The sequence below is a fragment of the Motacilla alba genome, chromosome 7, assembly GCF_015832195.1.
Source record: "Motacilla alba alba isolate MOTALB_02 chromosome 7, Motacilla_alba_V1.0_pri, whole genome shotgun sequence".
In the NCBI taxonomy this organism is placed as follows: domain Eukaryota; kingdom Metazoa; phylum Chordata; class Aves; order Passeriformes; family Motacillidae; genus Motacilla; species Motacilla alba.
In genome coordinates, this window is record NC_052022.1 from 14,564,019 (window position 1) to 14,621,337 (window position 57,319).

Sequence of the window (57,319 nt, forward strand, 5' to 3'; positions counted from 1 at the left end):
ACCAGCAATGCCCAAGTGGCCAAGAAGGCCAACGGCACCTGGCCTGTATCAGGAATAGTGCAGCCAGCAGGAGCGGGGCAGTGATTGTCCCCCTGTACTCAGCACTGGTGAGGCCACATCTTGAGTGCTGTGACCATTTCTGAGCCCCTCAACTCAGGAAGGACATTGAGGTGCTGGAGTGAGTCCAGACAAGGGCAACAGAGCTGTGATGGGTCTGGAGCAGCCGAGGAGCAGCTAGGGGAGCTGGGTGTGTTTAGCCTGGAGAAAAGGAGGCTCAGGGGAGACCCTATCATGCTCTGAAACCCCCTGAAAGGAGATTGCAGCTCGTGGAGGTAGGGCTCTTCTCCCAGGCAGCCAGGGACAGGCTGAGAGGACACAGCCTCACGCTGCACCAGGGGAGGTCATGGTGGGACCTTGTGAAGAATTTCTTCACAGAACGGGTGATAAGACATTGGAATGGGCTGTCCAGGGAGGTGGTGGAGTCACCATCCCTGGAGGTGTTTAGGGAAAGACAGAACATAGCACTCAGTGCCATGGTGTGGTTGACATGGTGGTGTTTGGTCACAGGTTGGACTCGATGATCTCAGAGGTCTTTTCCAACAATATTCAAAAATGACAAAACAGCCTTGCAATGCCAGCTGCTGCTCCAGTCCCGGGGGCAGAGTCCTTCCTCACTGCTGACAAGTGCCGTGACCCGTTCCCACACATCAGCTCACTGAGGACTCCCCGCTCAGCCACCGTTCAGGAACAGCTGCCATTGGCGCGCCAGACCCACACACCCGGGGCAGCCAGCGAGGGGGTCCGGTCCGCCCCGCCCGTACAGCGCTGGGTGCTTGCTGGGGCAAGGCTTCAGCCTGGGGCCGGCAGCAGAGTCCCCGCACGCCGTACGGGGCCTGAGCGGGTGGCGGGGCGCCCCGGATAGCCCCCGGCTCCCTCCACGGAACGCCGCAACGCCGAGATGGCGCCGCGACCGGAAGACTACATTTCCCAGCGCGCCGCGCGCCCCACGCGCCGCTTTTATCTCCCGGCGTGCTGTGCACTCCCGGCCGCTCGGAGCCGCCGGGCGGTAGCGCAGGGCCTGCTGGGAGCTGTAGTGCCTCGGCAGCGCTCCGGGCCGTTCCCGACGGCGGTGAGCGGGCGGCGGAGCCTCCGGGGCGGGCGGGAAGAAAGCCTGACCTCCGGGACCCCGGGGGTGGCGGGGGGACCCGAGGGACGGGTCGGGACTTCCGTGGAGTTTGGGACGGGAGCCTGCCCGGCTCCTGGGAGAGGAAGGGGCAGGGTGAACCCCACCGCCCGCAGGAAGCTGAGGAACGGCGGGAGCGGGCATCCCGCAGGACACGGGCAGCGAGGGCATGGAGCGAGGCGGGCTGCTGGGAGAAAGCACGGGAGCCAGCTCCTCCCTTCTGTTTGAAGGTCCGTGACCTGCGATCGGAGGTTTCCCAGGAGGAGCAGGCTCTGTCCTGTGGGGTTCAGCATGTATCCGCCACGCTCTGTGAGATACCCAGGAACCGAAGGTGAACAGGGAAGATGGGCATCGTCCCATCTTTGCTAAAAGGTACCCGCAGTAGGACATACTAACACCAAAGGGATGTAATCCTTTGCCTCCATTTGCCTTCGCAGGGCTGGCTCTGCAGTGCAGGGTGTCCCCGTGCTTTGCTGTTTTATTAGTTCTGCTGAGAATTGCAGAGAAGAGTACTCAGAACAGTAGTGGAATAGCAGTTTTCTCCTTTTTCCATATGTTTTATCCATGCAGGACTGGCATGCAAGGTTTCATCAGTGTCTGTCACCATCTACTTGCTGATAAAGGCTCAGCATTGATGTGATAGCTTTGCTGTACTAGTAGATTCATGTAGGATCAGTTACAGTAATAATCACTAATACTAAGTCATCAATACAATAATAATCTCTTCTTTTACATTTTTTCTTCCTGTAGACTGGCCTCTCTTCCTCTAAAAAAGCACTTGCCTCTGTGATTAATTCCCAATGTAGTTTTGGTACGGATTTGTCGTTGGAATTGTTGAAGATGTCATCAGGTCTTACAGAGGAGCAGAAGAGAAGGATTGAAGAGAACCGCCGGCTCGCTTTGGCTAGGAGAGCAGAGAGGCTGGCAGCCCAGGGAGCTGGGCACGTGGGCACCGCTGCAGCTCCGCAGAGGGAGCAGAGTCTGGGCAAGCCGGGAAGCTCGAAGGAGGAAAACAATTATGTCAGGTTCACCAGCCAGCACCGACACAATCCAAACACGCCTGTGGAGCAGAAGAGCTGTCTCCAGAAAGGCTATAACCATTGCACAGCAAAGCAACAGATGGCTGGCTCACACAGAGAGCAGCAAAAGAGTTGTTCAGAGGACTCGGAACAAGTGAGTGGCCTAAAGCAGTTCCCTGCGATGATCCCGAATTCTCTGAGTTATTCCCATAAACATTTCTTGGATGCTGGTAGTCAGGAGCATGGACAGCACACTTCAGTTAATCATGGAACATTCCAGCAGCCCGAATGCTACCCAGCTTTCAAAAACCCCACAGGACCACCTCATCCAAGATTCACTGATAACGGGCACCCTGATGGTAGTAAAGATGTACAAACTCAGAACAAATCTGCCGTTAAATACGTTTCACCACCAAGGAGTGCCGCCCTGAGCGATTCAGAAATGCTGGCAAGCATAAACAGACCCACAGAAAGAACAGGGGGTGGTTTTGTCTCTCAGGCCGGTGGTGGGATGCAGAAGCTGACCAGCTCTGCTGGTGTGGGCTCTACCTTTGAAGCTGCCTCTCACAAGAAAGCAAATAATGTTACAAAAGGAAAATGTGTGAAATATGGGGAAGACCGGTTCCAGGTTGAAATAGGGTATAATGCTGAACTTATTGCTGTCTTTAAGAAGGTACCAAGCAAAGCCTATGGTAAGAATTGGTTGTTTTCTGTTATCTGTTTTAAATTGGGTTGAAGCTTTGGCATCTGTTGCTATTGTAGTTGCTACTTGCTGTACCTATTGCTGGGGTGGAATATGTGGCATTAAAGGGGGATTAAAGAAGTAAATACAGATTAAATTGGATAGAAATTCTGGACATAAATGGCTTGAGCTTGGATTTAGAAAAGAAGTCTGAAGCCTTGCTTTATGAGCAGTGCTCTGAGAAGTTTAGTGGCAGCAGCTGGTCAGTGTGTTGGAAGTGAAGGGAGCAAAGTAATTCATAAACTGGGATATGAAAATGGGTCACTTCAGCTACAGTTCAGAGTTATGAGCTGATTCTGTTTCCTGGGTTACAGAGAGCAGTAGAATCTCTCCCTTTTGTCTTTCTTCTGATCTTTTACCATTATCTTTATTGGTTATAGTCTATTTTTGTTTTCCCTCATGTGTTGCTGATCTCTGTGGATGGCTGTTGCATTCTTGTCTTAGTATTCATATTCCTCATGGATTTTTCTGGTGTAAAAACTAGTAGTTTTTCTGGTGTTTTTCAGATGTGTGGCAAAAAGTTTGCATGAGTACATTGAATACGCTTACCTCACATGAACATTTCATGCCACCAGTTTTTTTCTGCCCCAAATGATTCACATTCTGCCCTATTACTCTTGCCCTACTTTAGATCCTGCTATGAAAAAATGGAATTTCAGCATGGAAGATTACAGCAGTGTCTGTAAGTAAATATTGCACGATAAAAAACAAGCGGAATCTTGACACCCCCATCTTCCCCTGCTTTCCATAGTTATTATTTAGCTTTGTTAGTGTCTTGGGTAATAAACGTAGTGTCACTTAAAGATAATGCCCATCTTTGGCTCATAACATTTTTCTGATACTTTGTAGGTGATTAGAAATAATTTAATTTTTCATGTAATCTAAATACCAAGCGCAGGTTGCACTTTCTCTACCATCAAATTTTTCAGCAACCAGCAAGATCATAGGAGAATTATCTGCTGTGCTGGTACTTGTTTTGAATTTGTTTTGAAAGCTGAGTGTGTTCCAGTGGGCTAATGCCTAATTTCTGGGTCCATTCATGTATTTTCTTTTTAAATAGCTCTCATATAAACACTTTCATCGTTCATTTTGTGTGTCAGAAAAGGATTAAGGGTAGTTCTCCAAGGTTTTGAGTGAGACTGAAAATGAATTTGCCTTTTTTTTTTGGTATGACAAGGGTGGATTTATCTTTTTTTTTTCCTATCGTGTCATCTTATTCTGGAAAGATTGAGAGATTATAGAGGCAAACACTTCAGATAGGCTTTTCAGAAGCACACTGTACTGAAGTGAGTGATAAATCACTATTGATTTCAGTGGGAACAGAATTAGGCCTGTGTTGAGCACTTTAAAAAACCACAGTTGAGTGCTGGTATTTTAGCTTCCCATGTGGGTTGCCACACATTTATAATTTAAATGCTGTTGGGTTGCTTGAAGTGTATCAAGTACAGATGAGAGCAGAGTCTCTGTACCAAGGAGCCTTCAAATGAAGAGAATGGCTTTTAGAAATCAAGCATTTTTCTGTAAAGCTATGAAATACCTGAGTACTCTCTGGAAAGTTCCTATTTACAAGTGAAGACAGCATGTGACCAACATTGGCCTGTGAAATTGGGGAAAATAGCCTGAGAAAAGGGAACTTACTTAAAAGGGCCTTGAAAATGTAAAAGTGAAAGTGTAAAGCAAATATTTTAAAGTTCCCACTTGCAATTTAGTTTTTTTGAATAAAGTGATCCTGTATCACCTTTTTTTTTCTTTGTGCTATAAATTTAACATGCAGTCAAGCCTAGAAACAAATGTTCAAATAAAGGAGTAAAATATGCTTTCTTCCCCCCTAATTTCTTTCAGTTTTTTTGTAGAGGTGACCTCTTACTGCACAGTGCTAAACCAGTAGCATCTAAAATCTTTTGCTTGGTGCATTAGGAGGAGAAGGTGTAAATTGGTGTTTTCCAATCCCTCTAATTTAAAAATTATTTTCAGTGGGTACTCCTAAACTTTTTATTTGGAGTAGAAATCTCAAATGTTTGGATTTATTCAGGAAGTCACTTATTTTAAAATAAGGTTGGATGATACCTAAATGGTTTATTTATTAATTGATTAGGAAGAAATTATCTGATTTTTTTTTCTCCATTTTCACATCTTGACCACTGAACTTAAAGTTTGTACTTTTTGGTTGTGTATCAGTTTTCTGTACTACTTAAAAAGTAGCAGAGAGGATCATGATGTGCAGCTCAGTGCTCAAAGGACTGGATTCACCTGGGTTTATTCTAAACATCTCCCAGAGAGGGGAAGTTGCCTTCCACAAGTACTTGAAGGCAGAGTGTGCTTAATGGTCCCCTGCTTTTGAGTCTAATGGACTCTGGAGATGTTCACGAATCTTTGTGTTACTGTAGTATCTGTGAGGTGGAGGCTTGGGCACAAACTTCACTACTTTGGTGCTATAAAAAGTATCAGAAATAGTATTCCCGTTTCTTAACCATGAGAGTTCAGTTCTAATAATAAAGGCAACACATGGGTATAGATTGGCAGAGAACCACAGGGTAAGTGGCGTGTTTATTACTGTGGATAGCTGTGTTCTCAGGCTAACATCTAGAAAATGCTGTGTCGCTCCACTCTCCGTGCCCTGGCATTGTGTCAGAAGTGATTGCTGCTGATGGGTAAGACAGGAGTGCAGATGGCTGGGTGGAAGTGCAAGTCTAACTGTAAGACACTGAATAAAGGGTAATGAACTTAAATTGTAACAAAAGAGATTTAGGAATTTGGACTAGGTTCCTTCCTACAGCATTCCTCCTAGATGGGTTGTCTATCAGACGCTGACGTGAGGCAGGAGGCAGATATTTTTAAATCTTTCTCCTTTGTTGTTTACAGAAGCACCTTCCCATCTTTTCAGACACATGCTATTGATCACCATGCCCCTGTCCCTGTGATTTTCTGAGTGAAAGCACTGTAAGGCTGTGTGCAATTTACTGCTAAATGTGCTTCTGGAGATTGCTTGTCCTGGCCTAGGGAGCCACATTTTAGAATTGCTGACAGAGAGGGAGCTTAGTGCAATCACAATGCTGGACAAGCCCATGTTCATTTACTATCACATGTTCCCTTTGCCCCTGCTGTATTCTCTGTGGAAAATCCCACCAACCTCCTCCTCCAGGCCATTGCTTTCTCTATTCTTTGTCCCTGTGAATGAAAGCAGGGAATCATCATTCCTTTTAAACTTGTGTGGGTTCTTTGTTATTAATTCTTTTCTATATCTCTGTTCTCCCTAGTGGAAGCAGCAAATCAACTTTCATCAGTAATTCTGGCACCACTGGAAGGAGACAATATGGTTGGCTTGGCATCAGGCTCTCATTTTGTTGGCAGTAGGGTTGATGTGAAATCCCTCTTGAAGATGTGCAAGAACTGGAAGAAGTCCTCAGCCCTTGTCAAAGGGAAGTGTGTGCTGATCTCTCGCCTGCGATTTGAGGTTGATATTGGGTATTCTGCAGAAGTGATTGGAGTGTTCAAAAGGATGGATTCCAGAAATTACGGTGAGTCTCCTGCTGTGTCTGCTTTTTAATAATGGCCGTGTTGGGGCTGCTCTTGCTTCATAGATAAGACGTTTTAAGAGTACATCCCTCTGAAAGAGTACATGAGAATGTGCTTTGATGAAGATTTTAAAGGATCTTGTAGTTCTAGTTTAGTGTTGTATCCATGTCCAGCACGTTGTCCCATGGCAGAACATGTCCACAGCCTATTAGCTGAGGTGATAGTTCAGATCTCAGCATGACTACATTGACATTTACTGTAAATACTGTAAATGAGGTGGGTTGTGCTGATTATTTGCCAGCAGTATGGAGACCGTGCAAAGTTCTTGTCTTTATTATCAAATGCAGCTGGATGTTCTCTTACTTCTGCTTTACTATGGTGTATAGTGGCTGCAACTGCCTGAGCAGATTTAGTTTACCAGGAGTTTTACCAATGTTTTCAAGGCAAGTGTAACTGTAGCGCACTTTTTATGTTGGCGTTCAGATTTCTATGGTAAATATAATATTTTTTCCACTTGTAATTTGGGAATTGAGACACAGTGATGAGGTGATGTGCACAGTGTCACAGAAAGTCAGTGACAGCATGGAGAAGAAATTCTGGAGCTCTAGTTCTTTGGGCAGGGCCCCACCTCCTTGTTGTGCCTTCACCTGACTGAATTCAGACTTCTTTCCCTGGATGTTGCATACAGATGCTACCCAGGGATAAGCCTGCCAGATAGGTCTGGCATTGATGTTACATTTTGGATATTGATGAATTTCCTTCTGTACCCTCCTGAGCATTTGACTCTAGGGTGCGAAGGCCCAAGTGAAAGTGATTGTTTTACTGACTGAAGTCAGAGTTTGTTGGTTCACAAGCTGAAACTTTGCACATATTCTTCATTCCTTCTTGCAGGGAAGAGAAAGTGGTTGCCAAAATGCTTAAGCAGTTGGGTTCATTAGGAGAACCGATCTTGGCTTGCTCTGTTGATTCCACTATTTCTAGATGTGTGGTCATGCTTTTAAATCTTCTCCAAACTAACTGCTTAACACGACAGCAAACAGAGGAGAATTGATTTTGATCAAGGTAATAGTTCTTCTAAAACAGTTTTGAAATGCAGAGGATATAGGTAGATAGACGTGTTCTTATGGACAGAGAATTCAATCTTTTTTTAAAAGAGACTTACGAAAGTGTTTGTTGTAACTATTGCAGATATGAATACCAGAAAGTGGAATTTCCTGCTGGAGGATTACCCCAAACTAAGTGAGTAGCTGTGTTTCTCCAGTGAAGGAGAACTTCCTGTGCATCAGTTTCTGTCTGTTGCCTTTTGCCTTTATATATCTGTGTAATGCTGCTGAAACTGTGACTTGCCAAACTGAAATGTAGAACTGTACAGGAAAACTGTGTTTTGGTATGTTTTTGTTGTTTTTTTTTTTCTAATAGATGCAACTTTGCAAAATCATCCAGTCTCTGCAGCATGCTTCTAGCACATCTGCTTCTCGGGTTTTTATGTTTAATTGAGGTTATAGAGTGCTTTGAGATGAATAGCATTGCACAAATCCTATGGATTATGACTATTATTTATCGTTCCAGTCAGCATGCTGTGTTTGCTTCGGTGCTCATGTGAGGGTTTGTGGCTGTGGAATTTCGTTGGGGTAAGATTCAGAAGGATAATAAGCCAGGTGCTCTATGCACATCGTTAGGGAGTGTGAGTGTTTCAGAGCTGAAATGCTGTTTCTCAGAGTACTTGTTCTCCAGCATGGGCTCCTGCTTCCATGGGATACCAGAGTGTGTTTAATAATTGAGTAAGTGCCTGCTTCTATGATGCATGCCTTAATAACGTTAGTAATGGTTGTAGGGCTGAAAGCCATGTGGTGGGGCCGTGTAGGAAGGCCAGGTCTTGAAAACAAGTGAGTGTGTCTTGGAGGAGACTGTTATGAAACTGCAGGGTTGGGATGTTGACATTCCTGCTGATGATCACTCACAATTTGGTCAAAAGGCCTTTTGTACACTCAAAGAGCCTGATCCTGTAGCATGTGCCAGGCAGTCTGAGCAGACACATCACCTCCTAGTCTGTCATAGGATCAGTCATGCTGCCTGGGAGTTGTACACATTACATGAGGTATTCAGAATCCCACAGATTTGAGGAAAGGAAAATAATTCCATGAATCTTGCAGAGTGTAATTTGTGAGGGCATTTGAGGATTCCAGCACGTGCCTTTTAGAGGAGCAGCATTTGCTTTGTTGCCTGTTCATTTGCCTACATCAAAATTAAAAAAAGAGAATTTAGGCTGGATGCCATTTCCAGCAGAGAGATCTGTTAGCTTGGAACTGTTTGTAGAGGTTAATGTCTCTTTGCCTAGTTGCTCAGTCATCTTTATATAAAGGTCACGTCACTAAAAACTGTCTGTTGGATGAATCATGCTGGTGGCAGATATATCTTAATCACTCTCCCAGCTCATGTACAGAACAATAGCAACAGAATTATCAGTGAGCAAATTGTAGCAATTATGCTAACACGCAGCTCGGTCTGTGAGTGTAATAACAAGCTTCTGCTGTTCTTTGGATGGAGAGAGTTCCTGCTACTGAAGAAGTATAAATTAAACCAGAGAGTTTAAAAAGTTTGGTCATTGCCCAACCACAAATGGAAATCTTTTCATATGTATATTTCTTGGAATTGCTTTCCCCCTTTATATGGCAGGGGTCCATCCTGCTGTTTTCCTCTTGGAGATGACTGAAACAAAAATACCTAACTGAATTCTGGTGCATTTACTGCTGGTGTAGTGAGTTCTAATTTTAGTTGTTTTTCCAAGCAGGTTTTTTTTTTTTTTTTTGTCTTCTGGACTTCATATACAAACCAACTACTAAAGAAAAAAAAAGGAAGTTGCTTCCTGCAATAAAATTTTGTGCACCTGCCTTTGTGTTCCTAGTGTAGAGGTGTCTTTGATTTCATAGTCACTGGACAAAAATGATTTAATAAGTTTTCCTAGTTATAGCTCACTGTGTGTTTAAAACTGGTGTTAATTTGCTTAGAAATTAACTGTTGGATTAAAAAGAAGCACTTTTATTTTGGGGGGGGATGGGATAGAAAGGCTGCTGGAGGGGACTAAAATAAGGTCATCCAGGAGGAGAATTGGCTAGATGCTCTGATGTGTGGGTTGAAAAGATGAAGGCTCTGAGGTCTTGGCATAATGGATGCTGGGGATCCCTTTAGTCGAACTGGGAAGGTAGAGTTGTGAGGCTTCATGGGTGGAGGAACACTGGTACTGAGGAGCTGAAGTGGCTGCCTGTAAGCTGGTTCTGGCCTGTAAACTGCTTCTGTCCAGGAGAAGAGCAGTGGCCACCAGCTGGCCAGGGAGGTGCTGTAGGTGCTGAAGGATGTGTGTTGAAGTGCTGCTGCTGGTGGTATGAGTGCTGTTTCTCTGAGTCTTGAGGTGCTTCCTGCTTTCTTACCAAGTGTGGTAAATAAGTGTGGTAAAGTGGAGGCAGAACTCAGCTGTGTGAATTCAGGGAATAGGAGATGAAGAGAATTTTCAAAATTGAAGATGAATTATATTCTTTAGGTAACTGTCATGGGTCACTTCTGATGGTTTTGGTATGGTGGAAACCTCAGAGGTACAGAATCCCAAGGTGAAGATAAAGATGTCCCTGCTTTCTAGGCTTCAGGAGCTCTTTTGTTCAAATCTGTACTTCATTTCTGAGTAAAGTGTGCCCTAAGCTGCCCTCAGCATGAATAATCCAGCTCCAGCTGTATTAGTAGCAGTCGTCTCTGAATGATGGCATCAGAGTTGCAGTATTTTATAATCAAGTCTAAGTAAGAGGGGAGGAGATGTGATTCATCATGTGGTTCTGAAATAGACCTTAGGGAAGAGGCCAGGCTAACACCTGTGCATGATGCCATGATTTCTGTGAGCTGTTTCACGATAGGAAAGGATATTTTTGAGGTTGAGGGTTGTGTCTTGAGATCCATTATGGAAGTTGTGTGTGTTTTCCCTTCAGATAATAAACTTCTCTGTTCTTTGCAGTGCAACTGTTACTGGGCCTCGCGTCTGTAGAAGTGGAGCCACTGCCTGAAGCAGTCATTAAGACCTTTGCTGCTCAGCTGCAGGGATCTCCATCACTGACAGACATTCCTGATGCTGACCTTTCAGTGGTGGACTCCAAAATTGTGACAAGCCTCATGCCCTTTCAGCGGGAAGGTGTGAAGTATGTCCTTTTTGCATGCTGTTAAGCACTAGTTCTTGTCTACAATTGTGTAGTTTATATTGGTGCCAAGGTTGCCTTCTTGTACATGGAGGGTTCTGCATTTCTCTAGAGTCTGGCTCCATTATACTCTGCCACTTTGGGCTTTTGATTGTTTGGTATAGGATGGTTTGTTTGGGACATTTTTTAAAATTTTTTTATTATTTTTTGGGTGACACATCTGTTTTATTTCTAGATAGAATTCATCATGAGTCAGGTGGAAAGTAGCATTTTCCTAGTCTAAAAAATTGATCAAATGATACATCTCTGACCTCCCTCTTGTGATTCAGTATGTACATATTTGTCATATGATTTTTTATTTTGTAAGGTAATTGGTTTTTTTCCCAAGTGCATCTCTTCTGTTGTTGTTGTTTTTCAAATATTAAATACGCATAGGAAGGGACCAGGAAATGGGACCCAAGCCCTAAAACATTTAAAATTACTAATTATATGTACAGATAAAAGTTTAAATGTCCCTGTCCCATCATACATGATCACTAGTTGTTGATTTCAATGTGCAGTCCAGGATGGTCTGTACTTAATGGTCTTAAATTGCTACTGATTTTAGTAATAATTTCTTAGCTCTGCCAGAATGAACTCTGGAACACAACGTGAGTAATATCATGGAAAAAATGTGCTTTAAATAATTGTAAGATCTCGAGACTACTTCTCATATGAAATCAAAATCTCTAAGAACTGAGCTGAACCACTCTGTTAAGGAGTTTCCAAGCTTTGAGAGATTTGTAGGAGTTGCTCGCTTGTTTGAAGACTAAGGGAGAAAATCCAGCTTTACTGAAGAACCCAGATCACTTCCAGGTGATCCACATCAGAGGCTTGGTCTCGACTTGTGCTCATCTTGGTTGCCAGATAGTAATCCATTTCTTGACTCGTCTTTCCCTCTCTGTTTTCCCCAGTTTTGCAATTTCCAGAAATGGACGTTTGCTCCTGGCAGATGACATGGGCCTGGGCAAGACCATCCAGGCCATCTGCATTGCTGCCTATTACCAGCAGGAATGGCCCTTGCTGGTGGTCACTCCTTCTTCTGTGAGGTTTACATGGGCAGAGGTACTGTGGGCTTGGCCATGTGCATGGGGTCAGGGAAGAGCCTGTTTGATGGTTAAGACTGTATTGTGCTTTGCAGAAGTTAAACTTCTAAATGTATTAAGACAAAGTGCCTTGCCATTGACTGTATGGTATATGCCTATTTTTTAAAATTTTATTGGCTGATTTTCTTTTTGTAGTCCGCCTGATCTATTGGGAAAAGGGACAGCTAGAGAAAGTGTGTCCTCTGACCCTCTGTTAATTTTTTTCCTGCAAGTCAGTTGGCTCCAAGTGGGCATTTTACTCATCAGTGTCAAAGATAATAGTTACATTCAGGCAATTGTCTTGTATTTGAGCCCATCACAGCAGTATTTGCTAGTTCCTTGGCTGGAACAGAGCCCCAGATGCTGGGAATCTCCATTCTGTTCAAAAAGCCCCATTATCATCATCATTGTCTGTCATAATTTGTCTTTTGGCCTGTCCAGTGTATGCTGCTGACTCCTCTGAGTCCTTTATTAATGTTGGTCAGAGCCCAAGAAAGCTTGTATAGTTGAGAAATGTGTCTTGAAACAAATCACTGCCATAGTTTGTACACTGAGGCTGTTGGGTTGCCATAGGCCAGTGAAATGTTCACTGTGGGAGAAAAAGGTGAGCCAGAGCTTTTAGGTCAGTGAATTCTTTCCAGAGAAGGAGGAGGTGGGAGTTTGGCTTTTCCTGGAATTGAAAAGTGTTGATGAGAAAAGTGATGAGAAAAGCGTTGACTTGGATTTACTGGTTTTGTGCTATAACCCGGTTGTTGGAGCATCTTGGTGTGAGTTTTATTATCCAGTAGAGTAACAAAATGCAACAAAGTTACTGAGAAAGGGATTGATGCTCATCATACTTGAAATCTCAAGGTCTGTAGACCTGTGGGACAACACCTAACCTGAATCCATCGCTTCTGTGGGATATCTGCTGGGAACAATTTGGGCCTAGGTTTCCTGAAGCATTGGGCAACTGCAAATAATCTTCTACATTCTGCTTCAGGAGATTTAAGAAATATGAGGCATTTTTTTTTCTGGTTGTTTTGTTGGTTTTTTTTTTAAATTTGAGTGCTTGATTTCTTCCTTCTGCTACTCCCGGCTGCCCAGGAGGCTCCCGTGGGAGATGTTTCATTAGGACACTTGCTTTAGAGATCTGCTTGATTTTTGAGTATGTGATGGAGGCAGAAGTAAGAAAAATGTGTCACAGAAATTCAGAAGGTGAAATTTATTATAGTCTGTAATCTACTCAGTTCATTCTTGTACAGATGTGTTGTACTGTAATGCTACAAGCTTTTGTGGTGTCTGTGGAACCAAATCAGCAGAAATTTTCTTCATCTTAGCGATACCAGTGCTGTATTTTGGCTTTCTGTGCTCAGGCCACTGAGTGACTTTATAGTCAAGGTGCCGTGGGAAGGGACAAGGTACTCTTGGGTCTGAAGTGTTGCACCCGCATGCTTTTAGAGTTCAGCATTGAAATTTAAATAATTAACAGGGTAGTTTCATAGCACTTCTTGTGGACTAAGGTCAGCACCCCGTAAAAAATTCAGGATCAATTTTATGGTGTGAATTAGTCCCATGCCCTTTATAAAAGGAGAGGGCAGTACAGTAGGGGTTTCCAGGTACTTTCCTTTTGCTGCCACCTTTGTCTTAAATTCTGACGTGGTGTCAAGCACTTACTTTTTGGGTGGTATCTAACCTTGCCTCACTTGGTGGTGCTTTCAGTAAGTGGAGAATGAGAGTTCATTCTTACTTTCTCACGTACTGAGAAATGTGAGAAGCTCACTTTTAACTCCTCCTGCTGCTGCATGAGGTTGCTGAACAGTGGAGAGGAATGATTGTGGTTGAGGGATTTCAGCAGGCAAAGCTCCTAGAGACAGAGATGCCGTGTGTCATCACCATTTGGTTACATTTCTGTAGGGACCAGATCCTGATGGGCCCAGACAGTTTTCTGCAGAGCAACACCATCAGAACTCAAATGTTGCAGAGAGCTTGGTGTCACTGGGGACAGAAGTACAAGGGAAATGGTGGGTGGTCTGGCTAACAGATGGGTTTGGGGGAGGATATCTTGCTCTGGTGTGTGGAGCGTTTCAAGGGGTTGATTGAATGACAATTACCACATGAATTTCAGCTGCTGTCATAGAGCAGCTGGTGTGTTGTCAACTTGATCTTTTCATTTTGGTTTTTTTTTTTTTTTTTTGTTTTGGTCTTTTTTTTTGGTGGACTTTTTAAGAAGAGGAGGTACTGGAAGAGCTTTGTTCATCTGGATGAGTTGTACTTCACCCTCTCCGTGGAGTAAACATTGCTATAGTCATAGATGTTTACTGCTTAGAAGTCTGTGTTTCACAACTGTAGGTTTCCTGTTGAGTGGGAAAAATAAATTTCCCTGTAAGCAGTGTTCACAGTATTGTCTGGCTCTGAGCATAGCAGGTACCTTTCTCAAGAGGTTATGGACATTACCACTAAAGATCAGATTTTTTGGAGGTTTTTTGGGTATTAGTGGGACTGGTTTGTTTTTCTTTTGTTGTTGGTTTTTCTTTTTTCCAGTTAGAAGGAATAGGGTTTGAGCTTTCCTTGCTATATAAAGTAGATGTTGCCTTGTAGCCCGAGTTCTGTTCTTGATATTCCCATTACCAGGGAGGTTGCCATGGCTGCTTGCCCTTACTGTGCTGCAAAGTGATGTCTAATGGTGGATCGGGTGGGTCCATGTTCTAAATATTCATGAGGATGTTCTGTGTGTGTTTTGGGATCTTGACAAAGAAGATAAGCACCAGAATGCAATTAATTTCTTTCCTTTTCCTCCAGGCATTTCACAGATGGCTTCCATCCTTGAGTCCAGGAAGCACCAATGTCATAGTGAGTGGGAAGGACAACCTAACAGGAAGCTTGATCAACATCATCAGTTTTGATCTCCTCAGCAGGATGGACAAACAACTTAAGAGCACATTCCAAGTAGTAATTGTTGTAAGTGGCACATGAAAATCTTCAAGTTAATGGTATGCTGCAAATGGGGTAGCCTTTGTATGGCACAGAAGTTGTGAAGTGGGCCTTATTTAGGACTGAAAGTATCTTGTAATTGTGGCTGTGATCACAGCTGTCTTCAAGAGTACAAGCATGAGGTTTTTCTTAAACCTTTTGAAATAACTAGTAGAGTTTAATTCCTTTGTGATTCCTAAGGCTGTGTTTTCACTGTTTTTACTGGTTACGGTGCCTCTCTGATTTCATTGTGCTTGGTCATGTCCTCTACCAGAGAGAAAAGTGTTTAATGTGGTGTGTCACTACAGGAGTCATGGAATTGTATCTTCTCAAGTCTTGGACTTGAGGGTGGTGTTAGTGTTCATCCAGTAAACCAGATAACCTTTCAACATCAAGTATGTGGGTAAAGCATCAAAGAAATCCCCCTTAGCTTGTGTTCCACTGACAATCTGCATTAAGTCTTCTTTGACCATTTGTATAGTTTCTTTTGTAAATTACTTCAAATTCCCGTTTTTGTCTTTTTATAGAGCCACAGTAAATAGTGTTTTTCTGGATTTCAGTTACTAAAAATTCAAAACATCTAGTGTTTCAAATCCAGCTTGGATCAATGGAGAGCAAAAGTGTATATGTAGCTTACTATGAGTATTTGATGTTCTCAGTCTAGTTTTCAGCACACACACGCCTGCCCAAATATCATGACAACTGGAACATATTTGTCTTTCTGTTTCTCAGCATCAGATGGGAATGTGGTAATAGATGGAGTTCTTTGGAGACCAAGCTACTCATGGGGAAACTGATCTTTTTCATTTTTCTATTTTGTCTCTTACACACACTGACTAAACATTCTGTCAAGGTGGAAATGCAGATTATTATTTTTGTAGGCTTGAGGCTACTGCCTTGGAACTTTTAACCAGCCCTGAACTGGCAGATGTTCTTTCTGTGTGTTTATATGTTCAAATTTGGACCCTTGGTAGGTTTGTGCAGATGAGAGTAGTCCTACTGCATGCTGAGCTTTCCTGCTTTTTCTTCTGCTCTTCTTTTGGTGGCTGGGAAAATTAATATAGCTTATTTGTTTTTTGGGAGGGAGAAGGCTGTGTCTGAGAGGCTAAGGAGTTACATTGTCTTTGCATGCTTGTTTCTACACATATGGAAAGATGAGAATATACCCTTGGAGGGTGCCAACTGCTTTTTGTGCCTTAAATTCTGCCTTACTATAGCAGTAGAAGTGAAGCCCATTTAAGGGTGATGTCTGAAGTAGGAGACTATTACCCACCTGGTGAGCCCTATCAGCAGAACAGTTGGATCTTAATTAGATTTCTTTTTTTCCTTATCATTTGCATTAACCCCTTATTAAGGAACTGGCACTGCATAGGCCTCCTATGTTTGCTGCATTTGAAAGATACATAGAGGCAAATCAGTATCAGTTATGGAAATAATATTCCTCTTTCTCCTTCCCTCTCCAGCCCCCTCTGCTCACTTTTTTTGGATTTTCATTTATGATTCATGCTTGCAAGGTTTGATTTTTGTTCTGTTGGCTTGCAGCTGCAGGTTTGAGTGCAGGAAGCCTGCTACTCTGCATCCTGTCTTTTTGTTTAGAATTTGATCTGACTGTCCCAATGCCTGAAATATCCTGAATGAAAGGTCTGCAGTACTAGATAGCTGAGAATACTGGGAATTTGTTCTGTAAACCTGCATTTTGAACTGACTTTGCTTTCATGCTTGTTTTGTTTCAGGATGAATCTCATTTCCTGAAGAACACAAAAACTGCACGTTGCCAAGCTGCCATGCCTCTACTCAAGGTGTGTATGCTGGGTGCCAAAGTGACCTCAGGCTCCCAGGGCAGTGTAGCTCCACTTACCAGGTTTAGGAGGCAGCAGCTGAATTCTTTTGGTGTGCAAGGGGAAATCCAGGTAATAGTGTAGATCCAAGCCTGAAATTTGGCTTTACCACTTCTTTCTGTATAAATATTAGATGGTAAAACCTAACAAAACAACTTCAAAAGCTCAACATAGTTGTGATATTGCCACTGATGAGTTCTGTGATGACAGGGAAAAGGGAATATCAGAACTTATTGAATGTATTCAGGGAGAGAAGACAGAATTTAGTGGTGTCAAAATAGCTTGTTAAATGAGAATAATCATTGTCAGTTACTTCTTGGCACACAAATTGCTGCTGCATGTCAGAATGGCATTGCCTAGGGCTCCTCCCTGGTTTTAGGGTTCTGGACTGTTACTGCAGGCTTCCAATGCATTTGTGTGGCTGGGGCTTAGCAGCATTCCTGCTGGTATGTGTATAGAGCTACTGGGAAATGGCAGAATGTGAGGTTAGTGGGACAAGTGGCCCACAGAAGGGAGGCACTAGTCAATTATGAGATACCAGGAGAAATGTGAATTCCAATGTTTGCCTGTTGTCCTGGGATCAAAGAATCAAACTCAGCCTGGTAGCCTCTAACAGATGCAGACTAAAGTTATGGGTAGTTTCTAGACACTGCAGGCTCTATACATTGGAAGAACGTAGATGCAGTTCCTCTTCAGCAATTAACCAGCAGTATGTATAAAGAGATCTGATCTGTGATGGCTTTACAGCAACCACCTTTAATATGCAAGATTCTTGATGGCATGCTGAAGATGACTGTCCTTGAATAACTTGGTTGTTCTTCTTAAAGGCCTGAACTCGTGTCTTCTCTTGGTTTTCAAATCACTTCAGGCTTTTAATGTTTGGAAGCTTAAGTAGGAGGTCCAATTCTGTGAGCAGTTTGAAATACAGTAATTAGGGTGTATGTCTGAAAATCGTGGAAAATAACAAATTCGCCCTCATTTTGAGGAAAATGCTCAAAAAACAGCCTCATCTTTTGCTACTTGAAGCTTTGTAAGGATCAGCTTGTCAAAATTTATTTGCAGGCTTCAAGATATGAGAGTGAAAGATGGTAGCTGTTAGGCAGAGGTTAATTGCCTGTATGCACTTCCTGAGAACTTACAGTTTTAGGCTGTCACATCACTGGTCTTAAAGAATTGAGAGCTGATGCTTCTGAATCTGAATTTCAGTCTTCTGAAAGCATTAAGAGTTTCATATTCATATCGTGCATTATCTCACCTGCAATGAGCCTGCAGTACCAGATGTTTTGTGTTAGATGTTCGGGTAAATTCTGTTTGCCTGGTTGCTGACTAAAATTTCTGAAATATTTGCTGTAATAGCCATTTTTCTCTCCTTGCTTTCCAACACAGGCATTTTGCTCTAAAACTATCCCCTTTGGCAGCTGTGTCTTCAGCTCCTAGTGAGTGATGCTGTGGTCACTCCTGACACAACACATCACACCAATATTTGTGTATTTGAAAGAACTGCCAAGTTATCAGGAGCTTTCATCACTTAAGTACTGAATCTAGCAACTATACTATGTGATACTTATAGTAAGTAGCCAGTGGGGTAGAAGTGGGAGTATTTTCATTATTTTACATGATACCTTGAAGTTAGTGAATAAGAGGTGTGGCAAAACATGCTGCTGAGGATAATATTCTTGTTCTTGCCTTCTTTATGTTAAGAGGATTTGAGCAGCAGTAGGGCTCTCAGAAGAGACTAGAAAAAGGTGCAACTGTAGGCAAGTCCTTAAGAGGTAAAGTGCTTCTAATACCCCAGTCCCTACCTTAAGGTTGGTGTGAAGCTGTGTCAGTGCTGTAACCAGAGGCCCTGGAGCTAACGCATGTCTTGTTTGTCTACCCACTGAGCATTGCCGTTTCTGTTAGCATAATACCACTTTAAACTATCTGAAATTGCCATAGTTGCTGGTGTTTCCTATGAGGATCTCAATATCCTAAAGTATAAAAGCTTGAACTGACTTTTAGGGACCAAAAAAACCAAATCTACTTAAGAAATGTGGTCCTTGGCTTACATGCTGCAAAGATTTATGAGTCCATAATGACACTGGACAGATCTAAGTTAAAATGTTTTGGAGACAGAAATGTTTGTCAGTTCTATCCATACTTAATTAATTCTTTTTATCTTGATAGAATCTGCACTTTTGACTTCTCCATTTGAATTATAAATGAAATACCTGAGTTGTTGCAAGTGTTTATACAGAACTGTACAATAATTGGATTGAATTGGCACATTGATAATAAAGATGACATACCTTGGATATTATTTTCTAATTTGTCTTGTTAGATAGCCAAACTGAATCTTCACCCCTCAAATCTTTATCTTGTCGTTACAGCATTCAAAGCCTTATTTTAGTTTTTATGTCTGATATTGACAGGTTTTTAAAATGAAAAAAAAACTGGTGTTTTTAGCCAGTCAGTCATAATTAATCTTTTCCTGCTTTCTTGTATATATTGCAGAGTGAATGTGGTGTGGAATTGTCAACCAAAGCCACGTATTAAACATGTCACCTAAGTTTGCCCCTTGGGGATTTTTAGACATCTTTGTAAGATTAACAAGAGACGCAAATTTTGTGTGTGCAGCACTCAGTATCTTTTCTGACGTACTTAGGTGCTATCCTGACAGAGATTCTGAAAGGTTTTACTTGGGACAGAGGAAGAGATTTTGTAATGGCTGGATGTATGCAGTGGCTGTGTTCACTGCCTCACGGCTTACCCCAGGTTGTCATTAGTTTAGAGTAAATATATAGACATGTTATGCCAAATTTACTGTTAGCAGACAGAACTTTGAGAGGAACTTATAATTGCATGAACAGTAAGATAGAGTGAAATAGCATCAGCAAGATGTTTAGGCCATATATCTTATTCCCTTTGTGTTCCAGTGGATGTGCAGACTTGTGGGTGTGCAGACTTGTGGGTGTGCAGACTTGTGGGTGTGCAGACTTGTGGGTGTGCAGACTTGTGGGTGTGCAGACTTGTACATGGAGGAGAATGCTCTGTCTGCCTAAGTGAAAGGAGGTGGTAGAGTTTGCACACAGTCTGTGTGCATCCCTGCAGAATTATGGAGAAGCATGGATTGAAAGCTATAGTAGAAAACAGTCCTTTGATGTTTGGTCATGTGGCAAAAATGCTGCTTTCAAAGGCAGCCAGCTTTCACGCCAGCACGTCTGTGCCAGCAGCTGCCTGAGATTTGTCCCCAGCTGCAGCAGCTCTCACGTACTCAGGGGCTAGAGGTTGCTGCGTTCACAGTGGTCTTTGTGTCTTGTTTCCATGCACATCAAAGTGAGAATAGCTTCATACTGTTGGGCTGTAGTTGAGTCACCAAAAGGCCTCGTTAGGCCTGGCATGTCCTTCCCCCTAACTCAAAGCTGTGTCAATTGGTAATAGGACCTACTTGTCATCTTGCTGTTTTCTGTAGTCTGGTGTTTGGGACTAAGTTCTCCTAGGCATACTGACAACACTGGTTTTTCCCTTCACCTATGCCCTGGATCTGCTTCCCTCAGAGGCAGTGAGTGTCAATAGTGTTACACTTCTTGTAAGCATTTTGTTTTCTTCTTGTAAGATTAGACTGGCTCAGAGACATAAACGTAGGAAAGGGAGTATACATACTACCAATATCCTTAAACCAGCAAAGCCTCAGGGATGTGGATGGAGAAGAAACAAACAAAACTGAAGTTTTTCACTGATGTGTAGTAGGATCTCTTGGGGACCAGAGTGGAAAGGATTCTACATATTTTGACCAGACAAGGTGCTGCATTGTCTTTATTCTTCTGTAATTGCATGGAATACTGCAAGGCATGGAAACTAGGAATGGAAATGGAAAATGGATGATTTTTTTGGAAACGTTACACTAAGTAATGAAGAACTGCACTGGAAACTGATAAGTAAAAGGTGCTATCTAATAAAAAATTCTGTTGGCATTAAATGTTCTTATACTCTTTGTGGTCTCTATGAGCATTGCTCTCCAACACATGGATAATATTACTAATTTGATTGTTCCCATTGAGCTGCTGTTCCAGTTAATAGTCTGATACACATCCTGATGTTTGCAGGGTTAAAGGTCTTTGGTTTTGTTATGGGAGTCCAAATACACTGTGTGGCTGGAATCTAAACCTTTTATGCTTGCTGCCATAGAGGAACTTAAAAATGGTGGAGAGAAACAGGTCCATGCTGAAGGTAGAAGGTGAGGAGGGAACACAAAAATTTCTGTTTCTGTCAGGAAATAAGGAGCAGCTGTCTTTAGGTGCTACAAATCTGTATGGATTAGATAAATAAACCTTTCCTTATTGTCACCTGCTGAGAGGAAGAGCTTTATCTTGAAACTGAAGAAGCTGTGGGCCCTCAGGGCTTCTTCAGATCTGCTCTTGCCTTCCAATTTTTTTTTCCTTCTTGGAATAGGAAGGCAGTTTAATTTGCTTCAGTCATAGCTTATCACTGCTGTTTGACACATGTTGTCTGTCTAGATGTTGGTTAACAATAGGGAAAAGTATTTATATTTTTTTGGAATAATTTCATCTTATGAAATGCGGAGCCCGATCTCTTGCCCAGGTAGAGCAACAGACTCCTGAAAGCAGCTGCCACTCTTCTCCTTTACCACATCTTCTGTTTCATCAGGTGATTATTTTATTATGGTCCTTCTCAGATTTTTCATTTTGCAGGATAAGCTATTCTTAAGCTAAGAAATTTAAAATGACACAGTAAGCAAAAACTGGGCACCCGAGTAAATGTACAGCCAGAACCAGCCACACTTATTTAAAAAAGTATGTCAGTCTGATAGCATGTGGCAGAGCTCCTGCTGGGAAATCCATTTAACACAGAGACAGTCATTGTATGTTAATGAAGCTCTTGGTATGTTCAATTATTTGTCTGTCACATAACCCCTCCTACTCCCCTTTCAATCATTGGTTGCTGGGTCTTGACCTCTAAAGTAAGTGCCATCATTTCATAAATTATTCTTTGACTTTCAGAAGTGACTTTTGTAAATGTTTTCACAGCTGTGGAATTAATTCTTGCCGGTGTATTTTGTAAGGCTACAGAGCCACATTTGTCTTAGGCTATTTAGTAAATGAGAACTGCAGGCCTGGTCTCCACCAGTTCCATGAGCTTCATGCCTAAATGCAACTGAGCAGCTAATGTTAGTTCATCTGCGTGGAAATATGTATCAATTGATTACAAGATCTGATTTTGCTAGAAAGTCCTTTCTGGCCCCTGCAATCTTATTTTCTGTGGCGTTGTTCCATATTATTGTTACAGACCTTTGAAGAAAGAGGCTACGTGCTCACTCTTGGCAGCACACAAGGTTCAGCAGGAAACAAGAATTAAGCAGTGATCAGTAGAGACTTCTCTGCAGGAGCAAATCTTTATTGGCATCTATTCAAAATGAGTTGCCACTAGAAAAAGAAATGGGAATCAAAGCCATTTCTTTCATCCAGAATTTAAGTCAGCCTTCAACACTTGGAAATTTGTCTTCCTAGGGTTTTTTTTTCCTTCTGTTCTTTCTTGAGCTCCATCTGTCACAGGTTTTAAAACTGAAAGGGACCTTTGGGATAATGAGTTAGACCACCTATGTTCCATGAAATTTTCTGGAATTAATTTCTGAAGTTCTTCACAGCTCTTGTAGAGTTAGTGTCTTTTGGGGTTTGTTTGGTTGGGTTTGTTGTTGTTGTTTTTATTGTGTTTTTTTTACTTTTTAGTTTGCTTTAAGTAGTTAATTAGAAGACATGTCACAGCCCTTGGTAAGAGCTTGCAGTGGTTGAATACTCTGTCTGTTCAGAAATAAGTTAGACACAGGAAAACAGCAGCTGGACAAGTTTAGAATTCAAATAACCTGTAACTTCATCATCCTCTCTTTTGACACCTATTTAGGGACTGGGGAAGAAGCCTGAATAATTGTTTTAACTACTGGGGAATTAGTGTTCCAGCCTCATCTTGTGCAGCTCCCAGGGAACACCCTCTGGGAAGTGAGGGCCTTGAGAACAGCACAAACCCTTTCAACACAGTTGTGTTTATGTTGCATTTATTATGTCCCTGGTCTGTTCTGAGTGTGTTCTTACTTGAGATGTCTGTCATCCCATGCCTTCATGTTTCCCTTTTTCTGGGAGTTACCTTCTGTTGGTCCATGAGGAACAAGTTTAATTTGGAGGTTTCTTGCACTTGTGGGACTTGCTTGTATTGCCTTTTAGCAGATATCTCAGGGTAATGTCAGTTCCTTCCTCAAAGGTTTCTGCTAGGTGTCAGATATTGTCTAGGTTCTGTTCAGTTGTCCTCTACTGTTACCTTAATTTTTAAAAATGACCTAATTTCTACTTGACCAGTTTCCTCATGGGATATGGTGTCTCTGGTCTCTGTAACTCCTTCCTCTGTTGAGTAGCATCAGCACCTCTGTCTCATGCCAACTCTGACATACTCAAAGGTTTGACCTCTCCTCTTACTTAGTTCAGTAACTATTCTGCTTTTTTAACTGTTCATGGCAATTGTCTGATCCTGGTGGTGATCACATTTCCCTCTGATCTGTTTAGTAGGGATTATTGGAGAAGGCAAGTCCCTCCTTGATCACAGCCTATATATAAATAGCTGATAAAGTCTTGAATTAATTTCCGGAACTCTTTTTCCACCAGATTTGGTTGGTAAGTGGATGAAACAGCTGAATAGATCTGAGTGACTTGTTGATCTCAGTGAAATGATAAAAGAATTTAATTTTCTTTTTCATTTAAATGTGAATGAGCTATTGGTACAGATGTCACTCAACAATCTCTTTGTTATTTTAATGAACCTGCATTAAACCATGTAGGAAATTGCAAGGCACGTGTAATTTAACTACAATATGAGAATTTACAGCTGTAGAAATTCATAGCTTTTAGCTAATAATAGAATTAGGTAATAGTGGCAGAATGAAGGTAAAAGTGTATCTTGGAGACTTTAAAGTGTAATTTTTGCCCCTACTTCTTGGGAGCACCTGCTTTAGATGCAGGCTTTCTGTCCTCTTCCTGTCTCCCCTACAACGCATTTTACAATCTTCTTACATGATTTGTATTTATTCTCTCATGTTCTAGCATCCAGCCAGGTGTGCCTACACTCACCATTGGCTGTCAGATCTTCTTCTGGCCCTGCATCAGAGAGCTTCATTTTTTTCTCCTTGCTAGTATAATTTTTTTTTTCAAAGGAACAAAGAAGTAAGAAAAAAATCTTTCTTCTTTGTATCTCTTCTCCTTTATGATAAAGACAGTCTGCTTGTGGCTTGCTGTGGCAGGTTTATTATGAGAGAATTTATTTTGGAGGTGGGGATGTACCTGCGAGGGTGTGTCATTTTCCTGGAATAGCTGATCCCAAATGAAAAATTGAGCCAGGCATAAGATGTGTCTAGTGGGTAAATGCTGATTCAGAAAGTACTGTAGTAAAAATGGATATAACCCTTTTCTTAGAGCATGTGGATAGGTATTAATAAACTGTGTGGCTTGTCCTGCTCCCTGGAAGTTTGAAGTACTGGGCTTGAATGTCTTCAGGCAGCAATCGCTGAAAGTTCCTGTGAAGGTGAAGCACTCTTCCATATAGGGTACTTGAACGGGGGGCCTGGGATTTATTTTCAGGACTCTGGTGACTTCCTAAGTTCTGCTCTGTTGTAATCTGTATGGTAATGATGCCCTGCTTGGTTTTCCCAGGCTGCCAAGAGAGTGATCCTGCTTTCGGGAACGCCGGCCATGTCGCGGCCCGCGGAGCTCTACACGCAGATCGCCGCTGTGCAGCCCAGCTTCTTCCCACTGTTCCACTCCTTCGGGCTGCGCTACTGCGATGCCAGGAAGGTACTGCCCTGGGGAAGGGCCCAACTGGGACTCTGCACACAGCACTGGTTCTTTGCAAAATGTGGAGGCTTTTTCTTCCTTCTTCTTTCTGCAAAATATTACATCTTTTTTCGGAAAGTTTCTCTGCAGAGTAACATTTTGAAAGTTTGTAAGCTGAGGAGGTGCAGCTGCTGCAGTGCCTGAGATGTGAAGGCAGTAAGTAGTGTTTCTTGCCTTGAAAGCCATGGAAATAAAAATGGGGGAAAAAAATCCCCAAACAAATGTGGCCATAACTGGTGAAAGGAGCCTATTCTTATCAGATCTAGCCCCGCCCCCCCAATTTTTAAAAGGGGCAGAGTAACTAAGGGGCCTTTAAGCAGCTGCAGATTTGGGCTAATTGATTTTTTTAAAAAATTTAAAAGAGCAAACAAAAACCCCTAGTTCCTAATCTTAGTCACTGTTTGATAAAGGACTTCGTTGCTTGGGATTTTGGATTTTATACCTCCAGGTAAGTAAAAAATGGAAGATTTACAGACTATATCTTTGTATTCCACTCTCTTCTAATTTAGGAAATGGATGCAATCCTCAGCATATTTTGAAAATAACTCCTCTGCCAGCTGCTCAGCAGTTGTTTCCACAGAGTTACTGAGTCAAACCACTGCAAGAATTTGGCTTTGCATGAAGCCAGCATTTGCAGCCGTGATAGCAAATGTCTGCCTTGCTGCCAAGGTATGGGCAACTCACCTGTACTTGGATTTGCCATCCCTAGGGCTGTTGTGTGTGTTGGAGCACACACTGCTAAGAGAAGAGCTGTTGCTGCTGCTTCTTGGACATAGAGGCTCTAGGATCTTCTGTGCTGGTTGCATAGACACAAAAGAAGGACTCAAATATCCCTACAGCTCTAATTCAGAGTGGTCAGCAAAGTGGTTGGAAACACCAAATGACCATTTCAGTGTTCAAAAATATTTACTGAAGAGCTGAACATCATCAGTGTATGCCATAAAAATAGTTACTGCTATTTGTAGGGCTTTTGTGTTTGTTTTCTGTTTGGGGTTGCTAACATATACCAAGTTTCCACCAAGAAGATTCTTACTGCAGTCTCATATAAAATTCTTGAATCCCCTTTTTCCTAGATCTGAATGCCCACTTGCTTTCATAGCCAATGTAGTGTTGTTCTGTGAATGTCCAAGAGTGCAAGTGAGAGAAGCACTTAACTGGCTTTGGTAGTCATGTGCTGGTGCCATTGATTAGAGAAAGGCCATTAGCATGCAGAATCCCAGAGCATCAGTCCTGGGTCCCCATCCATAGTAGGAATCATATGGAGGGAGAGGCCACATCTTCTGGTAAGCTTCATTATCTTTAAAACTGAAAGAATCCTTTCTGAGCATTCCTTTCAGAATGGTTCCTAGAGGGAAATGAAGAGATAGTTTAATCTTGGTTTTCTGCAGTAAAAAGGAAAGCTGATTTGCAGCATGTGAGTCTAAGCAGGTTTGGAGTTTGATAAGCCCTGTTAAGAGTAAAGTTCTGCACAAGTAGCTATCATTTCAATTATGAGGCAGATGGACCTTGGATAGAAGAAATGAAATTGTTTTACAGGATCCAGGTTGTAACAGTGTGTCCAGTGTAAATGACTTTTAAACCTTCAGTGAAACTCAGCATGGAGGTCACAATTTGTATCAGCTTCCTTTTAAAACCTCATCAGGATTTCTAGTACAGTTTTCTTTCTATGTTTGACCTGCCTCTCCTGCACAGTTGAACATTGTTGGTCTTATCCATGCTCACCTGGGACATTTTGTTACAGTTGATTTCGGTAAATGGTAGGATGAACCTAGGAGGAGTTTGGTTGTTTGGAGAAGTGGGGCTGCTGGAAATGAAGAGATGTAGACAGTATTAGAGAAAAAGATGGGACTGCTGAATATGGGTTGCCACAGATCCACTTGGCAATGAAAAAATTTAAAAGCTGATTGTAGTTGGTTCTCTTATGACTGTAGAGTATCCTTGACATTTGTTGCTGTAGCTCTAACCTGAGACTGTTTTAGGAGTTGCATCCTCTGTGAAAAACTGTTGTAGTACTTCTGCTGTCAATACTCAAATAAATTCTGCTTTCTGTCCTGAAATTGGCAGCATTATGAGTGGAGGTAGAATTGCACAGAACCAGAGAGGCTTTACACAGCTTTTGAGGATGTGTAAAGATGAAGGGTGTTATGTAAAAATGTTTTGGTATTAATAATAAATCCGATTGCACTATAAGATTAAAGAAAAATTGGCAAACCTGATCCATTCAATTTAAAACTAAAGTCTGACTAGTTTCTGTTTCAAGATTTTATCACAGAAAATTGCAAATATCTGGCAGATCTGATTACAAAAGTTATAGAAGTTTATAAGTCTTTATTAATTCAACCTCCCAGCATCTGTACTTTTAAAAATGCAGCAAGTGAAATGTCACGTGTTGTTTACAAGATGTCCCAAGACTGTTTCCCAAAATACATGTTGTGAATTCATTTTTGAAATTGGCTGATGTTGGCAAATATTAAGTAATTTCTATCTGAGCACATGATCTGAATTTGTAAGAGTTTGGCAGCTTCTGCTAACACTGTAATAAGTTTACTGACTCATGTAAGATGCTGTAACACTTCGCTAAGAAAATCACAGTTGGAAGCATGTGTTCTGGAATGTTATGGATCAAAGCCAGATGTGTATTTTGGAAAAATAAATGTCCCTCTTTTTTCTCTCTTTTCTTTTCTTTTCCACAATAGGGTATACCAAAGTAAATTTTAATTATTCCAAAAGTAATTATCTCTTTATAACTAGCTAGGTGCAGCACAGAGCTAGAATGTTGCCTTGTTGGCAAATGGTTCCAGCACCATAAGCAATATATAACCTAAACATACTGTGGGGACTCTGCCTGTGTGTGCCTTTTAACATGGTGGTAGATGGTGTCTGGGCTTTGTGTGTGCCTTGTTCTTTGCCTTATGAGGATGCTGCTCTTCTGAAATCTGTTTGGCCACGTGGACACAAAGCATATGGATATTTGCTTGTTACGGAAGTGGAAAAGTGGAAAAACATGGGCTTTTAAGTGGAAAGAGGTAGCCCAAGGGATATCCAGGCCCCACAGCAGGGCTGCTCATGTTGGTCCTTCCTACTCACCTACCAGTGCTCTGAGCAGTGTGGGCAGTGGGCTTTGGAGGCTGGGCACAGCACCAGGGGGTCCTTCTTGCTTCTGTCCATCTGCTCTGCTGGGCCCACGGAGCCTGAGAAATGCAGAAAGGGAGCATAAAGACTGTGGCTCAGCAATGTCAGCTTTCACGTAGAATGCCTAAAGCTAATAAACCCAGGTAGACTTGAGCTAGCTTTCTGTGGACCTGAGGGATACATCTCTCAGGTCACCTCTCTTCTTGCCTTGGTCTTCAATATTCCTGTAGGTGTATTCCCTATACTTATTTGTGAAATTGCAGCAGAAAGGTTTCTTTTTTTCCCTTGCTTCAGCATTAAAACTGTATTGATCTCTTCTCTAAAAGACAGTTGTTTGAAAGATGCTTCTTTTGGGGAATGTACCAATTTTGATGCCACTGTTGTTCTTTCTCAGAGAACAAAAGATAGGCTGTGGGATTGCTGGTAGGAGAAGTGATGAGCTGAGATTAGTTGAACAGGTGTATATTGCTTGCACACAGGATCTTGGAGGATAGGCCAGCTTCAGATGGGATTGCTTCAAGGAGGAGTAAACGAATGGCTTGTTCAGAGGAGCTGTGAAGTGACGATGCTTTGAAGAGATGATGTTTGGAGTAATGTCTTTTGGGCCACAGTTTATTTCTGGTTTGCTTGAGTCTGAGCCAAACACAGTAAATGGCAGAAACAGAGTAGGCCAGGAAGCAGAGCAGGAGTCAGGTCACAGTGGAGAACAGGCAGTTCTGACCTGGCATGTCAGACAAGTGTAACAACTCTGTGAAGGCATCTGGGTTAAGGATGTTTGTCCTCATGCTGGTAGGGAATATTTTTGTGTGTCTCTCTGCTTAAAGCTGAGATAAATGTGCATGCACAGAACTGCAGTGAATTCTTTTGGCCTGCTCAAAGCTGCAAGTAGAGAGCAGCAACACCTTGCTGTGTGAGAGTGACTATCAGGGCACATGGCTGGAGAAGGGATTCCTGCCACCTTTCTGCATAGTCCGCTTCCCTGCACCTCCTTGGGCTCTTGTAGATAGGAAGAAAAGAAGTTTGTAAGTAACCTTTTCGTGTTGAGTGGATTAGTTTGTACACTTCTACCTTATTGCCATTTTTGTTAAATCTCCTGCTGACCAAGTTCTTGCCTTGTCCAGATTCCCTGGAAATTTATTCTGCTTCTGGATTGTATGCAGAGCAGTCCCTTATAGGTTTGACACTGATAACTGCTTTGATCTTTTCCAGATGCCATGGGGTTGGGACTACTCTGGATCATCCAACTTAACTGAACTGAAAATTTTGCTGGAAGAGTCCATCATGATCCGACGTCTGAAATCAGATGTGCTTTCCCAGCTTCCAGCAAAGCAACGCAAAATGGTTGTGGTGGCTCCTGAAGGCATTAGTGCAAAGACCAAAGCTGCCTTGGCAGCTGAAGCAAAGATGATGGCCAAAGGATATGAAAGTGTAAGTCAAAAACTCATTTTTGCGATGAGCCATTGCTATTTCAGGTACTTTTATTTTAAAAAACTTTTTCATGAAAAAGCAGTACCCTGAGTTCCAAAGGTCAAAGCCACACCTTTATGTGAAGGCACAGTTTTAAATGAGTGTACAGCACAATCAAAACTAGCTCAGCTTGATTTGCTTTTGATCTAAGTGGTCAACGTTGTCTCTTTGTGTGAAATACTATTTCCTCTCTTTTTTTGTCTCTCTTGTTAGTAATTTCTAATTGTCTTTCATGTCTTCTGCCTCTCTACTTACTCTCCTGTCTAGCCTTGTAATCTCATTCAGCCTACAAAAACAGATTTATTTGAGTTGTGTTGTGAACAGAGCAGTAGCCAAAAATGCGAAGGGTTTATTTTTGCTTTTCTTGTTTGTTTTCCTTCTATGGGTGGAAAATGCATGTTCTGGGCTCCTAGGCTGCTAATACAGTTCTGTAAGAACTGAGGGGTTTTTCCTTGCCATTTTAGTTGGGACACGCTTTCTCAACTACAACTGCATTTGTGATACACTTGTCATCCAGCTGGTAGGAGTTGAGTGGGAGGCAGGGAGGGAGGTGTCAGGGCTGTGTGACTATCTGCTGTACCTAATGGCGAGTAGGAGACTTTCCCCCCAGGCCTCTATTGTTGTGCTTTTTTAGGCTGACTGTTTTCCTAGCAAAGTGTTTATTGGCAGCAGCAGAAATACCAGATCTGTAAGCAAGGAGAAAAGGCGTTTTTGAGACTCAAATTTGTTTCTCCCTTCCTTCTACAGAAACAACAGGAGAAGGAAGCTCTTCTCGTCTACTTCAGCAGAACAGCAGAAGCTAAAATCCGCTCAGTCGTGTAAGCTCCGTGTCACTGCTTCATTCTTGCCCAGTAAAATGTGGTTTTCAGCTGAGAACAGGGAGACAGTGCCTTAGAGATAACAGTGCAGGGACACGAAGCATAGCTCCAAGTCAGCCTAGAAAAACTTGATTGTAATTACAATGCACTAACCATTTTCTTCTCTTGGGGTTCTTTGGCTGAATAAGTCTTCTGATTTCATTCCAGATACAAATCTAAACTGTCATTTGAACCATTTAAAATGACTTTGTGTTTGGGACTTGGATCAGATTCCCTGGTCTGGACCCTTTTTCAATTTAAGGAGCAGGGAAATAATGAAACTAAAAGCATCAACAGAATTTGAGAAAACAAATGCTGCAGTTTTGCTGCAGCAAAAATCCTGAACCAAAAAACCTATGAGATGGGCTTAGCTTTGGTTGTAGTGTCCTTTAGGAATCTCACAGCTCCTACTGAAGTTCTTGGCTCTTCCACAGGGCTCACGTGGGACCTCTGTAGTAAAATTTTTGTACCACAGGTGTGCTTTTAACTCTCTCTTCTCTAGAAATAATTTCTTTCTGTGCCCTTTCATCCTTAGCCTTTTTGCTGGGACTGCAAAGGAGTTGCTTTAGGTCATAGCATAATTTTCTAATAAGTAATATGGTAAAAATATGAAAATGGTTTACTTTCTGCAGCTCTCTGAATGTAAGGACCAACTGATGTGCACTGTGTGATTCCACAGTCACAGACCTTGCTGCAAAATTTGCTTGTTTGGCACAGAACTGTACATTATAGTCCCAGCATTCATTTCTGTAGAAGAATTTCTTCCTTTTATGTTAGTCAACAGTTACAAGACTTTCTTTTTTTTATTTCAGTTGCAAGTATGAACTAAATATAAAACCATAAAGTGCTGTTTATTTGACTCTCTGGTAGGAAGTAGTCAATTTTTTCCTAGGGTTTAGTAGCATTTAAAATATCAGTTACTACAAGCTGCTAAGGTACAGTACCATCTAACTAATGATGCTGTCCTATGATCATCAGCACTTCCTGTGTCTTACCCTTAATGACTTACCTTCCATTGCTTCCACTGAAATGAGATGCCATTTGTTAAACAGAATGTGGGAATGAGATATAAAATAATTGTGATGTGTTGGTTGGCATCTGCTTACTACTCTGAATGTTTGCTTTGACATTTGCTTTAAAATACAGCAGTCCCACTTCTCTCCCAGATTTCTTTGTTAGATAATCCTGTCATGTACTGGGGAGCTGAATATTATAAACCCAGCAAAGTTGTCTGCCATCTTAATACAGTGCTGGAAATCCTTCTTGGTGCTTTGTGACAGTCACAGCTGACCTAAGATGTGCTGACTTCAGCAAAGGTCTTGATATTCCTGATCTTCTCAACAACTTTGCTGTTCCAAAGAAAAAAAAATGACATCATCTGTATGGGCTTATAGGTGTTCCTCAGGCTCCAGTTAACCTGATTGTAATACAAGTTACTACATAGAAATGGGTTCTGTAGCTGTGCTGCTAGTCCATGGGAAAAGCTGGATGTTTTCATTTAAGTCACTGAAAAGGAGCCTTGTTGCCTCTCATTGGCAATTAGCCTATATGCATATGGATAACTCCTAGAAATAGCTGACAAATTTAGATATTTAAGCTGGAGTAAATTGTCAGTGGGAACCCTTGCAAGAAAAGGTATTTTCTTCTGATCAGTGTGTTTAGAGGTGTTTTCTTCTGATATAAAAACAATCCCAAGTAAAGTCAGGAAGTTTAACTGCATACAGATTACTTTAGTGTATTGTGATTGTGCAGAAGTTAGAAATACAGATGGGTGAGTGAGATTGTAATTAAGTATAGATGACCTTCAGGCAGTTGGCCTGGGATGTCATCGTCCAAGTAGGATATAATAGACTGATTCTCTTTGACACCCAAGTATAATGTAGGCAGCTGTCTGCCTGTGGTGAAGAAAACTAAGGGAATTTTCCTTTCTAATCTATAACAGATTAGACTTGCTGCTTGCACTTCACTGCAGCTTTTTGTGCTAGCCTGTTTCCTAGTGTTTGTGTATAGATGGGCAGTATCTTCAAAATTTGTTGTGAGCAAAGTCTGTATTCTCTCAGCATGTAATTTTATAGTGTTTTGGTGTTTTTCCTTTTTCATGTAGAGAGTACATCCTGGAGTTACTGGAAAGTGGGAATAATAAATTCCTGGTGTTTGCTCACCACAAGATAATGCTGGATGCAGTAGTTGCAGAGCTGAAGAAGAAAGTAAGTGACTGATTTGTCTTAACTTTATCACTGTTTCAGCTTCAAAGCTGTTGAACAGGCCCCTGGATTTATGGCTGGTCAGATAGTTTAGGGCAGTTAGTGACAGAGATGATTTCTACTTGCTGTGCTTCTGAGTGTGCCCTTCACCGAGGGAACTGAGCTGTCAGGGTGAATACCTCACAGCATGCACTTTCTATTAGCTGAATGGCTTTTATTGTATTTAATGTTCTTTAATTCCACTATCTGCCCTGGAGCTTGTGAATTCTTGTGTTACCCTGTGCGGCCGTTGTTCTCCAGGCCTTCCTCAGAGGGAGAATGAGACTACCCAAGCCCACCATCCCTGCCTGCCTTTACCTCTGTGGTGCTCTTGTATTTTTGAACTAAGATACTGTAGGGAGAGTTGATAGACCTGCCAATCATTTCTCTTGACTTCTCTTGTTTGTTTAACTTTTCATGTGAGATTTCCTTTGATGCTCCTAAAGCATGCTGGGTCATGCTGGGGCAGTGTGAAGAATGATTTAAGATAACATTCCAGTCTATAACCCACAGTGGCACTGGTGACTTTGCTCAGTGGCAGCACTGGACATGGGATCCACTAACACATGGAAGGATTACCCAAGAAAGGGGACACCAGGTCTCTAAACAGCATCTTCTGCCTTTTCACAGCACGTCGAGCACATTCGCATCGATGGCTCCACATCCTCAGCTGAGCGGCAGGCTCTGTGCCAGAAGTTCCAGTTCTCAGAGAAGCAGGCTGTGGCTGTCCTTTCCCTCACTGCTGCAAACATGGGTCTGACATTGTCTGCTGCAGATCTGGTGGTGTTTGCAGAGCTCTTCTGGAACCCAGGGGTAAGTGTCCTGGAGGGGACAGAGATGGGATGTTCCCTGGAGAGCAGAAATGCTGCTGATTAAGAGATATAGTGGGCAGGCAACTTTCTCTAGGGTTTGTCTCATTGTGATATCTGCTGGCTCTGCAACCACAGGTGCTTGGGCTTGAACCTGAAAGGCTGGTTTACACAGCTTGCTGGCAGGGGAAGATGGCACAAAAGGGAAACAGGCTTCTGTCTTTGTTTGACAGAGCTCTAAAGGGTTTGCTCAGCCAACTCCTGAAAGGGTCCATCATCAGTGCTGACCCTCTACTTTGGAAAACTGTTCAGTGCCTTTTGGGAACCTGGTGTACCAGATTACTTCTTGGCTTACTCTGTTTGAGAATACCTTAACAGCATCCAGATAAAAGAGTTGCTAAGCAGAAGAAATGAGATCTTCTGTTCTCTGGTGCTTACAGTGTTTCTCAGATGTTGCAGTTTTCACTTTTTGTCATGTTTTTACGTTAAGATTTTGATCCAAGCAGAAGATCGGGCACACCGAATTGGACAGACCAGCTCTGTCAATGTTCACTACCTGGTGGCTAAAGGCACAGCAGATGACTACTTATGGTAAGAAGTGAGAAAGACACTTTGGTTCTCCTGACATGTGTTTCCAAAGTTTGTAACATATGTGGTGTGAGGGGCTAATGCTAGTGCTGAGTTCCACAGCCTGTGAGGGGAGGATCAGTAAGTGCCAGGGCTGCTGCAAGATGATGGCATGGCCTGGCTGCAGTGGACATGACTGAGCGGCTGACAAGCAGGAGGAATAAAAGTAGTTACCTGATAAAGAAAGAGCTCTCAAGAGAAATTCTGGGAGAACTGATGCATCTGAAGCCTTCACAGTCTCTGTGTAAGGAGGAGGAATTGTCTTAGATACAAGCCCAGAACATTTCCGTGCTAGGGTACTGTAAAGTGCTGAGACTTAAACAAAGTCAGCAGACACTGAAGGTGGTTCAGTGTATGGTAGATCAGTTCTGAGGAGCAATCTGGCTGCTGTGTGCTTGGACAGGGAGCTGTGGAGGAGAACTCTACTGTTGCCTTTCTCTTGCTCTTCAGTGAGCCCTTCAAATAGATTAAAAAGGTGCTATTGACCCACCTCTGGGTAGTTGTGGTAGGAGGCTTTTTGGCTTCAGTGAGAGTTAGCTTAGGGCTGGGGAATCTGACATCTGGGGATGGGCAGGATCTGAGGAATCTTTAGTGCTGCAAGGGAGCTGACCTGCAAATGATGACAAGAAATTATCCACCAGCTGCTTCATTTAAATCCAAAATTACATCTTTATTACCTTGTTTAAAGGAATGAATTAACTAAGTGAACTTGTGCAGTTCCCAGAATATCATGATGGCAAGTAATTATAACCCTACAATGCAAGGATCTGGAAACTGATGCATCACCCAAATTTCATGGAAAGTTAATGACAGTAATTCTGCCTTTATTTGTGAAATGCTGTCTGTGCAGTCATTAGTGCTTAATGGGGAAGAAATATGGCTCTCGAAAGGACAGTGTCTTCTTTTTAAAGACAAGAAAAAAACCAAGAGGACAAGGCTGTTTGGCCTTGTGCACTAATTGTGCTGTGGCCTTGGCATCTTTTAGTGTCCCGTGTGCAGGTGTGGCCGGGACCTCTCAGCCTCTTGGGCCAGTGATGGATTCTTCCTCCTGCTGTACATTGGGAGTTATCCTTGAAATGCTGATGCATCTGTTGTTGGGGTTTACCATTGCTTGCCTTGGAGACTGAGCACACAGGCTACTAGGAATCCTTTTAGCTGCATCTTCTCAGTCTGGCTTCATACCACTGGTGTTGCCTCAGTCAGCTAGTTTCTCTATTGGACGTATGTATTCTCCAAATGTTTATGGCCCAAAATTCTCTAATTGTTACTAATTTAATTGATTGGTATCTCAGGACAGCACACAGTGATTATAACCAAGAGCAGGACAGGTCAAGGAACCAACAAAGTTTGGTAGAAAAGCCATCTTTATTCCCAGTTGTATCCTTTTTTAATCTACACACAGTAAATGAAGCAATGTCCTTGATTTTTTTCCTTTCAGTAATATCCGTTTATCACTCCTAGGCCAATGATTCAGGAGAAGATCAAAGTGCTGGGTGAAGCTGGTCTTTCAGAAACCAATTTCTCTGAAACGGCTGAGTCAACTAATTACTATCCCAAGGTAATTGACCTGAAAGAATATTGGTGGTCCCTGGGAGAGGCTGCATGGGGTCTGCCTTTAATGCCACAGACCAGATTGTTCACCTCCTCCCAAGATCCATGCCTTGGCTTGGACTCTCCACAGAAGTTCCAAGCCTGCTACTTGCAAGGAGACCTGTTAGCATTCATGTCATATATATGTCTTTGAGTATATAACGTATGAGATACGTGATACACACCCATGTATGTAAGGTATGATCTGTACACACATGTGCACTGTGTAAGGGGAGTGTCCTGATTTTGCTCACTATGTTTTACATGACAGTGTGGATGCAGATCCTGTTCTGTTCTGTTTCCTCAGCCGGATCCAAAGCAGAAGACGATCTATGACCTTTTCCAGAAGACCTTCTCTGAGAGCAGAGATGACGATGATGCTTTGTTTTTGGAGGCAGCTGATGCTGGCTGTGAGTTTGACTCTGGCAGTGCCTTGCAAGACAGAGAAGCAGAGGCATGTTCAGTGAGTCCCAAAAAAAAGCGGCGTATTGAGGAAGTGTAAATTGCTAAAAATGACAGCTTAGAGATTTTTTTTAATTAAAAAAGAAAAACCAAAAGTAATCACATATTATTTTTTGAATTTTTGAAAATAAAAGACTTGAAATTTTCTGTATCTCTGGCATGTTCTATCTCAAAGGATGAGAAGGCAGTCTGACAGTGTGACAGATGTGCAGCACACACCTGGCATCCTGCAGGGTTTGCAGTCCTGGTTTTGCCAATGACTGAATGGACATGGGCGAGTATCATTCAGTATCATATCTGAAACATGCTGTGTTTCAGCATGTCAGCTTCCACAGTTATTCTGTTTAAAAAGCAGATAATGGTTGTCTGTCCCCAGGGCAGAACTCTTGAGAGAACCAACTCACCAGCAGCTGCAGAGTGCTGCTCTCAACACAGAGTATTTAATCTGTCTGTAGGATGAGTGATCTTTCTACTTGCAAAGTGGGTTGTTCTGAGTAAGGGGTGAGAAATGTTGCTGTCTGCTGACTGAAAAACAAAAATGCAAAAGGCATTATTTGTGTACCCATATTGTTGTCTCCTATAGAAGTTGTTTTCTTCTTTGTAAAGCTACAGCTGTTTCAAAACAAAACTTTCCTAAGATACACTGAAAGTACCCTTGGAGAATTCTGCTTCTTAATAACTTCATTCATCTTGTCTGTATGTTGGTAAATCCCAGCCCTGCTAGAGAAATGCCAGGTGAACCTTCCCTTTGTTAGGACCCATAAAATCTCAGCTGGTTTGCTGCCCAGATACAGAGGTTTTTCAAATACACCTGCGATCCACTTTATCCTTACTACATGAAAAAGGGGAGAAGAACCTTGCAGGAAAGTGCTGTTAGTGATTACTTCAGGGGACTGGAGAGACTGCAGGCCTTACCCCAATGGCACCATTAGTCCATCATTCATATGGTGAGGAGGTGGCTGGGCAGCTGGCAGCAGACTCAGACAGGATCTCCAAGGCTCGCTGATGAGAATCTCTACGAGGCACTGTGCAGGATGCCAGTGAGACCCACAGCAGGCTCAGGAACATGGAGCACTCCTGGGCCTCTTGCACCTGCCAGCTGAAGATAATAGAGCTGTATCTTTTTGGCATTATCTAAAACCAGCAGAGGAAAGGGAAGGACCCATCTCACTGGAGTGTGGAGCATCTTACTGTGGCTGGATGCCTGCTTGTACACCTGCATCAGCGCTCCCACCCATGTTGGAGGAAGGTGAGTTTTCAAGAAGGATGCTAAAACAGCAACAACAGGTTAAAATACCTCAACAAAAAGCTGGAGCAGTTCCAGCTAAGTGTTCTGTGGGCCCCAGGCTCACTTCATGAGCTGAAAAGCTCAAGGGGATGGACTATCAAGGCATGGATGTGCTGGCCTGTCTGTGTCCTTCATCTTCTTAGTCCCTTGGAAATGTGTGTTTACTTTGGCAGTGCTGGGAACTGCTGTCACCCAGCGTGGCTGGGTTTGGTTGTTGCCAGAGCTCGCTGTGACACTGGTAGATGATGGATACGACCATGTGCTGTACTGTCACCGCAAACCTGAACTCTGTAGATACAGACCAGAGAATAGCACTAGGTTCTCTGGATGTGTTGGCTGACAATTTATATTTTTTAACCGTATCATCACTAGGCAGCCAAAGGAAATTACTTTTTTCTGTTTTCTAATACGTTGATATCAAAGCTGTATCCTGTGAGTCATCGTTGTGACGAGGATCTGAAAAGGGCAGATACATTCGTAGGATATATCAAATGAAATTTTGATTCAGCTGAGGGAGATAAAAATACCATTGCCTAAAGCCTTGCTGAGCCCTCATCATAAACGCTGCTCTGGCCCACCAGCTCCCACAAGAGCTTGTAGGGATGCTCAGGGAATGAGGAGCCTGGCATGACAGAGGGCATTAAAAATGTCCATGTTCAAACCCTCAGAGCAAGAGCCAAGAAGGAATGTGACTTGTGTCCATGAGCATCTCTTAAATTACAGACCCTGTCAGGGAGAGTAACACAGTGGCTGGGCACACTTGATTCCCTCTTAACTAAACAGACTTCAAGTAAAGAGTGCTGTCATTGCTTGAGGCAGCCAGGGTGGGTATGGAGGAAACCTGCAACACTTGCCTGGAGACGGTTTCTCCAGGTGGGCTGGGAAGCTCCGGCCCTCTCCTGGAAGAGGGGATGGACTGTAACTGCCTCTGCGCATGGAAAAGCTCTCAGGCTAACTGGATTACATTTCTTAACGAGGCCAATGGGTTGCTAATCCCCTTACAAGCATTGCAGCTCGGTAGCACTCTGTTTTTCCCTCTGTGTTTTGGTGCTGGGAATCACCCCTGAAGTGGCACACAAGGGCTTTCAGGGCTGGTGGTTTCAGTGCTGGCTAACCCCGAGGAAATTAGGAAGTTGCCTTAACCTGACCTGATGCCAAAACTGTTGAAATCTCATGGATTAGGGCTGGTATGTTTTATGATAAGGATTCATCCTCGTTGATTTTTATATTTACTTTTTTCTGCAGTTCTGGACACGTTTTCTGTCCCTGTTTTGACATCTACCTGCTGCTTATCCTCTTTAAAAATGAGGTGAGTGAATGGAACTGCCCCGTTTCCTTTCCTGCTGTAACTTCCCTCGCGGGAAAGCCAGGAATCTGAGCTCCGGCGGTGCTGGCGCTCATGCACGGCCTGGGTCTCACACCGGGTTCCACGGGATGCCTCAGGCTGGAAGGGCCCGCGGTGCTCATCCGCTCCAGCCTCCCTGCTCGAGCAGGGCCATGGCGGAGCACACGGCACGGGACGGCATCCACACGGCTCGGCAGTGTCTGCAGTGAGGGAGCCCCCGCACACGCTCCCTGAGCAGCAGCGCAGCCGCCCTCGCTCTGCTGTCTGTCTGTCCGTCCGTCCGTCCGTCCGTCCGTCGGTCCTTCCTGCGGGCCGTCCCGCTGCGCTGCCTCCGCGGCCGGGCCCGCCCGCCCCGGGCCGGCACCGCCGCCTCCTGCGTCACTTCCGCCCGCGCCGGCCAGACCGCGCCTGCGCACCGCGGCTTCCTCTCCGCGTCGGCGCCGGCGGAAGATGGTGAGTGAGGCCGGGCCCGTCCGCCGGCATCCGCCGCCATCCGCGCCGGGACTGTCGCGCTGAGCCCGCGGGGCAGCGCGGAGCCGGGGCCCGAGATGAGCCGCGTCGCCGAGCCGGCCCTGGCTCCGTGCTGCGCTGCGACAGCGGCTCCCTCGGTTCGGGCGGCCGCGGGGAGGCGGCCTGGGTGAGGGGGATGGCAGCCGGGGCGCGGGGGACAGAGCGGCTGCAGCACTCCGTGCCACCGCCGGCTGGCTCCCGGACGGACGGGGCTCTGCTCGGGCTCGGCGGCCCGAAGTGCCCCGGCAGGAGCTGCGGGGCTGCAGCAGCGCCAGCCCGGTGGCATTTCAGCGGTCATGCTCCAGGGGCGGGCAGCGAGAGGGACTGGAGGACTGGGACGTTTCTCATGAGCACAGGCTGAGGGAGTTGGGCCTGTTCAGCTTCAGAAGAGGCGACTGAGAGGGGTTCTCATTATATAATTATATATAATTAAATAGTTAAAATAGCGTACGAAAATACATCTTTTCTCCTGTCAAGAGGCAGGAGCCTCTTCTCGGTGGTGCCAAGCCGTAGGACAAACGGGCAGACACCGATGCTCAGCAACTCCCACCTGAGCTCGGGGACGAGCGTAACTGCGCGGTGAGCGAGCCCTGGACAGGCTGCGCAGAGAGGGTGTGGAGTGGCCCTCAGTGCAGATACTCAGGGAGCGTCTGGATGCAGTCCTGTGCCATGTGCTCTGGGCCGCTCCTGCTTGAGCCGGGAGGTTGGACCAGGTGGTCCCTTCCAGGGAATGGTGACCCATTTCCTGACGCTGTGAATACTCAGTTTTCCCAGAGGCAGGGCAGGCTGCAGCCCGGCTGTAGGGTGCTGAGCGCTCAGCTGCCGTGCTGGGAGAGGGGAGCAGTGAGGAAAAAGCTGTCTCCATAAAGCTGAAGCTCATTCTGGTTTGCCTCCCAACAGGCCAAGCGCACCAAGAAGGTCGGGATCGTGGGTAAATATGGGACCCGTTACGGTGCATCCCTTAGGAAAATGGTGAAGAAGATTGAAATCAGCCAGCATGCAAAGTATACCTGCTCCTTCTGCGGCAAGGTGAGAGATCTCCTTCCCCTCCAAAAAAGTCTTTAAAAACCACGTTGTTATTGATGCTAGAAGGGTGATTTGATGCTTCAGTAATTTTGCTACTGAAGAGAAATGTGCCTAGTTCCAAGACAGGGACTAGAGTGTAGTGAGCCTTGGGCTACTGTCACAGTCCTTGAAAAAGAGAGTAGACATTTCACATGAATGTTTAGTAGTAGTTAAATGAAAACAAATATTATTACATTTCATGATACAAAAGAGTGAGCATTGTTGCCATATTATATGTTTTACAAATTAATAAAATAGACCTGACAGAATTAAATCATCGCAGTTGTTATCTTGACAATTAAGGCTTGACTTGGACTTTTTTCCCCTTCAGTAACTTTTTACAGCATACCTGGCAGAGGAACAGAGCTTGCTTTTCTCACTTTAGACTTCCTAAAGCCAGTTGCTTATTTTTGTGTGCGGTATAACTCTGGATGGGGAAGAATTTCTGATAGAAAGTCATATTACCTGTTTGTGTACACAGTTAAATTTTGCTGTTAAATCTAGTTTTTGACTTTTATTGCTATCTGTAGAGTAGGTATCTTTAAAGTGTCTGGAAATTTAAAAATATTTTCATCGTGGGGTTTTTGCTTGCTTTGATTTGTTGTTGGGTTTTTGTTTGTTTTTAACTTACTGCCTTTCATATATGAAGTGAGAATGTTCATAGTCTTGTCTGCAGACTTGCCTAAATCAGGCATAGGAGTGGGCAAACTCATTGTCACCTCTGCAAGGTGAGGGGTCCCTGCCTGGGGGAGGGAGTTCTGTACCCACCACTCACTCTCCAGATGCTGTTGGAAGTGGGTCTGGGTTGAGCAAGCTGGGCTTGCCCAGGGAGTCCTGGGAACAGTGCTGTTCTATGAGCACCAAACCAGGTGAGAATATCAGTTGTTATAACCAAGGTAGCTTCGTACTGTTTTTCTCCTTCAGAATAAGCTGAAGTTTTGATGATGCCTTCAGAATTCAAAATGATGCCCAGTTAATATCTGAATGGAAATGTGTTTCATTAGTGTCTGCAGAATTTGAGTAAAAGGATTGTCTGTCCCTTTCTTGTCTAAACTTGGCTTAGAGGAGTGCTGTGAAGACCTTGCCTGAAGTTTCTTGTTTGGCTTTTCTAGCTGATGGAGAGTGACTTGATTTTTTTTTTCCTTTTTTCATCTGTTCCAGACCAAAATGAAGAGGAAGGCTGTGGGTATCTGGCACTGCGGATCCTGCATGAAGACAGTTGCTGGTGGTGCCTGGACTTACAAGTAAGGAAATAAGGAAGCTCTAATCAGTATTTATTCTCACACAGCTGTAGCATAATGCAGCTTTTGACTTTTTATCTTTTTTTTTAGTTTTTATCTACTAGTCATTAAGTAGATCTGTCTTGAGACAGTAATGGGGGAAGTTGCCTGTTCTGTTAAAATTTGATTGCTGTGGATCAAAGTCAATTTGATTGCTATTCTTTGTAATAGGCAAAGCCATATTTATTCCAAGAAAAATTATTTTCATGTTTTCCTTTTGTTGTAAAAGCAAAAAAAAAATTATAATAACCTTTATCGTGAGGGTGCTGTTGCTTGTTCCCCTTGTTTGCTTCTTCCCCCACAATTCTGTAGAAGACAGTCCTGCCCCACGCATAGCAGTCGTGAGGGATCTGAGCCCACACGTTGGTGCACGTGGTCGTTGCATGATTGGGAGATTTGGGTTGGGATGCAGCCTCTGAAGTTCCATGTGTTTTGTGGACCCAAGCCTACACTTTGCTGTGAGGAAAATCAAAGTGGAGTTAGACCCTGTGTGACAGCGCAGTCAGATGATAACAATTTGAAATAATACGTGCTTTCTCAAAAATAAACAACACCAGCACAGTTGTTCTGCCACATGCAAATGACTCTGCTTCTTCCTCCAGTACCACCTCTGCAGTGACAGTCAAATCTGCCATCAGAAGACTGAAGGAATTGAAAGACCAGTAGAAGCTACTTCCTCTTCTCCGTGTGAAACATCCTTTTTTCTCCACTGTCGAGATCTATCCTTTTATCAATAAAAGGGTGATGATGGAGTAGAATAATTTTTGTCTTTTCTGCAAAAAGTCCTGTCTGTTATGTATGGTGAGTGCCAGGTGCCCAGCAAAGCTGTCCTATCACTGCCTTCCTCTACAGGACAAGGGAGAGAAAATAGAATGAAAAGTCTGTGTGTTGAGCTAAGGGCAGGGAGAGATGCCTCACCAGCTGCTGTCGTGGGCAAATCAGACCCAACATGGGGAAACCAGTTTAATTTATTACCAGTTGTATCAGATTAGGATAAGGAGAAATAAATGTTAATTCCAATCACCCCTCCCTTCTTCCAAGGCTCAACTTTACTCTTGCCTTTCTTGCCCTCGCCAGCAGCTGCACAGGGGGATGAGGAATGGGGGCTGAGTCCATCACAGAGTGACTCTGCTGCTCCAGCTTCCTCCAGGGGAGGGCTCGTCTCAGTTCTTCTGCTCCAGTGTGGGTCCCTCATGGCATCCCAAGTCATGCCAGGAAACCTGCTCCAGCATGTGCTCCTGGGCTTCTCTCTGCAGGGCACATGTCCTGCCACAGGCCTGCTCCACTCTAGGCTTCCACAGCCTTCTTTAAACAGCCCTGCTCCAGCATGGAGCTCTCCATGGGCTGTAGGTCTGGGATGGCAGATTCATTTTAGAATAATTTGGTTGCAGTGGAAAGGAGCTGTGTAGCTGTTTTGGTTAGCTACAGAAATAGCAACATAAAAGTATAAAACATACATATATAAGCAAATCAGGAAAAAAAAAAGAGGAAAACATGACAAATACCACCACCCATGGATCCAGTGACAAGACTTGATTGTGGGTGACTTCAGTGTCCTTTAGTTGAGGTGGTGGTCACAGTCTTGATCTGTGGGAGGTGGAAGAGCCCCTGAAACACCAAGTTCCCTGGGTTAGTATCTTCAGCGTGGTGGGAATGCCCAGGTTCCTCCCCTGAAGGGGGTGGGGTTTCCACTGTCGGGTGTAACTTTGGGGGTCTTTGATGGTTTATGACCAAGCCATGACAGCTGCCTCACCTCATCCTAGCTGAGCCAGGCGTGAATGCTGTCACGCCTACCTGTGCATATCAATGTCCCAATACCTTCCAGGGGAGGGGGGAAAGGGAGGAGGAGGAGTTTTACATCTCAGCCAGTGGTGTAAGGGAGGACATTGGTGTGATAAAAAGCATTTTCCCATCTCGAAGGATCTGCTTCTTAATGGTCTTCTCCCTCATCTGGCTCAAAACCAGTTTGTTCCTAAACAAAAGTTGGTTTAAAGTCATGCATTTCACCAGCTGCTTTTGAAAAGGATGATTGTGTCATTAACCCTTAAAATTTCAGTCTCTCAAAGGTGCCTGGAGCATCTCCTGTTTCTGCTGCAGTGGCCTGGGTACCTGCAGACCTGTTCCTCTCATACTCACTCCCCTCTCTGGCTGCAATTGCTGTTTGGGTTTTTTTCTCCTTTAATCTGTTACCGCAGACACTACCATCATTCCAGTGGGCTCCTCCTTGGTGAGTGGTGGGTCCGTGCTGGACTGGGCTGACATTGGTTTTGTCAGACACAGGGAAGCTTCTGGCAGCTTCTCCCAGAGGCTGCCCCTGTAGCCCTCCCACTGCCAAACCTTGCCATGCAAACCCAGTGCACTGTTCTGTATTTATAGGTGTAACTATGGAGACACTAGAAGTGCTTCCCAGTAGTTAGAGTGGCCCTGGTTACTGGTGAAGCTATTAAAAACCACTTCCCTTTCTAGTTAATTGCACATTTCATTGCTTGAATACACTGAGGTGAATCTGAGGAAAGCTTAAATAACTTGAAGAAGCTTGGCTCATCTTGGAATGTCCTTCACATCTGTGCCTCGAGGAATAGAGTAGAGCTCCACAAGTGGAGGAATGGGTAGATGGAAGGGGGGGGAAGAGAGAACACATAAAACGTCTCTGCCTTTTCCCATTTCCTCAAGGGACTGGGCCATGTGCTGCAAGATGGAGAGAAAAAGAGCATTTTGACCGGAATGGTAAAAGCAACTTGTGCTCTGCTGCTGGCTGGTGCTGCTAATCCTTCAGCACCAGCCACAGAAAACTGTGTACCACAGCCCGTGGAGTGTTCTGGTGTGTGCAGATCTCAGGGTTAGTCCACCTGAAGGCTTTGCTCCCTGTTCTGGTAGCAGGCTCTTGTGTCCGGATGTTTGAGTCACCTAACCCACACTGAGTTGCAACAATAAATTTTCACGTTGACCCTATCCTTTGGACATTCAGTCTTGGTGAAAAAGCTGCTGTTTAAGTTAATAATTGCCTCCAAATAATCCATTTAAACTGTCAAGATGCTAGAACATCTTTTATGGTCTGACTCATGAGTTCCAATTTGGTTTTGTCTGGGGATTTTCTGGTGACTGCATCTCCCATCCCTAAACAATCCAGGTCAGGAAACAAAAGTCTTGTTAATAACTTCGGTTATTAACAAAATTTATAAACAAATTTTTCTGCTGGAGAAAAAATAGCAAGGAAGTAGCAGAGGGGTTGCTTATTTTTACTCCAAATTAAGCTTTACATGGATTTGGGTAGTGATAAGTAGCAATAATGATTCATTAATGACCCTGACATCTTCAGAAGATTAATTCAAAGTTGGACCTAAGTAGGAACTTCTTCCCAAGTTGCAAAAAGTCTGTGGCTCACAAGTTTGACTGCAGGGACACTGAACTTGTTTACCAAACTTTTCATTTTTCCTTTTAATTCGGGGCTTCAAACTAAAATCAATCATTGTATTCAGGTATCTGGTGTCATTCATGTGAATCTGCATATCCTCATATCCTAACTGGCTTTGTGGTCTAACCACTTCCCTGGGAAGCCAGTTGCAGTGCCCATCCACTCTCTGGATGAAGAACCTTTTCCTAAAATCCAGCTTAAACCTCCCCTGTCACAACTTAATGACGTTCCTTTGGGTCCTGTTACTGATCAGCAGAGAGATCAGCCCCTGCCCCTCTGCTTCCTCATGGGCAGGGCAGCATGGTTCTTTATATTGCTTTTTATTCTTGATTCAGTGTGCTTGGGTCACATTTCCATGTGGTGAGACATGACTGCACACCTCTGTGCTTTCTTCATTAATGCTGAGGTCGTAATTGAAGTACAGGTTTCTGATGAAGCTTTCTCAACTGCTCTGAAGTATGAATGGCTGTTCATTAACAGGTGCAGAGGATATGTTTCACTGTGTTGATATCCCCGGATGGCTGCACAGGTATCTTATCTGAGATGACTTCTATTCCTGCTGAGGAGGTTATTAGTTACCCTTTGGATTTCTATTTGCAGAGGGTGGAAGCTGGGCAGGGTAGAAATGCAAAGAGAAGTTAAGGATGTGACACGATCTTTTTGACCTGGATTGTGTGGTCCTACCGGCATCCCCGCGCGATGAGCTGTGCCCGCAGATCCCCTGGGCTTCTTGTGCCGTGCTACCCCTGTGTGCTCCTCGGCTGAGGCATTTGGTGCGGGTGAATCTTCGAGGCTGCCAGTGCCGGCCGTTTCCCCGAGGCGAGGGCCGGGCGGAGGAAGGATGCGCTGGCAATGCTGCGAGCGGCCAGCGGGCGCCACTGCCGCTCTGCTGCGCGGTGTGCGGGGCCGCTGCATCCCTCGGCTTCCCTCCTGCCCGGCCGCGCCTCTGCGCTCCGGCGCTCCTGCCTCAGCTGCTCTGCTCAGCGGCTCGTGCTTGCCCCCTAAAACACACCACGGCAGTCTTTTCGATTGTCCGTGACAAAAGACATCAGGAGGTTAAAATAGGAATGGGCAGGTTGGACGTAAGGATTTTGTAGTCATTTGTCACCTCTAGCAAAGCTGAATTTGTGTCAGTGCTCAGTCCAAATGCTCTGTATATACTAGGAGAAATTTGTATTGACAACTATGTGATTCGGCAGGGTGATCATCCAAATTTGGTGTTTCCTCTGGGAATCTAGGGTGAAAACAGGAATTCTAAACATAATTGCTTACTGCTTTCAGTACATTTGCTGTTAAGCCTTAGTCAGGAACTTGGATAGAGTTGTCTTAGATGCTGTAGAAGCAGAGAGCTGATACCTGTCCTGGAAGGTGTGAGCTTATGGCAATGCCAGACCCATCTGGATTACAACAGCTCTGGGAATTGGAGAAGGGTTTGATGGAAACTGAGACTTTAAATCTGACTGAATGTTCTGTAGATGTGGCTGTGCAGGTTAGTTTATCTTGGTTACTTTTGAAGAGCAAGTGAGAAGGGGACCTCTTTCTTAGAGCAGTCTGTCAGTCCCATGGGATTTTTATTTCAGGATCAAGGATGTAACCTAAGGGGATGGTAGCTGTAATCAGTGTGGCATTTCAGGTACCAAAAGGTGTTTCAGGAGCCCAGAGGAACTTGGAAATAAAAAACTGAACAAGCTCAGGGCAGCTTTCCTCATTCTGATTTCTGTTAAGTATTTCTTTGTTTCCAAAACAAAACAATTGCTTTGGCTTTACCCCCTTTGTGCTTCCTGCCCCCTCTTGGTCACCAACACTCTCTTTGGTCTGTCCAGGATCACAATGCTAAGTCTTGGGGGCACCACTGCTGTTATGCCCCATATTAAAGACTGGGGGTTTAGGGCTTACAGGAATGAGAAGCCTCAGCCACAGGGGTTGGTTGCTCTTTCTGCATGTCCTGACTTAAGGGTGGAGTGAACTCAGCCTGTGTGCAGGTGCTCCCTTTTGGCTTGGTGTCTTAGGAATTTGACTGTAACACAGTCTGGCAGTTATAAACCATGGGCATCATGTTTTAAGGAGCATATTCCAGTGTGATTTCTAACTTTCATGAGCATCAAATGCTTTGTTCTTGTATGGTCAGCTGCTTTCCTCCTTGAGTACAACCAGGGGTTGCTCATGGCCTTCCTAAGCTCCTTCCTCCATGCTGCATCCCAAGGAGATTTCAATGGCACTTCAGAAACAAGAGTGACTGATGCAGGTGAGTCACCTTCCTGGTGCAGACTAACCCTGTCTTGGGACTAACTTCTAGGTTTCTCCCTAGAAAGAAAGGAAATTTAGTGATGAAGTATATTGCTGGCTTTGCATGCAGCTCAGAATGCTGGACAACAAGAGAAGCAGACAGATTTAGAGAATGACGTGAGCACCACTTTAATGGGCTGCAAGTCACCATCTGATTTTATGTATTATCCTTGCTTCCACCTGCTGCTCATCCTACCTGGATTTTCAGCAGCTCCACTTGGGGAAAAATTGCATCACAGAGCTGGCCCAGCTCCTATGGAAGTGGGTGGGTGACATCTCTCTGCTACCCAGCTATGCAGCAGGGCTCCCATTTCCTTGGAGAAATGGTTCCTTAAAGGATGCTACAAAATGATTTGCGGTGGCATGAGATTGTGTATTTCCAACGGCTTGAGGTGCCTGCTTGAAACTGGCCCCAGTGCTCTGGAAGTGGGCAGTTGCCATCGGTAACACATCCTTCCTCCGAGTATTTGATCTCAGCGGATGTCTTTTGAGCCACGGAGTGTGGCAGAGTTGTGGATATGCCTCAGGTGCCCTTATTAGATGCCTGGATGCATTTTGAAAATGGCTGCTTAGAAAATGTCTAATTGCTATTCCACATATTCAAAAAGGTTTTTTTTTTTTTTTTTTTCTCTCTTGTCAAGGCTTTGGCATGCCTTGGATTGCTAAATATACTTTCCTCTTGCAAATTCTTGGCAGGAATCTGCGTAAGGAATCATGCCAAGCAGTCTCTTCAAATGTTAACAAGCTCATCGGTGTGGCTTTCCCAGTGCAGGGTTTGTGCTCTTTTTTTTTTCCACCTTCCTTCCCAAAAAACCCCAACCCTTCTCTTTGTACACTGTTGCTCTAAGCACATGAACTATGGCAGCTCTGCAAGAAAGGATTTTTCTAACCAGAGCCAAAAAAAAGTGCTTGATTCGTGTTCAACAGTTTGGTGTCACAGCCCTGCTCAACCTCCCGGGGCTCCTGTTGAGTAGGAAGCGTGGATTTCGGGGTGCTTGTGGAAAACCTAATCCATTTCCTCTCCTCCTTTGCCATTCTTGCTTTTCCTCTGTTCTTAGCAAGCTGGACTGTGTCCTTGCATGGTAATTGTAGATTTGATGTCTTTCTTCCAGTAGCCTATTAGCAAGTGAATGAGGCTGTCATGCTCCCCTTTTGTTTCCTCCCCAGTGCTTATCCGGGTGCAGAAGCAGCCCTGGAGGTGGTGCCTGCAGCCGGGCAGGACCCATAGATCAGAGCTTCAGACTGGGCTGCTCCTCTCTGTCTGCCCCAGGCAAAGAGCAGCGCTGCTCTGGCATCTGGAATTTACACAGCAAAGACAGCAGTGAGAAGCCAGTGCAGCACCTCAATGTCTGCCTAAAAGAAACCTTACCCTAGGAGGTCGACATTCATCAATCAGTATGAGGTTACACACCTCCCTTTGGCTTCGCTGCAGACAATCTTGCATAAGCATTTGGAGAGCTTTGCCCCTGACTTGCTCTCCTGGCCTTCGATCATCTGATGGACACACCTTGGGAGCAAGCCTTTGAGTTCAGGTTGGGATGTTGGATTCCCCTCCCTGTGCTCAGTCCTACCTCCTCTTCATGGAAAGAGCTCCGTGTGGGATGCAGGGAAGGTGCTGCAGAGGAATTAGCTGTGGGGCCAGAGAGCCTGAGTGCATCACACTGCAGCCTGGAATAAGCAGTGGGTATTATTGAAAGGACCTCTGTTCACACTGAGGAATATTTATTTATAACTCATGAGTTTAGTTTCAGGAATTTGCTCTGTGACCCTTCTCCATTTCTTTGATTAAACCTCCTATTGTAAGAGGAGTGTTTTATTTTGCAGTCATTCCCCACCCTGAGACAAATGTCCTGCAAGTCACAGCTTTGTTCTGCCCTTCAGGCAATTCTGGAACAGCTTCAGCTCTCTGCAAGTGTGGAGAAAGAACCTTCAAGTAAATATACTTGATGCTAAGTGATGGACCAAGAGGGCACTTGCCTTTTTCACTGAATATACTTCTTCCAAGTTGCCACCAAGTACAGGGCCTCACCTTTGAAGGAAGAAGTTCTGATGCAAGGAAGGATTGTCTCTAATATCCCAGCTATGAGGGCAAATTGATTGCTTGAAGATAAGATCTTGGCTCTATCAGTCATGTCTGTTTCCATTCAAGTGGTTGCATTTGAAACTGTCCTTACTATGCATTTGAAACTGTCCCTACTATTACTATGATGGATTAGATTTGAGATTAAAAGGCAAATCTGTAAAGGGAACATTAAAAAAATCCTCAAATGAAAACTAGACCCAAGTCATGCAAGGAAAAAAGAGGAACAAATAAATAATCTAGGCATTAAACAATAATTTTTTTACCTTAGTCAGCTGAAGATGTATTTTTCTTTTTGCTTGAGGAATATGAAACAAAGAAATGCAAGTTCCTGTAGCAAGCAGGAGATGCTTGTTCCAAAGTAGGTCCACCTCTGACAGAAATTTTGTGGATGCCGTGGTGTTCCTTGGGGTCCTCAGGTGAAGACTATGCTGGTACCTGTCAAAACAAAGAACAAAACAGCCAAGGAAAAGATAGAAGATGGTAAACAACCAAACAGATATGGAAGACTCACAGCCCTAAAAACAGGCTTGTTATCTGAGCCCATCAGCAGTCTGGCCATTACTTTGGTTTGGACTATCATTACTGCACCAGTACTTAGCAGGAGAAGAAGTTTTTACAATATATACCTTAGTCACTGATAAGTCATTTCACATTGCTCACTTGGAGAATCCAAAGCATAAGAAATGGTGGTAGAAATGCTGGTTGTGTTACTTTTTTGCTCTCTAAGGGTAGAGAGTGATTGTACATGGTAATCTTTGTTTGGTCAGTGGCTTTGTGTGGTCAATGTACTTTCCTGCCCTTTCCCACTGCTTCCCTTCTTTCTTTGGTGTGTTCTCACCTTACATGGACCCTTCTCCATGTTGTGAGGCCTTGAGAAGGCATGAAATATCTTCTTGTTTTGCTGGGCACAAGGATGGGCACAAGCTGGGCACAGAGGATCCTGCATGCTGCCTGTTACCTCTGTTCATCTGGAGCATGGAGATCACCCAAGCATTTGAGAATACATTTCAGGAGCATTCCCTGCCATTGCAGCAGGAAGGTGGTACCTTTGTCAAAGGGAAAACTTGCCATCACTTGTAGAAAAAAGGGGTTGCACAGAAATGAGACAGACTCTGACTTGTGGTTTTGCTCTAAATCAGCTGCATTTTTAACATTCAGAAGCCAACAAAGATGAAAGACTCCTGGTCAACCTCTCTACTCCCTTGGGGAAAAAAGTAAAAAGACTTGATAAATATTTTGCATTAATAAATTCCATTTGTCTTGTAAAACAAAGTTTGCCAGCTACCAAAGCAGGAAAAACATTTTACATAACTCTGAGTGCGACGTCTAAAAGGTTGCTACGAGCCTGGTTTGAGCAACTCTTTCCATATCCCAGAAGCTGAAGGAATGCTAATCTTCACCTAAGATAGGACCAAGCTTGCTGCATGTGTCTGTGTGGTGGTCCAACTGTGGCTGGCTGCCAGGTGCCCACCAAAGCTGCTTGACTTGGGGAAATTAATTTAAGTTATTGCCAATCAAGTCAATGTGAGGTAATGAGAAAATGAAAACCAAACTCTTAAAACACCTTCTTCCCACCCCTCGCTTATTTCCCAGGCACAACTTCACTCCTGATTTTCTCTCCCTCCTCCACGGCCTCAGGGGCACCACTGCCTCACCATGATCTTCTCCATGGGCTGCAGGGGAATCTCAGCTTCAGCACCTGGAGCACCTCCTGCCCCTCCTTCTTCACTGACCTGGGTGTCTGTTCCTCTCATTCCTCTCTCTGGCAGCAACTGCTGTTGTGCAGTAACTTCTTTCCCTTCCTAAATCCCTTATCCCAGAGGTGCTGCCCCTATTCTGGATGGGCTCAGCCTTGGCCAGCCATGGGTCCATCTCGGAGCTGGATGACATTGGCTCTGTTGGACACAGGGAAACTTCTGGAAGCTTATCACAGAAGCCACCCCTGCTATCAAAACCTTGCCATGCAAACCCATGTACTTTTCTGCCGGACAGATTTATTGCAGGCTGGTCCAGCAGGTAAGAGGTAAGCCATAGAAAAAGAGATAAAGATGTGTAAATGTCCCAGAAGCTGTTTGTGAACCCAAAACAATGTCCCTCATTGTGCTGTGGGAATGTTACTATAAAAGGCAGGAAAAACATAGCTGCCTACTATTATTATTTTGTTATTAATTTTTAAGTGTGATGTTGATTAACCAGTGGAGCAGATTCCCGAGGGATGTTTCTTGGTCTGGACTACCAAGTTTCTGATTCTCAGGGCAGGAATTGAGCACTGGCTGTTCCTGCTGATCCTGACAGGGTCTATGTGATGGTTTGCATCACCCTGCTGTGGTTTCATGTCAGGCTGTGGAGTGACAGACATCAGCCACAGCATCTTGGGGAGCTGCTGGAGGCTTTGCAAGCCCGCACCCTCAGTCTTGGTTAGCACCTCCTGGCATACAGAAATACAAATTGTTATGAGTGGTAGAAGAAGGAGACCCCCAATCCTGAGACAAGCAGGGTGCAGCTGAGGTCTGCCTTCAAATAACAGTCCCAAGACCATTTCAGGTTTGACACTCAGAACATTCCAAGCCAAGGATGTTTTTTGGCTTTGTAGGATGCAGATCATCACAGCTGACCAACTTCCCTCCACTCCTCCCATCAGTCTTCTCTTAGGCATCAGCTTGGCTTGCAGGAGGTGGGGTTGTTTCTCTGCTCAGTTTAAGTCTATCTCCTGGTCACCCCTGTCTGCCTCCTTGAAGGCGAGCTGGCTGCAGGTTTTTTGTATACTTACGCTTCCCCTTGAGCCTCCCTTTGCCTTGGGCCATCTGCCACCAGATGATCTTTTGGAAGGAGGGGCTGACCAAAGACTCACAAGTCTCTGTCAATGTCAAGGCCAGGAAATGCTGTGAGTTAAAACACAAAGAAAACGAGGGATGCAGCAGCTCAGGGGGTGCAAGAATTGTCTGGATATTGGCTCCTACAAGCATTGAAGCCCCCCAGCCCCGCTGCCAGAGATGTGCATGCCAGAAAGATATGCCATGGTGAGCCACATGGGAAGTGACCATTCCCTCTTGGGAAGGTGTTTGAAATGGTTGACTAAAGATTTATCCTGATTTGGGGTGAAAATTTATTTGTGAATCCCAAACAATGTCTCTTGTGGAGCTGTGGGAATGTTGCTATAAAAGTCACGAAAGGCCCAGCTGTCTACGATTATTGTTTTGTTGTTAATTTTTAACAATAAGGGCAATTACCCATTGGAACAGATCCCCCCTGGGATGTTTGTTGGTCTTCAGTATTTAAACTATGAGGTTCTGTGAGCAGAGACATGTCTAGGGCAAAGTGTATGTACAGCACCGAAAACCTCAGTGCCTTCAGCCACAGCTTGTGCAAACCTACTCTCAGTTGTGTTGCAGCAGTTCAGGAGGGCACATGTGGCCAGACATGCTGTCTCAGCAGAGGGGTGTCTGCTCCTGCTGGGGTGGCAATAAGTCTTAGGAAAACTTAGAGACCTGAGTAGCCCTGAGCACCTGAAGTCGTTCCCAGTTTTATCAGATTGATATTTCACAGCAGAATGGCCTGTTCAGGCTATATATAGCCAGCCCCTAGCTGAGAACAATTAGTATTTGTTCTAACAGCAACTGAGGCTCTTCAGAAAGAGTTTCATCAGTTAAAGGATCAGTTCTTGGTCACCAAGGGTGGGGTGTTGTTTTGGTTTTATCCTCCCCCTCTCCCCCTCAGCAGAGTGCAAGTGCCTTCTCTTTTAGGAATCAGTTCTGGAACAAACGGAGACTCACCACTGAATTATATCTCTGGGCAGAAAAGCAGTGCCAAGCCAGTCGGTTGATTTTGTAATGTAGGACAGAGCCCCCCTTGCCCTGCGTGCAGTCATGCACAGACTCCTTGGCAGCTAATTAATAATTTGCAGTTAAGCAGAGGCTGCTCCGTTGCATCATTTCAACGCAGTTGCCAAGTGGAAAATTGAAAAGCTAGACAGAGCCAGAGAGAGGATAACAATGACACAACAACAACAACAACAACAACAACAAAGGTTTAAAGTTCTAGGAAATTTCACTATGTGAGGTCAAAATTCCTTGTGTATCCAGGGGCTGGGCTGTTGGCTGGCAGGCACCTCTAGTTAACATCGCAAGGCCCTTTCTTTTCAAAGTCCTGTTGTCCTCAAGCACCTCCTGTTTCAGAGGAATTTTTTGGTCCTAAAATGTGTATGCTTGGGGAGGGGGAGGATGTGGGGAGTACACAGGGCAGGTTGAAGTCGACTGAGGGTTTTTCTCATGGTCAGGAAAGTAACAAGTGCTATGGGGGATAGGAACAGGCAAGGAGGGATGGTGAAGCACACCTCCCAGGACAGGACTGGGAAGAGGATAGGGGTGATGGCACAAAGGAATTAGCAGAGCAGGGGATACCCAAGAGTGGGCTTACAGCCAAGGGAAACCTGGTCCTAGTTTTTCTGGATCCTGAGGAACATATCTTGCCAGGACTGTCTCTCCTCCCAGTTTGCTGGTCAGCAGTTGGCCCATGTTCGGCCTGTTCCTGACACAAAAGGGCTCTCCTCTGGGTGGAGGGTTTTTTAGCATGGTCCAGTTAGATAACAGTAACAGTATGGTCTCGTGAGTTAGTTTTCCACTCTTTTATGATGTTAGCCCTGGAGAAAAGCTGGAGCATAGAACATTGGCACAGCAAGAAGTACAACAGCTGAACTGAGCACATGGAGTTTTCACACATCTTCATGCTGGAGGTTGTCAGAGATGTGAGGAGAAGGGAGCCAAGGGAAGGCTGGTATTCAGAGCATCTGATGAGCTGTTTCTGCTTTGCCAGCCTTTCTTCTGTTTCTCCTCTCCATGGAGGAAGCCATGGAGGCATCTGACTCTTTCCATCTACAGTCACAGTAGTCTTCATGAGGTTGGCAGCTCCAGCATCTATGTGGCTGGAGACTGGTCAATTATTTGTGGGAAGCAGGCATAAAAGATCATCAGTCTCAAAAACATGACCTATGAGGAAAGGCTAAAGGATCTGAAGAAGGAAAGCCTTTTTGAAAACATTTGTTTTTAAATACACAAGATATTTTGCTGTAAGGTGAAATGGCCTCATCGGTTCTCTGCATTCACTGCAAACCTGACAAGAAGTGACAACTGAAACTCCAGCAGCGGGTTAAGTGTTGATTGGACATCTTCTGGCCAAGTAGAAATGGTTGGCCTTGCTTTGAGTTGGAGCAGAGACTTCCAGAGGTCCTTTCCAGCAATAAAATTCTAAAATTCTGTGATAGGAACAATTTCCCTGCAATAAGGATGGCCACACAGTGATGAAGTGAGGTGATGGTAATGTCACATCTGGAAGTTCCAAGTTGGAGATTAGGCAAGCATTTGTCAGAAGTGGCTTGGGGAGAGCTGTCAGTGTTTGAAGGAGGGAAAGCTGAATGTCCTCCTGATGTCTCTTCTGTTTTTGACTTTAAAAATCATGAGCCCTTAACTCTCAAGCACTGACATCTGAGGACATCAGGCTATGCATCCTCCACTTCCACTTGGAGGATATTGAGGCTCACAGATAACTGGCATGAGAAAATACGGGGGAATGTGGGAGGCCAAATGGTTCCGTTCAGAAGACTGTTGTTCTCCCATGTTCACTCTGTTGGTTTGGGGGTTTTCTGGAGAAGGAAGGAACCAATGGTGTGGATGACTCATGGCCCTTTTCTAAGAACCCCAGTAATGCTGTATTGAATCACGGAGCAAACAGGCAGAGCTGCAAATACCCAGAAGTCTTGGGCTCCTTCTGCTGCTCACATTTCATGATTTCATTACTAAATCTAAACCTGGGGCTCACAGTCCCTTCCAGGGAGGTGTGTTTAACAGCATACACGTATTGTCAGCCACGTCTTCCTCTTTGCCCTGAGCCTTTGTACACAAAGCAGTGATGGGGGGCTTGTAGCTTCTTGCAGTTTCTTGCTTCTGTGGGATTCCTGTGGGCTGAGCATGACTGAATGACTGTGGTCCTGTGGATGAGAAATGCCTCACACCCTGCTGGCACTGAGGAAGGATTACTGTTCCCCTGCTAAATGCGTTTAATGCCCATTCTGTGAGGCTGTTTCTCAGGCTGTTTTCCTTGCAGGATATGTCTCTGTGTGTGCAATTAGCTAAGAGACATTAGCTTAATGACTTGTGCGTGTCTGAGTTAGGCCTGGCCCAGTCTCGGATGGCTGCCTTTCTCCTGTCTGGAGACTTAATTCTCTGCAGCACAAACTGCTCTGTCATGCTCATCCCAGGGGTTGGATGCAGACAGTGTCTCTTGCTGGTCCCCAGCCAAAGGAACCCTGCTATCACACATAATTACCTCCTTGACTCATCGTGACTTTAATTGCTCCCACCCCCCCCCCCCCCCCCTTTTTTGTTTTGTTTTATAAGTTTGATTTGTTCTTTCGAAGCTATTGTTTCCATCCCTGTATTCCCAGTGGCTCCAGAGGACTGCAGTGTATTCATGCAGGAATTACTGGGGCGGGCTCTGTGGTCTGTTTTGTGTAAGAGTTCAGACTGAGTGATTGTTCTAGTCTCTTCTGGCTGGTTTCTCAGCTTATGGGTTAGGCAGAAGGAGACCAATATCTGGACAGCAAGCTGCATTGTTCAGGAGCCTGGTGCTGAATCAGAGTCCCTCACCAAAATGTAGATGACCATTTCTTTTTAATGGACTGATTGTCTTGGTCATCTCAAGTGGTCCACTGCAGCTGGCTGAGCAGTGGCTCAGGTAAGATGAAGGGGACACTGGTGATCCAATCTTCTGAACAGTTCCAGAGCTAGAATTTTTCAGGAGCTAGAATTTTTCAGGTAGGAGTATATCTCATAAGGAATCTCTCCTCCCCCTCTGTCTTTTGTCCTCAGTAATTTTCTTTCCCATGTACTTCAGCCCCAGCTTCAAAACTCAGCCCAACAAATGAGTCTGCAGAGGGCACTGGTGAAAAGACAGGTTCCTCTTTCTCTGTTCCTGGCTGCACTGAAACTTTTGCTGGCTCCAACTGGATGACTTCTCCTCTAGGCAAAAATGGATTAAGTTTCTAGAGCCACCACTGTGAAACTATTTGTTGTGATTGGACCAGCACAACAACGTTTAAGGGGAGAAAAGCCAGCAGATAGGGGCATCCTGTGAGCTTGCTGATAGGTAAAAAACATGGTCAGATAGCTGTTTTTGAACCAGACGTTGTCTGCCTAGTGCTACCTCTGCTTCTTTCCTGACAAGTGAGAGCAGGAGTGCTGTACATTTTGGATAGCAGTAAGTCAGTTTATCTGCCCCTCTGGCCTTGTGAGAGGTTTCATTGGGCCTCCAGGCACCTCCATATCCTTTCCAGTTCCTCCCTCCTTGTGCTACTACCCATAGGTAAGGTCCCTGGAGTCATCACCTGCAGCTCACTCTCAGGAGAGACCTGTACTTGTTCCCTTGGTGGAAGCTGAGGAAAAAAGGAGAGCTTGGGTGGATCATGTTGGAAAACTTCCTTCAAGGATTTCTCTGTGGGTAGGATGTGTGTGCCACAGAGGCAGCTGTTTTGGAGTAGGTGGTTTGAAATACTGTCTGGAGCAACAGGAAAACAAGTGTCAAGTTCATATCTTTCATTGCTTTTCCTCACCAATTTGCACTTCTATAGTAGATTTGGCAAGACATGAGCTTCAGACTTGGCACTGGGAGGAACAATCTGAATTAATTTACCTTATCTCTGCTTTAAAAACTCCAAGATCGATCAGTTTATTGTCATCCTGGAAAGGAATGTGACATTTCTCTTACTGCTGAATACATTGTTCATGTTAGAAAGTGTCACTCATGTTGTTTTTTGATGTAGATGGATATAATCTACATCAAATCAAATACATTCCTTTCATTGATGTAATTAATGAGCAGAAGGCATGGGGCAATTGTTAAATTGTTGAATACTGCAAATGAAGGCCTTCAAGAACAGCAACAAATCCATGCCTATAATGGAAAGAGCAAAGACATGTCAATCTTGTTTAGTTACCTGGTTATTGGATTCAAAATCCTTTACTGACAATTTCAGAAAGAGTGTGACAGGGTAAGAATATAAGAATACCAGATCCAGTAGCTCCTATTGAGCCAAACCCATATGAACTCTCTCATCAGATATGTTTCTTATTTTCTTACATAAATTGTTTTCCTATTATGAAAACCAGTCCTTTTTGTGAAACTAAGTATTTCAACAGGGTACATCTCTCTCTGAGGACTTTTCCCATAGATTTTTCATGGGAAACTGACCAAATAACCCAACTCTGAGGTTATTTTCTTTTAAATCAAATTTATGGGCCTTTGCTGTAAACCTTGTAGGATTTATTTCTTCATCTTAAACCTGAGAAACATGTTAAAAGGAGGTCAAGGATAATGACAATTTTTAGCAGCAAAAAGCAACATTTTAACAACCTTTCTTCCTGAACAGCTTTGCTAGTTGTCCATT

The 57,319-nt window shown here is 44.0% G+C and overlaps 2 protein-coding genes and 2 long non-coding RNA genes across 7 annotated transcripts; 2 read left to right on the plus strand and 2 right to left on the minus strand.

Moving 5' to 3' along the window:
- Positions 1 to 1,059: 1,059 nt before the first annotated feature.
- Positions 1,060 to 35,761, plus strand: SMARCAL1 (SWI/SNF related, matrix associated, actin dependent regulator of chromatin, subfamily a like 1). Of its 4 annotated transcripts, none has more exons than XM_038142994.1 (17): positions 1,060 to 1,129; positions 1,934 to 2,894; positions 3,576 to 3,626; positions 6,202 to 6,462; positions 7,649 to 7,699; positions 10,461 to 10,641; positions 11,592 to 11,742; positions 14,544 to 14,702; positions 16,448 to 16,513; positions 24,244 to 24,384; positions 28,765 to 28,983; positions 29,770 to 29,840; positions 31,984 to 32,086; positions 32,753 to 32,935; positions 33,422 to 33,522; positions 35,020 to 35,116; positions 35,456 to 35,650. In XM_038142994.1, the coding sequence occupies exons 2-17, from the start codon at positions 2,024 to 2,026 to the stop codon at positions 35,648 to 35,650; spliced, it is 2,901 nt and encodes a 966-aa protein (XP_037998922.1). In that variant the 5' UTR covers positions 1,060 to 1,129; positions 1,934 to 2,023. The 4 variants fall into 4 exon arrangements, with proteins under 4 accessions (XP_037998922.1, XP_037998923.1, XP_037998920.1 ...); XM_038142995.1 differs by having other exon boundaries at positions 1,087 to 1,413; XM_038142992.1 differs by lacking the exon at positions 1,060 to 1,129 and adding an exon at positions 1,274 to 1,555 and having other exon boundaries at positions 35,456 to 35,761.
- On the minus strand, positions 33,532 to 36,858 carry LOC119703310. The gene is made up of 4 exons (XR_005257613.1): positions 36,526 to 36,858; positions 36,015 to 36,135; positions 35,364 to 35,580; positions 33,532 to 34,168 (listed from the first exon to the last, which is right to left on the minus strand). It is a non-coding gene; the product is annotated as an uncharacterized LOC119703310 (long non-coding RNA).
- Positions 36,859 to 38,594: 1,736 nt separating this feature from the next.
- Positions 38,595 to 41,859, plus strand: RPL37A (ribosomal protein L37a). Its single transcript, XM_038143422.1, has 4 exons — positions 38,595 to 38,696; positions 39,654 to 39,782; positions 40,980 to 41,062; positions 41,701 to 41,859. The coding sequence occupies exons 1-4, from the start codon at positions 38,694 to 38,696 to the stop codon at positions 41,762 to 41,764; spliced, it is 279 nt and encodes a 92-aa protein (XP_037999350.1). The 5' UTR covers positions 38,595 to 38,693; the 3' UTR covers positions 41,765 to 41,859.
- Positions 41,860 to 42,400: 541 nt separating this feature from the next.
- Positions 42,401 to 51,897, minus strand: LOC119703484. Its single transcript, XR_005257640.1, has 3 exons — positions 51,653 to 51,897; positions 49,146 to 49,317; positions 42,401 to 48,094 (listed from the first exon to the last, which is right to left on the minus strand). It is a non-coding gene; the product is annotated as an uncharacterized LOC119703484 (long non-coding RNA).
- Positions 51,898 to 57,319: the final 5,422 nt, after the last annotated feature.

Excerpts from the sequence above, each read along its gene's own strand:
- SMARCAL1 (XM_038142994.1), top strand. The coding sequence starts at position 2,024 with ATGTCATCAGGTCTTACAGAGGAGCAGAAGAGAAGGATTGAAGAGAAC. Across the intron at positions 7,700-10,460 it reads GGAGGATTACCCCAAACTAA|TGCAACTGTTACTGGGCCTC; the intron begins GTGAGTAGCTGT and ends TGTTCTTTGCAG. Across the intron at positions 35,117-35,455 it reads CAACTAATTACTATCCCAAG|CCGGATCCAAAGCAGAAGAC; the intron begins GTAATTGACCTG and ends CTGTTTCCTCAG.
- RPL37A (XM_038143422.1), top strand. Across the intron at positions 39,783-40,979 it reads CCTGCTCCTTCTGCGGCAAG|ACCAAAATGAAGAGGAAGGC; the intron begins GTGAGAGATCTC and ends CATCTGTTCCAG. Across the intron at positions 41,063-41,700 it reads GGTGGTGCCTGGACTTACAA|TACCACCTCTGCAGTGACAG; the intron begins GTAAGGAAATAA and ends TTCTTCCTCCAG.